The sequence below is a fragment of a genome, unplaced genomic scaffold, assembly GCF_019419815.1.
Source record: "Pyrus x bretschneideri cultivar Hongxiangsu unplaced genomic scaffold, Pyrus_bretschneideri_v1 Contig61, whole genome shotgun sequence".
Classification (NCBI taxonomy): Eukaryota; Viridiplantae; Streptophyta; class Magnoliopsida; order Rosales; family Rosaceae; genus Pyrus; species Pyrus x bretschneideri.
The window spans coordinates 481,409-550,000 of record NW_025999800.1 but is presented as its reverse complement, the minus strand read 5'-3'; the positions used below and the strand labels follow the sequence as shown (position 1 = coordinate 550,000).

Here is a 68,592-nt window from a genome sequence, read left to right as displayed (position 1 = left end):
GGAAAAAACACACAAACTTGTAAGGTTTAGTTCAATGTTCTTGTTTCAGAACAATCACACTTCTAAACTGAAAGTCAAATTTTAACTGGTTCCCCTCCTTGAGATTTTCAAATTTTACGAGTAACTGTTGATTGAGTTCACTACTTCTAAATTGTGCGACAAATATACCCATACATACCACATTGTTTGAATAAGGATCCATGACATTTCTTAAAACATGTTACCAATTTGCGGGTTCCTTGTTTCATCCATCTAATGGTGTGTGTATTTTTCTTATCAGGAATGGAAGGACGGTGGCAACGAATGAGGCATCGAACATAGTGCATTTTCCTAACCCTTAATTGTGCTTCACTAATACTTGCTTAAATCTTTTGTACGATCAAGCTATGAAGTAATGAAATTATGTGGTAGAATATAAACTTCATAAGATATGTTCTGGTTTACTACGACCATAAGTTTGCAGCTGCAAAGATATGGAAAGTTCGTAATTAATATAGTGACATGGAAACATTCTTTCTTCAATATCTTCTTGCTATCCCTTAATTTCACTTTGGATACCCATTTGTTCATTTTTGTTTTTAATTGCTTAAATTTAAAAAGAAAAAAAAAAAAAAAACATTTCGACAACTGTATATTTTTTTCAAAACTAAGAACTCGGTTCAAAGGCGAAACGAATTTCTAGCTTCACCCTTCAATCCAGAGCTGTCGTGTTGTTCAAAACCATATATAGAAATTTTGAGTTATAAAACAAGTTGTCACAAAGACATTAAACCAACAATGAATAAACAAAATTACAACAAATATTGCCTAAAATTGCCATATGCCATCACCTTAAATAGGGAATTTCTCAAATCCATGACATCATCACCTCTTCCAAATCCCATCTGATCTCCCACAGTCCTCATTATCTAACAAGTCTCTATAGAGACCAAGTTGAACCCTTTAAAATTTGTTCTGAAGAAATGGCCATGTCCAAGACGTTTACACTTTGCATCGTTGCTGTCTTGGTGTGCTCAGTTTGCATCGAAACAGTGAGTACAAAGTCCATTGGTTATCCAGCCGTAAGGCAGGATAAGCCTTTTCATTGTAGGGAGTCACGTTGCCTGCCGCCACCATCTAGTCCTTATAGCAGAGGTTGTGAGACAGAGGAGAAGTGCCGAGGTGTTCGTAAATTGAAATAAATCTTCATAACAACAAGACACTGATGAAGCTTCAAGTGATTACCAAAAAACTACCCTTTTCAGCTGAAGAGGCCGGGTGTCCATTCTTTTATATATATACTATATATATTGTTCTTTATCTAATCTCATTGTGAGATTAGTATGATGTAATCGCGAAAAGGCCTCTTATTCATAACTATTCAATTCATAATTGTTTCTAAATACAATGAAGTTCAGCTTTCTTTCTTTATTATCCACATCAATGACTATTACACGAATCTGGCAAATATTGAATTCAATACAGCGCATGTAGCGAAAAAGTATTGAGTTTCGTTGTTTCTGAACTGGCAACATATTTGGAAAAGCAATGACACCAGACAAAGAACTAGTTGATTCTTATTAACCAAGTTTATATGTCAACTCGATCTAGTAACCAAGTTTCCAAAGATCAAATGGCCATGTCCAACACATTTACCCTTGCGTCGTTGCTCAATTATCGTGCTTTGTTTGTATTGAAACGACGAATTCAAAAATTCTCAAAATATCTGCCCATTGATCGCGACCAGGCTTTTCGTTGCATGGGGTGATAATGCATGCTTCATCATCGAACTCATATACAATGATTGTGAAGGGGAGAACAGGTGCATACCTGGTCTTAAATTAGAATAAGTCTTCCGAAACACAAGAGATAATGATCTTCAAGACATTACCATTATGTTCATATTTACTATATAGTTATTCATCTAACTGTTTTGTAAATATGATGTGATTATAACGCACAATCTTATTATTTCATTCATCAAATGACGATAGTTCTTTGAAGACTAATTCTTCGTTGACCAAGTGGTCTGCCATTTTGTAAACAAATGCGGTAAACACATCACTCCAATTGGTAAAAGATGATCATGAACACATACACTTCTCAAAAATTCAAGGGATAGATTGATTTTTGTAACCGGTTGATATGTGAAAGCTACAAATATACGCTAACGTAGCAACCATCAGACTTGTCTATTACAATAACAGGCTAACTGGTTTATACATAAGCACGGAAATCGGTTGCAAACAGTTCAAAATAGAAAATCTGTGTCCTCGATAATTTGTCGCCATTTAAGGTTTTAACAATGCTGAAATGATTACCTAGATTTCAGCTAACAATATATATGTTACAGGCTGCTTTAACCTTAGCCAATTTTGCTGCTTATCCATACAACTTTATGACACTAGTAGAACTTTGAGGGAAAAAACACACAAACTCGTAAGGTTTAGTTCAATGTTCTTGTTTTAGAACAATTACACTTCTAAGCTGAACGTCAAAATTTAACTGGTTCCCGCACTTGAGATTTTCAAATTTTATGAGTAACTATTGATTGAGCTCACTACTTCTAAACAGTGCAACAAATAAACCCATACATACCACATTGTCTGAATGAGGATCCATGACATTTCTTAAAACATGGTAGCAATTTGCGGTTTCTTGTTTCATCCACGTGATGATGTGTGTATTTTTGTTTTCAAAAATGGAAGGATAGTGGCAACGGAGGAAGCATTGAAGATAGTGGATTTTCCTAACCCTTAATTGTGCTTCCCTAATACTAGCTTAAATATTTTGTATGATCAAGCTACGAAGGAATGAAATTCTGTGGTAGAAGATAAACTTCATAAGATATGTTCTGGTGTACTATGACCTTAAGTTTGCAGCTGCAAAGATATGGAAAGTTGGTAATTAATGTGGTGACATGGAAACGTTGTTTCTTTAATATCTTCTTGCTATCCCTTTATTTCACTTTGGTTGCCCATTTGTTCATTTTTGTTTTTAATTTCTTAAATTTAAGGAATAAAAAGCATTTCGACAACTGTATATTTTTTGCAAAACGAAGACCCCGGTTCAATGGCGAAACAAATTTCTAGCTTCACCCTTCAATACAAAGCTATTGTGTTGTTGAAAACCATATATAGAAATTTTGAGTTATAAAACAAGATGTCACAAAGACATTAAACCAACAATGAATAAACAAAATTACAACAAATATTGCCTAAAATTCCCAAATGCCATCACATTAAATAGGGAATTTCTCAAATCCATGACATCATCACCTCCTCCAAATCCCATCAAATCTCCCACATTCCTCATTATCCGACTAGTCTCTATAGAGACCAAGTTGAAACATTGAAAATTTGTTCTGAAGAAATGGCTATGTCCTTGACGTTTACACTTTGCATCGTTGCTATCTTGATGTGCTCGGTTAGCATCGAAACAGCGAGTGCAAAAATCCATTGGTTATCCATTTATCAGGCACGACCAGCTGATTCATTGTAGGGAGTCACGTTGCCTGTCGCCGCCATCTAGTCTTTATAGCAGAGGTTGTGAGACTGAGGAGAAGTGCCAAGTAAACCTGGCATTCGTGTCGTTTTTTTCGTGTTCGTGTCGTTTTCGTGCCATATCCGATATCTTAACAGGTCGTGTCGTGTAACATCCGTTAAAATAAAAGGGTAAAATGACCCGACTCGAAAATGACTCGATAATATTAGCAGGTAATATGATCCAACATGTTACCTGTTAAGGAATATATTTTAAACCAATAAATAATCAAATGAAAAACATAATACTAAATAAGTATATACATACTATATTGTCACATCCAAAATATAAAAACGCATTTTTCTTTTGAGTATATATTTACATACCCAAAATAAGAGTATAATAAAAAACACATTAGAACATTACAAAATATCAAATATTCCAAAGGTATTAGGGCTTTTGTTTTGATCAAATGGTAAAATTGGAAAATATTGGAATAGAGAAGGGGTTTTTTCATCAAAAAAAGTTCTAATAATATAAGTGAAATAGAATCCAACGGTACAGATTTACTCTCATTTATCTTACGGTTGTTATTTAAGTAAAGTCTTTAATAGTTTTTTAATTAATGTAGAAGTGTAAAAAATATATAAACATTCGTGATGACAAGCTTTAACCGTTAATTGTTGTTTACATTTACGTTTAACTTAGAAATTCGCCACTATAATCATAAATTAGAATAATTCTTCCGAAACACAAGAGATAATGATCTTCAAGACATTACCATTATGTACAAATTTATTATATAGTTCTTCATCTAACTATTTTGTATATATGATGTGATTATAACGCGCAATTTTTTTTCTTCATTCATCAAATGGTGATAGTTCTTTGAAAACTAATTCTTCGTTGACCAAGTAGTCAGCGATTTTGTACACAAATGCGGTAAACACATCACTCTAATTCTTTAGAAAATGATCATGAACACATACTCATATCAGAAATTCAAGGTACGGATTGATCTTTGTAACCGGTAGATATGTGAAAGCTACAAATATCACTAGCATAGCTACCAATAATGGGGCTAACTAGTTTATACATAAGCACATAAATTGGTTGCAAACAGTTCAAATAGAAAATCTTAACATTGCTTTTTCAACATGTAACTTTGCTACATCAGTGGAGACAAACCTCTCCATTTGAAACTAGCAGAATTGAAATATGTGGTCATTTGCTACAATCTTGGAAAACCCGCAAAATAGTGTCCTTGTTCGTTTGTCGCCATTTAAGGTTTTAACAGTGCTAAAATGATCAACTGGATATCGGCCAACATTATATATGCTACAGGCAGCTTAACCTTAATAAACAGTTTACTTGTAGAACTTTGAGAGAAAAAACACACAAAATTGTAAGGTTTAGTTCAATGTTCTTGTTTTAGAACAATTACACTTCTAAGCTGAAAATCAAAATTTAACTGGTTCCCGTGCTTGAGATATTTTCAAATTTTACGAGTAATTGTTGAATGAGCTCGCTACTTCTAAACAGTGCAACAAATATACCCATACATACCACATTATCTGAACGAGGATCCATGACATTTCTTTAAACATGTTACCAATTTGTGGGTTTCTTGTGTCATCCACCTGATGATGTGTGTATATTTCTTTTCATAATTAATCTTGAAATGTGTAGCCTTGAAGTAGCCCACCTTGCCGAAAGAACCACCTTGACAATACAAAGGTGGAGGATATTTGTCACTTTTGCGATCGAAAGAAGACATCTCAAAGTCTCTGCAAAAAGCACGAAAAAAAATATTCAGAGGGCAGCTCGCGAGAAGAGAATTCAAAATAATAATAATAATAATAATATGTGCGTGTGTGTGTGTGTGTAAAGAGAACCACACGGCCCAATGGCCCTAGGTCCTTACCCACGCGGCCCAGCAAAAATGAAGGCCCGTCCCTCCTCCCTTTCCTTTTCTTCACTCGCCAAGTGCTCTAAACAGGCCCCAAGGCCCACGACCCAATTCAACATAGAGGGGGGCGAGTGCCCCGGGCCTCTCTCCCTCTCTGCTACAACCCAGCGGGCCTAAGGCCTCTCGGCCCAACCTCTCTCACTCCATCTCGCCTGCTATAGCAGACCCAAGTTTGCTCCACTAAACTTGGCTTGTGCTGAGCTCACTTAAAAGGGGCTAAAACCCTACAACTCACCCAGCAGAGCACCCCCGTGCTCCATCTAACCCGTGCCACGCCACCAAGCAGCCTGGTGGCTCCTTGTCGTGTGTCACGTACACCCACGACCCTCGTCAAGCCAATTTTTTCAAGTCCCAAGACTTCCAAAAAATTCAAGAAAAAGAAAATTCAATTTTTTTCTTACCTTGGTGCAGCATGAAGAAAAAGAACTACAATGAGAGACGACTCTTTGCAAGGGCAAGAAAAGAAGAACGCTAGGGGAGGGGAATAAAAATTTCCTCTAGCTTTTCTTCCTTGTTGGAATAAAGATTGCTCTCCAAACTTATTTAATCCCCTGCTTAAGGCAGAATTAAATAAGTATTAAGGGTAATTATTTTCCTTTTCCTAGAAGAAGTCTATCTTCAAACCAAAGATCAAGTTCAAATTGGGAAACAACTTCACAAGCCTAAGCAACTTGGGATTCCTACACCTACAATCATTTTCCTCGTTAATCTCGTCAGTGGTAAAGCAATCACGGAGAAATCCTTAACAAATCTCCAATAATACCCCGCCAAACCAAGGAAACTCCTCACCTCGGTGACGGTTCGCGGTTGCTCCCAATTCTCCACCGCAGCTACCTTCTGAGGGTCCACCAAAATACCCTGAGCAGAAATGACGTGCCGCAAAAACGCAACTTGGTCTAACCAAAACTGGCACTTGCTAAACTTAGCATATAATTGGTGTTCCCTCAACCTTTTCAACACCAAAGTAAGATGTCGAACATGCTCCGCTTTAGACTTAGAGTACACCAGAATATCATCAATGAAAACAATAACAAACCTAACCAAATATGGCTGGAATACTCAGTTCATCAAATCCATGAAAGCAGCTGGCGCATTCGTCAACCCAAATGGCATAACCAGAAACTCGTAATGACCATAACGAGTCCTGAACGCCGTCTTAGGAACGTCATCCCTATTAATCTTCAACTGATAATATCCAAACCTCAAGTCAATCTTAGAGAATACGCAAGCACCTCGAAGTTGATCAAACAAATCATCAATACGTGGCAATGGATAACGGTTTTTAATCGTTACCCGATTCAATTGCCTGTAATCAATACACAGCCTCAAAGTTCCGTCTTTCTTCCTCACAAACAATACTGGAGCTCCCCACGGTGAAATACTAGGTTGGATAAAACCCTTATCCACCAATTCCTGCAACTGAACTTTCAATTCCCTTAACTCAGCAGGAGCCATACGATAAGGAGTCAAGGAAATGGGATTAGTACCTGGAAGCAACTCAATAATTAACTCTATATCTCGATCTGGTGGTAAACCAGGCAAATCCTCGGGGAAAACATCGGGAAAGTGTCTGACTACCCTCACATCCTCAACATTACTAGGAAGAGCCTCATCCAACACCACATGGGCTAAGTACCCCTAGCAACCTTTAGACAATAACCTTTTCGCTCGTAAAGCCGAAATAACGCCATGTCTCACCCCACTCTGCTCACCCACAAAAGTAACCATAGGTAGTCCAGGACGATGAAACGTAACTATTTTCCCATAGCAATCAATATTGGCACGATAGAAATGCAACCAATCCGTGCCCAGAATCACATCAAAATCAACAATATCTAACGGGATAAGATCAGCTGGCATAACAATACCCTCAACTATCACTGGACACCCTGGGTACACACAATCTACCATACATCTCTCCCCTCTAGGCATAGCGAACTCTAAATCATACCCTAGGGGTGTGGGGCCAGGTTGCGTCACTTGAGCAAATGTATGAGAAATCACAGAATGTGTAGCACCACAATCAATTGATACTCTAGCAAAATAACCAAGTATATTCAACATACCCATGATCAGATCTGGATTGTTCTGAGCGTCCTGCAGCGAAATATTATGAATACGCCCCTAGGTCTGCTGTCGTGCACCGCGACCTCTGCTCGTCTGACCACTGCGACTCTGAGTACCACGCCCCTGACTAGGCTGACCAGACTGCCTCGAAGACCCCGCACTACTCGAAGCAATCTCTCCCTGCTGGAAGTGTCCTCCCTGAAACCACTGAGAACCGCCTGCTGGAGCTGGAGGATACGGCATATAGCCGGCAGAATACTGAGGATAACCACCTTGGGAATAGGGGTCCTGGGGATACTGATACTGTCCCCAGGCATAAGGAACAACATCACCCTGATAGTGATAGGCACCACCTCGACCTGTCTGCTCATAACTACTCGGACCCTGAATCTGCTGGATAGATGCAGGTGGCGGCAAGAAAGTCTGCTGCGGCTTCTGCTGCTGACTCTGGGGGCATTGCGCAGCTCGATGTCTCATCTGCCCACAAGTAAAACAACCACTACTACCATGCCTACACTCGCCAGTGTGCCGATTATTATACCTACGGCAAAATGGGGCCCTACCTCGGCCACCATCACCCTGTCTCTGGCCTCGAGCACCACCAGCAAATCTACCTCCACATCCATGACCAGTGGCGCTGAAACCACCGCTAGAAGAGCTAGAACTAGTACCACCCCTCTTGAAATTCTGAGTCTGACGAGGCCCGAGCGACGCTTGACCTTTACCCTTAACATCTTTCTTCTGACTACCGTTCTTCTCTTCTTCATCACTCTCGCTCGTCATGTTTTCAGAGTCCTTAACTCTCAGCAAAACCTCGTAGAAATCCTGGCAAGTGTCACAATGAGTAGTGGTCACCATCGAACGCCATTTCTTCCTAGTACCTAAGCGAAAACGACGAAGCATCTCCGCCGGATTACCAGCAATCTCTGGATGGTAGCGAGACAAGTCAGTGAACTTCTGATAATACTCATTCGCTGTCATCTTCCGCTGTTTCAACTCAGTAAATTCCTGCTTCTTACGATCGATGTACTCAGGGGGCACAAACCTTCTCTTGAACAAAGTGATGAAAACATTCCAATCCGTCTTCTGAGCTGGAGTCAAACGACGAAGTTCCTGCTCCCACCAGGTTACAGACTCCAAACCCAGAAACCACGAGGTCGTCTCAACCCATTTCTCGACTGGAAGATTCCCCTGATTATTCAGAACACGAAAAGTCTTCTCGATGTGCTCTAACCATCGCTCTACACCCTCATGACCTTTATTACCCTCAAACTTATCCAACTTCAAATTGTACATAGTCTCCAAAGGAGTCCTCTAGGGAGGGCGAATCGCCGACTGAATGGCGGTAGCAATAGCTTCCCTCAGCTAAGCAATATCGGGGAAACTAGACTCATCAGAGCGACGTGGTTCTCGACGAGGCGGCATAATTCTGACAGAAGGCACCAAAACCATTAGAATACTCACAAAAGACACAGGACTGCCAAACCTAGGCTCTGATACCAAACTGACACACCCCGACCGAGATCAGGGCGTGCTGGCCGTCACATGGAAGTGACGTAGCCATGTGCACAGTACGGAAGCTAATAGGGTAGTAATATAAAAGTACAAATAATTAAAAACTAGCATACATAAGGTCAAAGTAAGTGTGCTAGCGTAAGTGAGATGCTAAGTTTAGAGCAATAAGTCTACAGTAGTCCAAATTAAAATGATGCGACAACAGTGGACCCGAAGGTGACCCTACATTGGTGAGTGTCTGTCAGAAACGCTTGGAAGCCCTCTGGGGAAACCACCGAACCTGCTAAGCAACTAGAACCTGGAGGGGCACAAAACAAAAGCGTAAGTGGGCAAAAACAAAGCTCTTTGAAAACCATTTAGTAAAATACATTCTAACCCCGTCGCCGTAAAACCTGTATACTTCCATATGTACGTATACAATAAACATGCCAATCATGCTCAAGGATATGCCATACCAAATCTCATGCTGAAATGCAAGTGCTCAGGTATAAACCGTATCAATAACATATCACTGGCAGCCGGAGTCACCTAAAGTGACCTGTACGGCTGAATCTAGAGATCAAATCTCAATCTCAATAACTAAACCTGCCCACGAGTCGGAACCACCTAAAGTGGTATGTACGACAAGCCTGGGTGTAATACATATAAACGCTCTAGTGCTACGATCACATGAAGGCTTGTGCGAATAATTGCGGGTCACCTACGAGTTGGAACCACCTAAAGTGGTCTCTACGACAAGCCTGTGCACCTAACTTGGATCCAAGCTGAGTGTGTGGTGCGGGAGATGAACAACACGTGAAGGACTGTGCCCTACTCTGGGCGGGAGCACTAACACCGGGGGGTGCAGGTTATGAGCTCTCTAAGCAACTCTAATCGCTATTGAATGCAATTATTAAATAACGCTTACCTGGCGCTTACCTGTGCCTCCATAGCACCCATACATATATATAACATATAAATGAATATGTAAATAAATATTTATGCAACTAATCATGCATACTAACCAACCACATAAAAGGAATGGCATATAACTAATAAGCATTTATATAAAATTTCTGGGAATTATAAGTATATAGGTATATACGGAAAACAAAAGCCCACTCACTGGTATGTGGAAGGGTCGTAGCCTCCCTGCCTCGAGTGACCACACTCGTCCTCGGGATATGTTTCACCTATATGCGAAAATACTATAAAAACATTAATTTTAAAGCACATAACCTTCCTTTCGTAATAACTTCTCATACATTGCTCAAAATGGACAATTAAATATACCAACGTGCTCTACACAACCTCAGGATCACACCCATATTTTTAGAAAAATTTTCCACCGCCGCACGCGCCCCCACGCGCAGGCACGTGCCTGGCACGTTGACGGCGTCAACTGACGCCATGAGGAATATTCCGTTAGTTCTAACGGATTCCGTCAACGGCGTCAGGAATATTCCATCAGATTTGACGGAATATTCCGTCTCCTTCCCCGCGCGAACCTCCGGTGACGTCGCTGGCGCCGGAAACTGGAAAACCTGCAAACCTTGTTTTCTCTCTTGTTTTTCAGCCATTTTTCGTGATTCTTGCACCAAAATGAAGCCTAAGACTAGTAGAACACGACCAAACAATTTTTAAGGGTAAAAAACTACTAGATCATACCTGTCCAAACCTCCCAACTCCGGTCAACTCCAAACGCAGTGATTCCGACGTCAAAATTCTTCAAACGAAGCACTCCGAGGCTCCTTGGGACCTCACCAAGTCACCTACGAGCTTCAAAATCCCAAAAACGTGCTAGATTATTTTTGCATGAATAGTAACTAAAACGGACCTCGTCGAATCGACGTGAAAACGGCGATAACCTTACCTGAAAATGGTACGACTGGACTCCTCTCAGCCTCACGAGCACGAAGGTGGTCTTGGTTCCCTCGATCTGTACGTGGTTGAGTGTGTTTGTGTGTGTCCGTACGTTTTCAATGGAAAAAGAGAGGAGAGGGGACTCGGGGGAGAGACAGACAGGGAAAGGGACAAAGAGACAGTGAGAGTGAGAGTGTGTGTGTGTGTGTGTGGCCCAACACATGCCAACACCATACCAAACAACCACTAAACGTAAAAGAAACGAACTAAGGGCAAAATAGTCATTTCACACATACGTTTTCGATAATTTCGGGACGGGATGTCACATTGAATATGTCAACTTAAATTAAAGTAATTAAAAAAAATAAAGGTACAATTAAATTAAATTGAAAACTTGAAAATTTGAAAAATCTTGCGCTACCAAATATTTCTTCATGCAAACAATTACTATAACTAAATTAAAATAAGATAAATAATAAAACAAAAATAAAATACCTTGCGCAATAAAATATTTCGTCTCGCAAACAATTAATTTCGTTGCTCAAAATATTAAATTAATTTAATTAAATAAATAAATTGTGACATCCCACATCGCCCAGGGGAGTGGATCATGTAAGCTTTATATGTATATTCCCATCTCTACCTAGCACAAGGCCTTTTGGGAGCTCACTGGCTTCAGGTTCTATCGGAACTCCGAAGTTAAGCAAGTTCGCGATAGAGCAATCCCAGGATGGGTGACCCACTGGGAGGTTTTCATGTGAGTTCCCAGAAACAAAACCGTGAGAGCGTGGTCGGGGCCCAAAGCAGACAATATCGTGCCACGGTGGAGTCGATCCCAGGATGTGGTGGAGGCCCGGGCTGGGATGTGACAATTTGGTATTAGAGCCAATCCTTGGCCGAGTGTGCCGATGAGGACATTGAGCCCTTAAGGGAGGTGGATTGTGACATCCCATATCACCCAGGGGAGTGGATCTTGTAAGCCTTATATGTATATTCCCATCTTTACCTAGCACGAGGCCTTTTGGGAGCTCACTGTCTTCGGGTTCCATCGAAACTCCGAAGTTAAGCGAGTTCGAGCAAGAGCAATCCTAGGATGGGTGATCCACTGGGAGGTTGTCATGTGAGTTCTGAGAAATAAAACCGTGAGGCCGTGGTCGGGGGCCCAAAGTGAACAATATCGTGTTACGATGGAGTCGAGCCTGGGATATGGTGGGGGTCCAGATCGAGATGTGACATATATAATAAAAAACCAAAAAATTTATGCGACGAAATATTTCGTCTCGCAAAGGCACTTTACGGGACAAATATTTATTTTCATCTCGTAAACCTTATCATAACGAGCTTTGCACGACCAATCATGCTTGACAAAAATTTTGTCTCGCAAGATTTTGAGCGACAAAATCATACTTTGCGCAACAAATCTTATTTCGTCGCGCAAAGTGTTTTTTGTAGTAGTGCTATTAAACTTATATTAAGATGTCACTAGGATATCCCCTTACCCTCGCTTGCCACATTCTTCCAATCAATTTTTTCGACTTGATACATGTTGACATACTTTAAGCATATCACAAACTTGGCCAAAACTCTAATTTGTAACGCAGGTTATATTGCCCTCATGTTGTCGAGCTTTCCTAAAGAAACGGTTTATATGATACCTGTTTGCTCCCTAAATTCACCATGGGCCTCACAGGCATGCCGGGAATTTACTCAAACATGAAATTGGAGGGTGCGAGCATGCCACTACTAGATGCCGCTAGTAGATGGGTTTTGAATGATTGAGGTTGCGCCTGAGTTCGACTTCTGACCAAGAGATTGTGCCATTGAGTGGGAGTGGCTCAAATCAAAGTTCTTTCTTTGCCTTAAAGATAAGGACTTTACTTATATGGAGAAATGTAAGTACAACTAAATGACAAGGTTGCTGTAAATGACAGAGGAAAGTAAATGACTAAAAATGAGTTGTACATAAACTACAAAGGAGATCAATACTACCGGATGAGTAACAGAGCTAATAAACTAGACAAAAGATAGCTTTTCTAAGGAATATATTGCTAAAAGAACTGGGATTTAGGCTGATTATAGCTTTTGAATGCAAATCTGGCTTAAGAGCAGAGTTTGTATGTTTGTTTGTTTGTTTGATTAGTTGAGTATCCTTGTCTCTGGGGCCTCTTCTTCCTTTTATAGCAAATTAGCCCGATTGTTGTAACTTTGTTCTTGCCCAAAAGCACTTGGAGGGTAGTGAGTCATCAACTTTTTACTTGTAATGCCACTGAAAAGTGTTCTTTGGCTGGTAGTAGGTTAGTCTCCATCACTTGTCACTTAAATGGCAAGCACGTGGCTTGCATTTTTTATTAGAAGGCTTCAATTTGCTTCTGGGCTTAGTGCTGGGCTTCGAGCAAGTCTCCTTTAATTAGGTATTCTTGGGCTTTTCTTCATTTAAGTCCAATGTTCAAATATTAACCCAAACAATACCAATTAACATTATGGAGTTTATCAACACTAAATTTCCTAGCCTAGACTCAAAATCCAAAAGCTCAAAAAGAATAGAAAGGAACACCAAATTTTCGTGTTACAATACACCAAATACACCCAAAACTCACAACTCACAAACACCATTTCTCAAACTTGATGACTCTCCAAAAGCATTCTAATACTTCTTTCAAGTTTGGTGACTCCAAACTGTTGGATGCTGACTATACTTCTAGAATTCTATTTAGCTAGGGTCTTTTCAACCTCTCCAAATTGTATAATAGGAACAATGAAGGTTACCAAAACTTTCCTCTTTCCCCTCTCTCTTAATTGGAAAGGGATCCTCTCCGGATCCTTTTCCCTCTTAAGTAGCTGCATCTTTAAAGGGATGGAGGGAGGAGAAATTAATTGGATACTTGAACTTCAAATTTGGCATATAAGAGCATCTCCAAAAGAGATGTCAAATTTTGAATATAAAATTTAACTTTGACAGTCAATGTGGCATTTTGACATTTTTTAAAGTTTTATTTCCACCCGATATGTCAAATTAAATTATTTTTTTATTATATTATAATATAATTAATTAATTTAATAAAGGGCATTTAATAATTATTAAATCTGGACCGTTCACATTTTTTTTTTCAACAAAAGAGGACCGTTCACTTACCTCAATTGAACAAAAGAGAATGGGTCAACAACAACACTAATTGCAATAATGATTAAATCAATAAAAAAAACTAATAGAAAGTATTAATAATTAATTTTGAAGCTGCTGTCAAATTTAACAGCAACCCTCTTATTGCCAATCCATGTCATCATCACATAGGATCTGACATTTCAGTTGAAGAACATTAGTGAGGCTTTTTTTTACCATTATAACTTATGTGAACATTTTAACATCTCCTTTAAAGATATTCTAATTAGGGATACTTTGGATGCGGTCCCTAATCCTTAACATTCTTTGATTAAAACCTTAATAGTATTCAAAGTTTGATCAAGGTCCCTTGACTTTGTACACCTCATTATATTACTATTAATATTTATATTTTTATAGTTTTGACATTAATTGTTTGATATTTTATGAGATTTATAATCCTATAAATTTAAAATCCTTCATTATAATACTATTAGAAACAGTTACAATAAAAAAATTCAAACATTTTGATTGAATAAATGGATAAAAACTATGTTGATAGGAGCATATTTATGCTACTTAGTTATGTTATTTCCTTGCATTTAGTGAGCTAATTACTACTTATTATAGTGTTTTAAGCTATTTTCGTTTGTTTGTAGATCCTAATGACAAAGTTGGCAAGAAAAGGCAATTTTGAGCCTTTTAGAGCAGTTTGGGCTTATTATAGATAGCTTGTATATGGAGCAAGGTGGATGGACGAATTTGGAGTCAAAAGAGGCTAGGAACATGCTACAAATCAGAAAAGGAAAGTTCAAGACAAAGAAGATAAGGAAAGAGCAAGAAATATGGAAACTTATCCTAACAACCTTATCTTATCCAAACCTTATCCTATCTTATCCTAACCTAATCTTGTTCCACCTTAATCCTAGCTGCAAGTGGACCTAAAAACCTAATTTCTAGAAGCCTTATCTGACCCTAAAAGGGTGCCGCACCCTTCCCCCTTTTATTTCTTCTAGAACACCCAAAATCAGCCACAAAACACTTAGTTTCTAGAAGGCCCAATTTTGGACGAATTTCCTAAACCTTTTTTTGATTGGATTCTAATTTAATTTGGCCCTTTTCCTCTTGGATTTGGATTGTATAAGTCCATATCTGAAATTAATTGGGCTATGACTTAATTTCCAAACCTTGGCCGCAACCTTGGGGCCCTAATCACTTATTTCTGCTAGGTTTAACCCTAATTTCTGACTGCTAGGCCGAGCACTATATATAGGGACCTTAATTTGCCGCACCCATTTACACACCCTAGGCAGCCATTCATCATTCAATTCATTCATTCATTCACTCCACACACCATCCATTCAGAAATACAACTTTGTGCCGCAAACCCTAGGGAGAAGAAGGAGTGTCGTGGCCTCCATAGGAGAAGGAGACTCTTGTGCCGCAAGGAATCTTCAACCATTCAAGACTTTGACAGTTCTTTCTTCCCTCGTTTCGTTTCCATGTTTATTTTAATTTGTTTTTCAATTATTATGAACATGTGTAACTAAGTTTTTCTTAGTTAGAGATGAATTCAAAGCCATGGACATATGTTTTATATGAATTGATTTCCTCCAGATTTTGTTTCTTGAATTGTGAATGTGATTTACTTAATTGATTTATTGAGAACTTGTTCTTGTGTGTTGATTAAGGATGCATACTTAGTTTTCATACATGAATTTGATGCTAGGATATAAGGGAATTTCACCGAATCGTTATGAACTTATATTCACAAGTAGTAAAAATCACTAGTCATGATTGTATTAAGTAAATTCTAGGCAAGAGTATCATGCATCATAGTTACGAATGCCTAGTCAATGCTTAGGGTTTTCAAAAAGCTTAATGATCTTTGATTTTATCTCTATTATGCAGTTCATGTAGGGAATTTGATAAGAATAATTTGATTGTCGATGCGTATTCCATCTAATTCAATGAAACTAGGAAAATCTGAAAGTTAATTTGTGCTTTTCACAATTAATTTGGGGCATTGTCATTCATGGTTTAAGGGATAAAATCTGGAAATCAATTTGTGTTACATATATGCATGTGTGGAGAATGACCCTCTAACTAGCCTTTTTCCCATTCATTTCACCTAATTTAGTGCCTAATCTGTTTAGTTTACAATTTGTCCAATTTAATTAATTTCATCCAAATCAATTCCCCCTTTTATTAAGTGTGTTAGATTAGTTAGAAAAGTGTTTGAATCTGTCCAAATTAGTGTTTTGAGTCTAGTTTGAGTCTATCTGATTGTTTTGTGCTATTTTGAGTCTTTTTAATTTGTTTTGAGTCATATAGGTCTAGTTAAGTGTTTTTAAGTTTAGTTTAGTGTTTAAGAGTCTTATTTGAGTTGATTAGCATCCCTAGTTAATCCCCGGTTAGAACGATCCCTACTTGCATATATATTACAATTGTCACAAATAGGGTTTAATTTGTGTGCCAAGATAATTTTCACATCATATGTAAAAATAAGAAATAATAAATGGCAAAAGAATGTATCCATAGTGTTAAAAAAATGGTACATTTTACAAAACAATTGGTACATTTCACATATAAAAAAGTGGTACATTAATAAAGAAGAATGGGTACATTATATATAAATTAGGGTACAGATAAAAGATTAAAAAGTATGAGTACAAATGAATTTTTAAAAATATAGGCGCTAAAAGAAATTAATACATGGGTACAAAATAAAACTAAAAAGAAAATACTACAAATTAAAAAAAAATGTTGCAAATTAAAAATGGGTACAAACTAAAAATATAAATATATGATACAAAGTTTAGGCATAAAACATAAATATAACATATGTAATTTTTCTATAATTGATTAAATATACAATGTCACATGACGGTATACACATGGGTACAAACACAAATAAAACTTTAAAATATATGGGCACAAAAAGAAACTAATATATGGGTACAAATTACAATTGAAATGAAAATTGGTACAAATTAAAAAATATTTGCAAATTAAAAATAGGTAGAAATAAAAATAAAAATATATGATAAAAAAATTTAGCCATAAATATAAATATACTAATTGTAACATTTTTAACACTAAAGGAATATATTTAAAAATAAAAATATTTTATTATTCATGATGTTATTAATACCCAAAAACTTGATTAAAAATTCAAAATAAATATGATTTTAATCAATGGAACAAAAAGAAGAATGTAAACCTAATTTTCTAAAAATCATCAAATAAAAGTTTGACTCATCAATGGCTCCAAGCCCTGGTAGCCAATGTATGTCGGGATACCAACAAACGTTTTGCCAATGCCACGTACCGATAGCATGATCGATTTGCAAATTGGTAGAAAATTGAGCACAAATTTTGTTTAAATCAAGAAAGATAACTTATTTTATTTTATTTTTTTCAAAACATTTATTGAGAGTTGAAGCAACCATGGGATGGTACGTGTTCATCAAGAACAAGTTGGAATATAAGAACAAAAATGAAGGGCTAATCAGCCTTTTTATTCAGAGAAATTAGTCAAATAAATTAAAATTAAAGATGGGTATATTAGAAGAAATGGTTTTCTGGCCCACGGCATTCCGGGCAAAACAAAAGCTGGGTCCATGACTGGCAACAACCGGTACAAGTTGTGACAAGGTTGGGATGCGACATCAAATGCTTGTGCGGACGAGGTTGGAGAACATAAAATTGTGCTCACGTAGATGCCAACTGTTTCTTCTGCATTTTCGAGCTTGATTTTTCATGTGTTTCTTTCCGGTGTCATGAAATTAGGAATGTGATATCCACATATATTTTTTACTTTTCATAAATTTTTTATTAATTTCAGTCATTTGATTTTATTCAATTTATTTGATATGATGATCGGAAATTAAGAAAGTGTGTGAGAAGTAAAAAAAGATGTGTGGATAACATACCGATATCCACACACCTCATTTTACTTCTCACGCACCCTTTTATTAATTTCTATTCTTTTTTTTTTTGTTCAATTCATTCGATCCGACAGTCTAAAATTAAGAAGATGCGTGAGAAGTAAAAAATAATGTGTGGATAGCACAATCCTAAAATTATAACAAATATTAAAAGATCCAATTCCAACTGCCATATACATGTAGTTCTAGAGTAACGCTCAAGTTCTCCGTTTATCCTCATTCCTACTACCATGCCCACTAGTTGGTAAATATTGTGTGAAGATTGACCATCAATTTGGGTTGGCTATATTTTTATACATTGACATATAAATCGAAACGTGATAATATTTCGTAAATTCTTGCTAACGACCATTCTTCACACGCTAACCACGTGAACAGTTGTAAGAGAGAAATGTAGCATGCGCTCGTAATATGCAAGAATTTTTCTGTAATGCGAATTGCTGAGCTACCGCATATAACTTTATCATACATTATCAAAATCTGATTATTATCCTTTTGTTATATATTTGTGAATTTTGAGTTGGTGATGATCATTTTGGGCTCTGAATTATATCTTTTTCATTTTAAAATAAAATAGGCAATTGTTTTTTACTCACTAAAGTAAGGGTAGTGTTATTCGCACACTTCTTTTTCTTTCTCACGTACCTTCTCAACTTGTAGCTGTCAAATCAATGATGAATATCCACAATGAAAAATTAGTAAGAGTGTGAGAGGTAAAAATGAGGATGTAAATATCACTATCCCTAAACTAATGGCTCAAAGAACAAGCACAGTTTGCTCTCCACTCCTTGAAGACTGTAGATTAAATATGCAGAGTCTGCATGGTTTTTGTGCAGAACCTGCAGAGTATTGAGCAGACCTGCAGGCCATATATCAAGATGCAGAACATCCCAGCTCATGAAAATTATTAGCTAGAAAAATAAGCCGGCCTCCAACCGCTTGATTAATAAGTTTATGAACACGTAAAAAATACAAGTTCAAGTAATTAATCCTTACACAAATAAAAAGAATGAACATAATTTTCATTTCACAAGCCAGAACTCAGAAGAGAACAGCTCAATTTGACACCAGCATGTTAATCCCCAGCTAACATGAATGAACAATGAAAATATGTAACTGATATATAAAAGCATTTTTAAACTACATCAAACAATGTACTGAAAAACTCATGACTAACTAATTAAACTGGTTCAATCTTGTAAATTTTGGGTTTGGACCGTTTGATCATCCAGTACTCTTCAAAATCCTTGGCCTCGTATGGAATCCTCAAAAGTCCATCATTAGGAAAACCATATTCTTCAGCTGATCTATGCAGCAGCTCAGAGAAGTCTGCATGATGAAGCAACGTCATATGAACCATGAAACGCTTCGTATCACCATGTACTCCAACACAAACAGGAACATAACCTTTTGGTGTCACTGAATTATGGCTCTTTAGTCTTTTTAATCTTTGTACTCTTGGAGCTCCGATCAATTGGCTCAAAACCTTGCTGCTCCTCACCCCCATTAGCAAATAGCAAATTACTCTCTTCATCTGGAGTTCTGGGTCACTACTTCAGTTTCTTTTAGTAGTGATTAGTGCTTCAATTAATTTTAAAATATATAGGTACACTCCACTAGTACAAATTTAAGGCCTTGCGTACTTTGCGTCCTTTCTTGCATTCCGATGAATTAGACGTTGATCAATGATATTTTTTTATTGGTCATTAACTTGATGATTTGTGATTTGTGACATGCATCTGGTCAATATCAAATAAATTGGTAAATCTTGATGTACATATTGTCTTAAGTGGAGGCAACATGCCGTGACTATAAAATTGAAAATAGCTTTGAAAATTTAAGAAAATAATGTTTACACTCTTTTTTTATCCTTTCATATACATCTCTTTATTTTATTTATTTATTTATTCACATTTATTCAATTTAACAGCTAGTGTATACAAAATCACACATATAACAAAAATAATTGTGTAAAAGTCATTTTCCTAATTTTATTTCTGTGCCTACTATTTTACTCTCTAGTTGACACATATTAATCTTGAATCAACTACATTATAATATTTTATGTCTTCGCCGTCTACGTGCAAACCTGCGAATAAGTCAATGGGACGAGCATATAATTCAACCTTGCCGACCGTCGGTCCATATATTTCGAAATCTGAGGTTAATCATGCAGATAACTAATACAAAACTGTAAGGGTGCATATAAGACAATTGAGTCTGTTTCCTTTAATTTGTTCACATATTCACCAAGTACAAGAAAGAACCATATTTGTACTGAATGAAAATTTGTTTAGGACAAACCTTCTTCTTCCTTTCCTTTCTTTTTTAGGAGTTCGGGACAAATCTTAAGTTCTTAAGTATTAAATATTGGATTTCTCAAAGAAAAAAAAAAGTATTAAATATCCTAGCTAGCTACTTGAGGGGTGAGGTGATAAGAATAAGGTTGCAATCAAAGTTCTAAACGACGTTAAACGCTAGTTGAGCGGCAGAAACCTAGGTAAATTTACATAAACAAATTTATTATATATTATATAAATTAGTTAAATTTACTATATTTAATATACAAACAAATATTTAATAGGGTAAATATCGGTTTACTACCCTTAAGTTTCGTGGTTTTCAACATTTGGTACATGAAGTTTTTTTCGTCCCAGAGTCATATCTAAAATGTTAATTTTGGGATAGTCTCATAAATTCGTTAGCCTGGCTGTTAAATCAACCGTTAACTGATGACATGACGTCCACGTGGACAATGACTGGGCGCCACGTGCCAATATGGGGTCCACGTGAATATTAAAAATTAAAAATTAAAATTTTAAAAATATAAAAAATTGAAAAAAAAAATTATGTGCATTCGTTCACTCCTCCCGACCCCCTCCCTCCTTCTCTCTCCCTTCTCTTCCCTGCATCCAACCTCCTCGCACATCCACCCATTCCCCTCCTACACCCACCCATTCCCCTCATTCTCCCTCCCTTCTCTCCTTTACACTCCACCTCCACTTTCCTAAATAGCGAGTTCCCGGTCACCACTGACATCGTTGTCGCGAAAACCACCATTGCCAGCCGACTCGATAGGATCTCGAAATCCTGGCTCTTCTTCAAGCTTTCGATTTACTCAGACAGTGTCTCGAAGAACGGCGACGTCGTTTTGTCCTTCGTTTTCATCACCCTGGCAATGGGTGGCACGCCCTCCTCGTCCATCTCGAGGCGCGTCTTCTTCAGCGCTACCAATTAGCTGGTGGCTTTGTCCTTCACCTTGTAGACCTTGTTGTACGTACCTTCACCAACCTTCTTAAGCTTATCGTACTTCTCCATTTCTGAGAGATCGGGAAATCAGAAACCCTAGAAATTTGAAGTTCTATTTCTTCCTCTTGTTTTTCTGGATCAAAATCGATGGGTGTGCAAGGTGGGTGGGTGTGTGGGAAGGGTGAGTGCATAGGAGAGAAGGGAGGGAGAAGGAGGGGAATAGGTGCGTGTGTGGGGAGGTTGGGTGCAGGGAAGAAAAGGGAGGTCAAAAGGGTGAACGAACGCCCATAAATTTTTTTTCTTTTTTTTTTTATATTTTTAAATTTTAAATTTTTTAATATTCACGTGGGCCCCATATTGACAGTGGCGCCCAATTATTGTCCACATAGGCATCACGTCATCAGTTAAGGCCGATTTAACAACCAGACTAACAGATGTATGAGACTGTCCCAAAATTAACACTTTAGGTATGACTCTAAGACGAAAAAAACTTCATGTACCAAATGTTGAAAACCATGAAACTTGAGGATAGTAAACTGATATTTACCCTGTTTAATAACATATTGTTCTAAAGGATTCTTACATATTATAAAATATAATTTTTTTTTGTCAGAAAATAAATTTTTTATTAAAGAGAGAAAATTACACAAACATAAAAAATCCAAGCCAAAAGAGATCAGCAACTGAATAGATCATGAGAGGCTCACTCAAGCAAAGGCCCAGTAACAAGCAAGAAAGCAAAACACAGAAAACAAAAATATCTAATTGCCAACAACAAACGGAAACAAACATTTGTAGCTGCACCAGTGGAGACAACGCCAAGTTGAGTCCCGCAAAAGTAGTGCAGCACCACGCTAAACCATATCCAAAAACACACCCAAACCATAAGTCAAATCTTAAAATGCCGAAACAAATTGAACCACCAGTATCCAACCTTTTTTTTTTGGTAAAAAGTATCCAACCCTTTGATAGCAGCATTTGCAATGAGATCCAAGAAAAGGGAAAAACAAATGAATGGGGGGAGGGCAAAGGGGGCATGTAAAACACACTTGTTACGAAGCAAATCGCACCACAATTCGCCCAATTTTTTCAACAAATTGATATAGCAAGGGCCTTGAGGTGTAGATCTAGAGATTCAAGCAGGTCAAGCACTTCAAGGTCTAATTTATGGCTAGGTGAGGAGATGGATATTGGAATGCATGAGAGGGGAAAATGCGTTTGCAGGGGAGGGTACTCAAACTTAAGATTAGGGTTGTAAGAGAGGAAGAAAATAAGAAAGGAAAGAGAGAACTAGAAAATTGATGATAAACACCAATGAAACGACGATTTACGTCGGGAAAACGTGCCACCGACTCTCAAAATGGTAGTCAGAATCAAAGATGGTTGGAGGCAGAGCAAGGGGGTGGGATTTCTAGAAAGAGGAGAGTTTTTTCTCTTTCTAAAACCAAAAACGCATATAAAATATAAGTGTTATGTGTAACATTTTAAAGCATTTATTATTATCTTGTGACATGTGGGCTCGTGGGCTTAACAAACAAAATCCAAAAATAATGCCCCACTTGTATATAAAAACATAAACACAAGCATTTGCCTGCAAATAAATCCTACACTCGCCTCTTTGCCTCAAAAGTATACAGAGCAACCGTCTCCATTTTCATTCCTCTAAACCCTAATGTCGCCGTCTCCATTTTCTCCTCCTTCAGTCTCACTCTCTCTCTTTCTTCTCACTCTCTCTTCTGTCTTCTACGCACAGACAACGAAATGCAGATATTTCGCCGATATAGTATGAGATTGGCACTTGCAGATCTAGTAAAAGAGTCACAGTAAGTTGGGTGAGTTGTAGCAAAATAATATGCCTAGACTACCACATAGCGCCCCCTAAATCCTCTCCGCCTTAGTTGAACATTTTGGCCCAATTATCTTAATGTGGTTTTACTAATGGATCCCTATATCTACTTAGGTGCAATTGTTATTAGTGACCATGTTCCTCTTAGTTTGGGTAACTCTTCGCAGACAAAGTATCTATGAGTGGGTTTTTTCTCTTAAAAGTAGCATTATATATAGTTTCCATATTTTTGTTTGTGTTTATTTGTGTGACATATGCCATATAACTTGGAAAATAATAAATGCCTACGGTTACTGCCTTATTTATTATATTGCAAGTATAAACTATGGCATGTACGCATTTGTGATTTTTCTGCTCATTATTAAAAGTGTCCATGGTGTCACCTTTAGTTGTATTGTCTAGGCCAGTGATAAGCTTCATTCGTATGTTCACATGCACCATTTATGCTCACTTTTAATACAGAGTAGGTGTCAGCATGTCCCTAGTTTTGCATTAGGTAACTAGGACCTGTATGTGAGCGCATAACGCTAGCTTCATGTAGTACTAGAATGTAAATTACACACTCAGCCTATTCATGTAGTGACTTTACATGACTTGTGTGCTTATATGATCTGATGAGCAATGACTACTTCCTATAAACATTGATTTTACTATTCTATACTCGTATCTTTTTATTACTACATTTATTGGGTACTATACAATATACTTACGAATAGTATGTTATTTTGGAAAACCATGCTTGTTTTACAGTGAGGGGTTACAACTTTCCGAGAACAACAATTTTTACAAAATTTTACTTTTCGATCCACTCACCTTTGTTTTTCGTCCCTCCAAGACTTAGTAGCAGTGTTCTTGTGCCGATGAAGATACTAGTAAATAATGACCTACACTTCTGTTAATGTAGGTTCCTTTAGTTGTTTAATGTGTCCATTATTCGGGGATGAGAACATTCTTCACTTTATTACACTCTTATCTATACTCTGACACAGCCACTTTGTAATAAGGGCCTAACCAGCATATTGCACATTCTTGCTTTGTTTACTTAAGTTTTTAATTTATTCACACACCATCACTTTATGGCTTCTTTACCTTCCAGGTGTCATCTAGCACAACTCGACTCAGGTGTCCACATGGACATTCAGGGTCAAGATGTGTCACCCAAGTTGGGATCAGAATTTTTACCTAAGTTGAGATCAGAATTTTTTATGGTTTAAGGAGGTTATTCCATTGTAGACTATTACTTTAGAGAAATTTTACTATATCCAACTATTACCATTTTGTAAATATGTTTTAGTTAATGTGACGGAAGATATATTTTGCTTTGATGATAATGATGTTGATGACTTGGGACTTTGAATACTAAGGAAAATACTAAGGAGATCATATTTTTAGACCATATGTTGTAAACCATATGATGTGGTTGTGGAGCAAAAAATAATTCAAAAAATTCTGGAGCTGACACAGTGAACTTTTTCCCGAAGAAATCAAGTATGACCTTATTAAATTGCCGATGCCCACATTTAATCCATGCATACTTCAACATTTCTGAAAAACCTGGCAGCTGACTACAATTTCATCAATCTCTTCTATCCCTGGCAAAGAGAGGTCAAAAGTATTAGAGATAGACTAAATCCTATCTTTAAATTCCCCTAATTAAAGATCAACTCAATCAAGCAAGGAATCACAATCATATCCAATACAGGATCTTTCAAAGATAATCCCATGATATTATTTATTAAATATTATCTCTGGGATATTTGAGTAAATGTGTTTATTTGTTTTATAGGTACAATTTCGTCAAGATAGAAAATGGCAAATTTTTGCTACCACAGTAGTAGCGATTAATGATTGGATTCCTTTTTTAATGATTAAAGACACATCATGTTATTTAAAATACATGGTTTAAAAATGTGATCTCTTTAGCGTCACCCTAAAATTACTGTGCAATTGTTTGTTACTCACTAAAGTAATGTCTCAAAGACCAAGCACCATTCAGTTTCTTTCTCCACACCTTCATGAAGACTGTAGATTAATGTGCAAAGTCTGCAAGGCTTTTGTGTAGAGCCTACAGAGATTATCCAGCAGAGTCTGCAGAGTATCATGATACAAAATATCCCAGGGGGAAATCCTAAACCCTCTTTAACATTAACAGCTAATGACTTTTTTGTCGCACAAATCAAATGCAGATAATTAATCCTTACACAAATGAAAAAGAATGTACATAATTTTCATTTCACAAGCCAAAAGAGTATAGTGCAATTTGACACTGGCATATTAAAATCCCCAGCCAACATGAACTTAGCAATGAACATATGTAACTAATATATACGAGCAATTTTTCTAAATAATTTCATCAAACAATCTAACAGAGTAATTGAACTGGTTCAACCTTATAAATCTTGGGTTTGGACCTTTTGATCATCCAATGATTCTCAAAATCCTTGGCCTCGTATGGAATCCTCAAAACCCCATCGTTGCAGAAACCATATTCCTCAGCTGACTTATACAGCAACTCCGAGAAGTCTGCATGGCGAAACAATGTGGTATGAATCATGAAACGTTTCGTATCCCCATCCACGCCAACACAAACAGGAACATAACCTTTTGGTGTCATTGAAGGAGTGTTTTTCAGTCTTTTCACTACTGGAGCTCCGATCAACTGGCTCAACAACTTGCTGCTTCTCACCCCTGTTAGCAAACAGGAAAGTACTCTCTTCATCTTGAATTCTAAATTAGTGCTGCAGTATTTGTTTGAGTAGTGATTAGTACTTCAACTATATATATAATGGATACACTCCCTAGCAGTACAAATTTAAGGCCACCCGTACTCTGAGCTCTTGCTTACATCCCAATTAGACGTTGATTAACGATATTTTGTAGGGTCATTAACTTGATGATGGTGATTTGTGATATGCATCTTAATTAATACTCTATAAATTGTAGATGTTGATGTGCATTGTCTTAAGTGTAGTTAGACATGCCGTGACTACAATTTGAAAATGGCTTTTATAATTTTATTTCTGGAACTAATATTATTTTACTTTGTAATTGCCCACATCTTGAATCTACAAAATTATAATATTGTGTTTTTGCCATTTGGGTTATCTATATGATTAAATCAATGAGATTAATTAATTCAACCTTGCCGACCTTCAATCTATAAATTTCGAAAGCTAGGCTAATAATCTTCCAAGGTGTCTAATCATGCATATATAACGATAAGGTGCATACGAAACACTTGAGCCTATTTCACGTATTCACCAAGACCACGTACAAGAAGGAACGTCCTTACTTGTACTCGATGAAAACTGATTAGAGACAAATATGAAGTGACAACTGAAAAGTATTAAATATTAAGGAAACGATATGATTTCATTAATGAAAGATAAAAGGTATAGAAGCCAAACTACAAGAGGTTAGATTCCTCCACCGATAGGTGGACAATCAGAGTGGAGGATCCAAACTAGTCTGTTGTAGCTATTGTTAGTTAAGCTTAAGTATTAGTTGTCTAGTACAGTTGCACAAAAGGCCTTGTAATGTGTTTATTAAGAAAATTGAGGATCCACTAAAAAAATCAACTAACAATATGAGGAGTGGCTCAACTTATAAATATATGTGAGTTAAAGAGTTGGAGGTGTTTTTGTTTGGGGGGAGGGGAATAAATCCACTATCCCCTAGGGGATTAGAGAGGGGTGGAAATGCTCTAACACATGGACAACACAAATAGGGTAACAAGAAGCATGTGTGGCTGTTGGGCTTCACACGCATGACAACCTGCTCTAATATCATGAACAAAGTAGAGGTTCCATCATAAAACAAATTGCAATATGGGGAGTAACCTAACTTACTTTTAAGTATATGCAAGGTTTTGATAGGAGCATATTTATGCGCCTTAGTTAGCTAGTTCTTATGCATTTTTGTTATGTTTTCTTCGTTAAAGTAGTCTTTTAAGCTACGTTCATGTGTTTTCAGGTTTAAAGGACATATTACATGAAATGATGCAATTTGGAGCAAAACTGAGCTGGAATGTGGTGTATGCAAATAGAGCACGAGGAATAGACGTCCAAAACAATGCATCACACAATCTTCCTCCTAAGCCGTGCATCCCACCATGCCTATCTATCATCCATAAACCCTAATTCCCTTTAATCCATAGCCTTCCATTTAATCCACCCATTGATAATTCCCACCATTCCACCCAAAACCAAGCACTAACTTCCCATTATCCATTTCCACACCACTTACCATTATCTCCCACTAATTATCCATCATCCGTGCATTCCATTGCTCCATTATTCATATTAGCCACCATAAAATAATTTCCATTTAGGCCATTCACTCCATCATTAACCTTTTTATTTTCAATTAAGCCGTGACTCCACACCACTTCCCATTATACATATTAAATCCGTGCATTTTCCATTCATCATTAACCCTAATACATATATTCACACCCTTATTCCACCATACTTCCATTCTACAATAAACATCCACTTCATCCATCATTCGGCACTAGCCATTATTCCATTTTTAATCATGCATTATCCATTATCTTCCACCATCCCTTAAACAAACATCCACTTCATCCACCATTCCACCCAAAACCGTCCACTTCCCATTATCCCATTCATATCCCCCCAAAACCCATGCATTACCTTTTCCCTTCCACCATGCCATTTTTCTAACCTAATATTCCATCCACTATAACATTTTACATCCACTAATACTCCATTATTCCATATCCCATGATTCATTCCATTTCATCCGTAGCTTCCCATTCCATTTTTACTTCCACATTCCATTCAAAAACCAATCCGTGCATTCCATAACCATACCAACCTTCCTCCATCACCTTACACACCTTCCTACACCACCAATCCTCCATAAATCCATCCCTAAACCCGCAAATCATCCACCAACACCATTTAACCAATCTGCCGCAGAAGGAGAAGAGGAAAGAGGAGCTTCGACGCGCACCAATTCACGTGGATTCGTTGGTCGTTCTAGGTGTAATCAATCCTTTGTGCTTTATGTTTAAATTCATTTGTAATTCTCTTTTTGTGAATATGAGAGGCTAAATCCCCCTAGTTAGCTAGGGGGTGATTCGAAACCATGGTTATACTTGCAATATGAATTGATTATATTTGGTTGGAATTTCATGAATGTTGGATTCAATTTGTTTAACCGTTTGAGTGATAACTTATTTATGAATGTTTATTAAGAATGCGCGCTTAATTTTCATGCATAAATATGATGCTAGAATATAAGTGAATTTCACCTAATCGTTATAAACTTATATTCACAAGTAGTGGAGGTTGCTTATAAACAATCGCGTTAAATGAATTCTTGGCACGAGTATCATGCTTTTCATAGTTACAAATGCCTTGTCGATGCTTATAATTTCCAAAGAACGTAATGATTCTAACTTGTATCTTTATCATGCTGTTCATATAAAGAACTTGTTAGGAATAATTTGTTTGCGATGCATATTCATCCAATTCAATGATTCTAGAGAAATTTGAAAGTTAATTTAAGCGGACCTAATTAACTTGAAGTGTCGAGTTCCATAATTTATCGAAAGACCAACTGAGAATTAATTTTGTATGCAAGTATAACATGTGTGGAGATGAACCCCTTGGCTATTCCATCATCCATATTTTCATCTCATTCATATTTACGTTTTGCCTTTAATTACAATTTGTCCATTTAATTTAATCTCGTCCAAACACAATCCCCCCTTTACTTTATTGTCAAATTAGTTAGAAATCAATTTAGTTTAGTGTTTTATATTGTTTTTACGTTTTTGAGTCAAAAATCCAAGTGATTAACAATCCCTCCTAATCCCCGGTCCAGAACGATCCCTACTTATTCATATACTACAATTGTCACAAGAGGGTTTTAATTTGTGTGCTTACTTAGTTCGCATCAAATTTTGGCGCCGTTGCCGGGGATTAGCAACTTTGCTAATCCCTTGGATTGTTTTATTTTCGTTTGTTTTTATTTTTCCAGATTCTTAAATTTGTTTTGTTTCTTGTTTTAGGTACTAGTTCATGACTCGGAGTTCTCATCCGATTCGTGAACATATCCTGGAGTGATTGGGTTCTTCGTCCGGCTGCAAGACGTAAAAGAAAGCGCTACTTGGGAGGCAACCCAATACAGTGAATAAAGCTTGTTTATTGATTTCCGAGTGATTACAAAAAAAAAAAAAAAAAAATGGTAGAAAGATGGAGTCTTCACAAAGGTTGTGTACTTGAGGCCCCACTACGTGGCAACACTCTCGGAACAGGAGGTATCGGAGCAGGAGGTATCGGAGCAGAAGGCATCGGAGCGGGAGGCACCGAAGATAGATCATTCAAGGCCTCAAACCTTGGTGGAACGCTGGATGACCCAGGAAAGAGGTGCCTCTGGAAGAAAGCTGCAAACCGTTGACGGTCATCAAGCTCATCAAGCTTCCTCTTCATGCCTGTTGAATAATTGTTGGCAAGCACGTGCAAACTTCGGTTCTCGTACTTAAGCTGTTTGATCTCCTGCTTAAGACTCTCCACCTCCGCCATCAAGGATTCAACCTGTCGGGAGCGAGCAAGAAGGCGTTGGCCCATGTTGGACACAGAGCCAGTGCACTGAACGCTAAGAGCCAAGGACTCTTGAACGGCCAACTCATCGGACCGTCCAGAAAGCAGCTGACTGTCTTTGGGAGTGAGGAGGTTCCGAGCCACTATCGTAGCCGTTGTGGGATCCGTCATCACAGAGTCCTCATCTGTAAGAGGGCCATGGGAAGATAAGAAAGACGGACACCATACCTTACCCTGACGAGACGCGACCGGATCACTGCTTAGACTCAAATCTAAGCAAAGGTTCAATGGGTTGGATGAGCTAGCCATTGTTCACGAAGTTAAAAGAGAAGGGGTGGACGGAGTAGATTTTCAAACGGGCCGGAGACGATTTCTGGGCAATTTTCAAGTGTGCATGCTAGAAGGTGATCAATCACCTCTATTAAAGGAGAGGCGTTCACCAATTCAGAATGAAGAGACACCACTCTTCTCGTCAGACGCAATCCCAGCTTTTCAGAAGACGCGTGGAAGGCGAGAAATCAGCTGCACACTTTAGCTGACAAATGTGGGAGACAAAGCCGAAAGCTCCCGGCTTTCCAGAAAGCGTGTGCATATTTGTCGAAAACTCCCGGCTTTGCAGAAAACGCGTGCCACTTGTCAAAAGATCTCAGACAGAGCCGCATCCGCGTTGCTACGTGTCGTTCAGAAAGCGAAGGGCATCGTTCAGAAATCGAAGGGGCGACTGCTCAGAAATCGAAGAGGCAAATTCAAAGATCGAAGAGTCGTCACTATTTCAAAAAGCTGGATTTGCGGGATCAAAACGTTTGTCGACAACGGTAAAAGAACAGTACCACCACTTGTTATCAAATTCCCTATATATGTCGACCTTCATTTTTTGGCAAAGCAGAACTGAAGAAAATGCCCAACTCTTTCTCACCTCTAAGGGCGCACTCCCAGCAAAGCCTTTCGAAATACTCCATTCTTTCTTCTTCCCCAAAGATGATACCAGATGCTTGGAGTACAGATGACCCAGGAGGAAACAGCACCACAAATACATGTGCTGATTCATTCACCGCTTCTTCAAAAGCAAAGGTATCTCATATCATCAAGGGCAAAAGCAAAGGTATCTCATATCATGCTCTTTCCCTGTCTTTTCCTTTGTCCTTGATATTACTTGCATGGCAAAGTGAAAGAAGCAATCAGCCGGCACTTGGAGTCTATCTGGACTCTATTCCCTGGTTGCTTACCTAGCTTTGCCGAGCTATCCTCTAACCCTCTTCAATACGAATTGGAGAGATTGAACAAAGAAACAGATAAAAGGAGGAAGCTCAGACCTTCGGGGGAGACCAAAGGAAGCCTGCTACCCAGTTCACAAGTAGCACAAAGGAAAATCAACGATGGGAGCAGCGCATTTCAAGAGTAAGCCTGTGGAATCACTCAAGATAAAGCCTCACTGCAATCACCAAGGAGAAGATGGAATTTACACTCCACAACCAGATTTGCATCTCTAAAACTCTTCTCTTTGATAGATACATTCTGCCATGTTTAGTATGTTTAGTATGTTTAGTTGTTGTTTAGTTGTTGTTTTATATGTTTTCTTTTGTTTGGTGTGTTTTAAGCTTAAAACATTGAGGACAATGTTTGATTTAAGTGTGGGGGGGGGGGGGGTAACTAAGTATGTTGATGCAAATTTGTTGGATTTTATCACCCATAACTTCAAGTGTTGTTCCTTGCTGTTTTAAAATGTTTTTAAACTGTTTTAGTGTGTTTTGACTTAAAAATTCGAAAATCCCATAAAAATTTGAAACATTGTTTTGAAAAACCCAAAAAGAGTTGTTTTAAAGTTGTTTTTGTGTGTTTGTGTCGTAGGGTACCTTCCAACGCAATGATGAGGATTTGGTTTTTAATTGCATGATGGTTAAAGAAAGTTACAAACATGGATGGACGTTTGATATACTCTTTGGTTTATGCTTGGTTGTAGTTATAGTTCACGAATTCACATGCAATCACAAGGAAAAAAATTAGTTTTTATAACATGCTTGAAGGAATGAGCTCAAACTAACACTACATCCCTGTGAGACTTGAGCTTAAACGTTTATTTGGAGAGTTAAAATCTGTGCATTCTTTGTTTTCTAAAGTCGTTGCATGATCTCATTATTCTTTGATTGGTTGCTACTTAGAAGGCGTTTCATCACTTAGTTCCAAATGCTAGAACTCATGCCCATTTCATTCAAAGCATGTCATTGATTTGCATACCACATATTCAAGATGAAGTTGTGTAGTGACCACCATCAAAGCCAAACAGCCATGTGCCCTTCACTCATTTTGTGTTTAAGTTTAACCCCGTTGAGCCGTGTTAGCCCATGTTCTTTGTTAACCCACATTATCCTCACCTAGCCTAGATTAGGACCATCCTTACCCTTGTTCTCGAAGCATAGTAAGCAATGAATTCCTTTTGATTAATATGTTGCAGAAAATAAGTGTGGGGGAAGGATTATTGATGTGAGTTTATGTGCCATAGGCACGGCTAAAAAAGAGTCAAAAAAAAAAAAAAAAAAAAAAAAAAGTTGAAAAGTATTGGTTGTTGAAGTAAGGGCCCAAAACAATGAATTAGGCCCTAAGAGTTGTTTGAATCTCCCCTGTTTGTCTAAAAGTTGATTTCTGCATCCTAAGGGAATTCTAGGTCTTAATTTCATTACTTTACTTATTATTGCTTAAAGAACGTTTGTTATTCCTTACCTTCCCTTGTTAGCCAAAACCCCAAGCCCCGTTACAACCCTTGACTTCTATCTTGAGTGTTGTGCATTTCAAATGTGGAGTTTGAATTTGGTTATGAGCATATGGTGTCACTGGTTCTCGCATCTAAGTAGTAGCATCCCATTCGTGAGATCATATCCATACACGTTTAATTACTCCCGAAATTGCTTTCCTTGTATAACGTATGTGAGTACTAGTCTTTCATGTTTACATCAATCTTCTCACATATAACTAGTGTAGGGTGTGTAGTCAGAAAATTTGAGTGAAAATTGAGTGCATAACGAGTGAGGAATTGAGGGAATTCTCTAAGGCATGTTACTACATTCAAAATATGTTTTAATTGATTAAATGCGAACTAGTGAATGGTGACTATGATTAAGTATGTGCTTGAGGGAAAGGAAGACTAAAAGCCATGTGAGTAATGAATTTTGACATGTCATGTTTCATTGGAAATCCCTGAGGCGAACGTTGGAAGGTTTAGTTTTTGGTTTTGGTTAGTTTGTTTCGTTTTGTTTTCTTTCTTGTGTTTGTTTTGCTCGAGGACTAGCAAAAGCTAAGTGTGGGGGAATGTGATAGGAGCATATTTATGCGCCTTAGTTAGCTAGTTCTTATGCATTTTTGTTATGTTTTCTTCGTTAAAGTAGTCTTTTAAGCTACGTTCATGTGTTTTCAGGTTTAAAGGACATATTACATGAAATGATGCAATTTGGAGCAAAACTGAGCTGGAATGTGGTGTATGCAAATAGAGCACGAGGAATAGACGTCCAAAACAATGCATCACACAATCTTCCTCCTAAGCCGTGCATCCCACCATGCCTATCTATCATCCATAAACCCTAATTCCCTTTAATCCATAGCCTTCCATTTAATCCACCCATTGATAATTCCCACCATTCCACCCAAAACCAAGCACTAACTTCCCATTATCCATTTCCACACCACTTACCATTATCTCCCACTAATTATCCATCATCCGTGCATTCCATTGCTCCATTATTCATATTAGCCACCATAAAATAATTTCCATTTAGGCCATTCACTCCATCATTAACCTTTTTATTTTCAATTAAGCCGTGACTCCACACCACTTCCCATTATACATATTAAATCCGTGCATTTTCCATTCATCATTAACCCTAATACATATATTCACACCCTTATTCCACCATACTTCCATTCTACAATAAACATCCACTTCATCCATCATTCGGCACTAGCCATTATTCCATTTTTAATCATGCATTATCCATTATCTTCCACCATCCCTTAAACAAACATCCACTTCATCCACCATTCCACCCAAAACCGTCCACTTCCCATTATCCCATTCATATCCCCCCAAAACCCATGCATTACCTTTTCCCTTCCACCATGCCATTTTTCTAACCTAATATTCCATCCACTATAACATTTTACATCCACTAATACTCCATTATTCCATATCCCATGATTCATTCCATTTCATCCGTAGCTTCCCATTCCATTTTTACTTCCACATTCCATTCAAAAACCAATCCGTGCATTCCATAACCATACCAACCTTCCTCCATCACCTTACACACCTTCCTACACCACCAATCCTCCATAAATCCATCCCTAAACCCGCAAATCATCCACCAACACCATTTAACCAATCTGCCGCAGAAGGAGAAGAGGAAAGAGGAGCTTCGACGCGCACCAATTCACGTGGATTCGTTGGTCGTTCTAGGTGTAATCAATCCTTTGTGCTTTATGTTTAAATTCATTTGTAATTCTCTTTTTGTGAATATGAGAGGCTAAATCCCCCTAGTTAGCTAGGGGGTGATTCGAAACCATGGTTATACTTGCAATATGAATTGATTATATTTGGTTGGAATTTCATGAATGTTGGATTCAATTTGTTTAACCGTTTGAGTGATAACTTATTTATGAATGTTTATTAAGAATGCGCGCTTAATTTTCATGCATAAATATGATGCTAGAATATAAGTGAATTTCACCTAATCGTTATAAACTTATATTCACAAGTAGTGGAGGTTGCTTATAAACAATCGCGTTAAATGAATTCTTGGCACGAGTATCATGCTTTTCATAGTTACAAATGCCTTGTCGATGCTTATAATTTCCAAAGAACGTAATGATTCTAACTTGTATCTTTATCATGCTGTTCATATAAAGAACTTGTTAGGAATAATTTGTTTGCGATGCATATTCATCCAATTCAATGAGTCTAGAGAAATTTGAAAGTTAATTTAAGCGGACCTAATTAACTTGAAGTGTCGAGTTCCATAATTTATCGAAAGACCAACTGAGAATTAATTTTGTATGCAAGTATAACATGTGTGGAGATGAACCCCTTGGCTATTCCATCATCCATATTTTCATCTCATTCATATTTACGTTTTGCCTTTAATTACAATTTGTCCATTTAATTTAATCTCGTCCAAACACAATCCCCCCTTTACTTTATTGTCAAATTAGTTAGAAATCAATTTAGTTTAGTGTTTTATATTGTTTTTACGTTTTTGAGTCAAAAATCCAAGTGATTAACAATCCCTCCTAATCCCCGGTCCAGAACGATCCCTACTTATTCATATACTACAATTGTCACAAGAGGGTTTTAATTTGTGTGCTTACTTAGTTCGCATCAGGTTTCTCTTTTTATCAATGTGAGATTTATTCTCAACAGATTCTTACGAATGAAATGAAAAATCAGTTTTTCACTTTAATATCTTTGTCTTTCTCTTTGTTGCTTTAATTATCTATAAAAACAATGGTTGCTTGGAGATTTTTATTAACAATACGTTTGAAGATTATCTCATCAAAAAATCATTTGAATTAGATATCATTTATGCATCCACGCGTATGGAACAACTCGACGATTTGAGTAAATGTTCTCTAATTTGAATGTTTTTTATTCTTTTGTAGGGATGAACTTCAAATAGATAGTAAGAAATTGAACAATTCTGATTATGAAAATTATACGATAAAAAATGTTATTCGCAAGTGGTGAAATATGACATTACATTGTGGGGATGCAAGTATTACTATGTATATTCTAATTTATACATCTCCACAATAAAGATATTCAGAAAAAATAGGCTTCCATCATCTTCACATTAAGAACTATTAATTTATAGACACAAAGAAGAAATTAAAAAAAATTCTTAAAGAAATAAGAAAGAACGAACATAATTTTCATTTCACAAGTTAGAAGAGTACAGTAGACACCATCATATTAATCCCCAGCTAACATGAACTAGCAATGAACATATATAACTAATATGTAAAAGCATTTTTCTAAATATTTCATCAAGCAATCTAACAGCAGACTAGTCGAACCGGTTCAACCTTATAAATCTTGGGTTTGGACATTTTGGTCATCCAATACCCCTCAAAATCCTTGGCTTCACATGGAATCCTCAAGACCCCATCGTTGCAAAAGTCATATTCCTCCGCTGACTTATACAACAACTCCAAGAACTCTGTATGGCGGAGTAATGTAGTATGAACTATAAAACGCTTCGTGTAACCATCTACATCAACACAAACAGGCACATAACCTTTTAGTGTCATTGAAGGACTCTTCAGTCTTTTCACTCCTGGAGCTCCGATCAACTGGCTCAACAACTTGCTGCTTCTCACCCCGATTAGCAAATAGCGGAGTTCTCTCTGCATCTTGAATTCCGATTACTAGCTACTACAATTTTTTTTGGTAGTGATCAATAGTTCAATTAATTTCAAATATATAAAGGTACATTCGACTATCAGTACAAATTTACGGCCGTGCGTGTTATGCGTCCTTGCTAAAATATCTAGTACTATATATTAATTTACATATCAGTTAGATGTTGATTTTTTTTTTTTTTATCTCAAAGATAATTTTCCTTAAAATAAAAATTAATACAAGGCCCAAAAAGGACCGGGTAAACAACTACGGGGAAAGTGAAAGGTCCAAACAAAATGAAAGCAGCAACCCAAGATACAACAGAAGGCCCACACAAGTTCAGGCCTAAAGGCAACATAAAATAGACAATAAAAACCCCTAATCTCCAATAGCAAAGACCACACTACCGCCATTGTCACATCCTCTGAGGAAGCCAAACTTCGAACCAAGAAAGTAAACACCAGATCCAAGTCCCTTCACGAACCCCTGTAAATATATACAAAAAAAGTAACATATGGGAAGAGGGTGAGGCTAAAAGGTAAAATACCCAACACTTGGCCTCGATGGAGGTCCGGCATGGCAATTAAGGGAGGGGAAGTGAGGGAGGCAAGTGGATCTGATATCCAATTTCTGATCAGAGCCCGCTGAACCAAGCACATGGTGGGATGAGGATGAAGTATCACAGCTAGGGAGGAGGGATACAGCTAGGGAGGAGGGAGGAAAGGAAATAAAAGATAGAAAAGCAATAAAAGCAGGCGAAAAAGAGCCGGATAAGAGGCAAGAAGCCTTGGATAGTTGAGGCATGGCTCAAGGAAAACTGAGATTAAACTCAGGGTAGAACCGAGAATTAAAAACGAAGGGAGAAAACTGGAAAAGATGAAGGAAGGGAAAAAGGGAAACAGGGAAGGGCGAGAAGCAGAGGAGAAGAGGGAGGAAGGAAAAATAGGCAAAGTGCAAAGGAAGGAAAACCTAAGAAAACTCAGGAAGAGAAGGAGAAAAATGAGGAAAAGAAGAAAGGAAGGAAGGAAGGGAGGAAGGGAGGATGTCTCCGGCACCCAAGCCAAGGGCTAGGGCCAGCAACGAAGTTGCTGGGAGGTTTTCATAGAGAGAAAAGGAGAGACTTTTGAGAGAAAGATCTCAGGAGGTGCTGGTTCCTAACTTACGAACAAAATTAGTTAGATGTTGATTAATCGTATTTTTCTTTGAAGTCAGTAACTTAATGACTTTGGGGTCAGTAACTTGATGATTGTGACATACATCTTAATTAATATTAAAAAATTGGTAACTATTTAGGTATATTATCTTACGAAAGATAATGACTTACATGGAACAAGTCACCATCACGTACTATTGTTTATCCAATAAGACATTGTCAAGTGCAAATTTTTCTCCATATGACAATGTCTTACTAAATTAAGACATTACGTAGCAATGAACCTATTTCATGTAAATTATTCTCCTTAGGCTACATGCTCTGACTACAAAGTTAAAAGTAGCTTTAATAATTTCATTTCCTATGCAACTAATATTTTACTGTGTAATTGCCCCATACGTGTGACAACCCATCCCACGTTTTTATTAATTTTAGAAGCATGAATTTATGAAAATGCCCTGGAGGTAAGGACTTTAACTTCCGTTGATCATCGGTTAGAGTGACGTATGATTTATTCTTTTAGCATATCCTCGTAGTACTTGCCACTACGAACGCATAGGCGAAAACCGTTTGCGAGTCCGAATTATAACAGTATAATTACGGACATTTGAAGTTGGTTATTTAAAGGTAGTTAAATTATTTGAACTCCCACCTTGTGGGAAGACTAACTAATCAGCCTTAAGTAAAGAGAAAAAGGGACCAATCAAATTAAAAGGGATGGAGGACCAATGAGAAATCAGAAAAGAAGAAGAAGAAAAAAAAAATAACAAAAAGGGGGGGGGGAGTAGCCTTCCCGTTGACCCACACCCACCGCGAGCTCCCATTTTCCAAGGCCGATTCCATCCAACTCCGGTGAAGATTTTCGACGCCACCACCACCATCTTGAAGCTCTCATTCCCCTCTACAAAACCCACCCATGAACCACCTTGATTAACCACGGTATGTGGCGGTTTGAGGCCATGAAAGTCGAAGAAAATCAATTTTCCAAACAACCTTGACCCCGTTGGACCACCATCGACGACGAATAGACGTCAAGAAGTTTTAGGCATCCGTCGGCTTTGTGAGAAAAATTGACCCCCTTTCGTCCACTTTTGGACTTTGTGGCAAGTATGAAAGTTGTTCCTCTCTTTGAAATCTTCATTCTTGTAAATTTTAGTAATTTTTGGAAACAGTTGGATTTTCCGGTGAGTCGGGGCAGCCGACTGCCACCCACGATGGCGCATGAGGCGGCGCGTGGCCAGTGGGCCGCCAATGCTATTTTTTTGGCTATGTTAAATGTCTTGAATTTAGTCTTGATATTTAAATGACTTAGGTTGATCGTTGGAACTTAAATTCTCTACGATACATTGATAGGTATTTTATGTTAATCGACGATCCAACCCTTAGATCGTCACCAAACTTTGTTATATTGTAGTACATAATATTTGAAGAGTGCAGGAACTTACGGATTTGGAATCCAATGCACAAATCTTTCCGAATTGGATTTGTAAGTTCATAAAATAAAACATTAACCGCTAATCAGTTTTGGGAATTGGCGAGGATCCAACCGTTGGATCGTAATAAAATTTTAGTATGTTATTCTAGAAGCATAATGTGGATTTTTGGAAGTTACGGATTAGAAATCTGATATGCGGATCTTCCGAATCGAGTTATACAGGGTTGTTGACCCTATCGTCAATCAAAGATCGGCAGTTGACTTTTGTTCAATGGGTCTCAAATTATTTTTGAAGGTCCTTGAGGATATGTTTTATGTAAATTATGTATTCTATCGGTAAGAACTTTGAGACGTGATTTGATAATTGATCACAGGCGACGATAGACCGTGATGTCTCGATGTGCATGCAAGATAATCATAGCGTGGACTCCAAGTGAGTAGGTCTTTTTCTTTCATAGGCATATAATTGATAGTTCCACAAGCACTTCTAAAGTGATATATGCTTGTTACCTACAATTAATCATTGCGAACTACGAATGGCTTGATCCTTATTTAGAGTACGTAGGCAGTCTAACAAGACGTTAGATGCAGCCATATAATAAATGAGGTTAAATAATTGAGACAATAGCATGCCTACAAGACGTTAGATGCAGCCATATAATAAATGAGGTTAAATAATTGAGACAATAGCCTTGTTTAGTGAATTGAGCAATGTGAGGGACATTGGTGGGAAGTGTGAGATTTAGCTTTATGATTTGGTGATTAAATGTTGATCATAAATCAATGCGTGAAGAATCAAGAAATTGAAGTAAGGAAAGGTAAGTAATGATAGTTAATTTAACTAGTGTCTAATTGGGCTTATCACTGATGATTACTCTCAAATGTAAATAGTTTGGGAGTAGGGTGTTATTGATTGTACATGTTACGCCGTATTATATATTTTGGGAATATCATGAAATGTTTGGGTTTAGATTGCATCATGGCATATTCATATGGATATTACCTAAACCTAACTATTGTGAATGCTTTGAAGTGCTAAATGACGCGCGGACGCCTAGGTAAGCTTCAGGTGAGCACGTGTTAATGATACTGATGGTAGTGAGTATGATTGTGTTGAGATATATTATAGCTTATAAACCTGCACCCCGGTGTTAGTGCTCCCACCCATGGCTAGGGCACAATCCTTCACGTGATGTTCACCTCCCACACCTTACGCTCACCTTGGATCCAAGGTAGGTGCACATTTCTGTCGTACATACCACTTTAGGTGGTTCCGACTCGTAGGTGACCCGCGATTATTTGCACAGTCTTCACGTGATCGTAGCACTTGAGCGTATTTATTTACACCTAGTCTTGTCGTACAGACCAATTTAGGTGGTTCCAACTCGTGTGCAAGTATACTTATTGAACTTGGCTAGCATGATTAATGAGATATGTGATGAGATATGGATAAGTCATACATGTCATTATAGATGACTCTGACTTATATGTTAGCTATGATTGATGAGATATGGATAAGTCGTACAGGTCACAAGAGGTGACTCCGACTTATATGCTAGCCATGATTGATGAGATATGGATAAGTCGTACAGGTCACAAGAGGTGACTCCGACATATGTGCTAGCATTGATTGATGAGATATGGGTGTAGTCGTACATGTCACATTAGATGACTCCGATTGATATATCATTTTGTATTGATTAAGTTCATTTGGCCTACTTATTAATGCATTGTGGAGTTGATGGACATGGCAAACTGTGGTTTTGGCCATTTTTTTAGTATGGTTTAGATATATGTATATATGTTGTATTGTCTTATGGAAAACTATACGGATTTTACATTGAGGGGCATTACTTTTAGAAAGGTAATACTTTGGGAAGCTTGGTTTTATTGTTCACTCACACTCTCTGTTTGGTGCTCATCCAGGTTTTAGCTGCTGAGTTTGTATCGACAATGATCTGTGGCAAATCTTAGTATTGATGGATACTCCTGAGGGTATGATTCTTACCCACACTTATGTACCTTACTTATGCTCTAACGTCCTGTGTGAAATGAGTTCGCTCCCGCTCACAACGCACTTTGGTATTTAAAATTTTTAGGTTCAAATTATTCACATTTTTCTATACTTTATCACATTTTATGGCTTCGTCACCTTTTAGAGGTCGGCCAACACAGCTCGATTCAAGATCCAAGTGAACTTTCTGGGTCGAGGTGTGTCAATACGTATATTCCTCTTGCATCTACCAGATTTTATATTATTTCATGTCTTGGGGTTTAACCCTTGACCATATATGTCAATGAATTGACAAATTAATTTAACGTTGCCGACCCTCTCTCTATAAATTTCGAAAGCTAGGTTAATAACCTTCCAAGGTGTCTAATCATGTATATATAATATGAATCCTGTTTCTCGTTATGAGAATTCTAGAAATCTATGAATCATATTCGTTCATCGTACATCATGCAGTTAGAAATCATTTTAAATATTTTTATGTAAAATTAAATGCAAATTGTACTTGATAAAAATTGACTGCACGATGTACAGTGAACGAACATGATTTACGGATTTTGAACATCCTCACGAAAAGAATTCAAAGATGATCATGTTGAATATAACATATGGGTGCATATAAAACAATTGAGTCTGTTTATTTTAATTTGTTCAGATATCTACCAATGCCCAGTACAAAAGGGAACTTTCTTTGTACCGAATGAAATTTGCCTTGAGACAAAACTTAAGTTTTAAAGTATTACATATTGGGGCTATCAAGCTATAAATTATCAATAACCACCATATGGGACAATAAGAAGGCTATATGCTAATGAATGCTATGGAGTAACGATATCTGTTCAACTAGTTACGGCGTATAAGTACTTACTAAAAGAACATGGAACGCCAAGGTGTAAAGACCGGATACACCACTTTTGAGTTTTGATATATGTCTCATGTAAGAAGGAATGACTTTTTGCATATAAAAAGTGAAACAATGTCCTTTAATTCTTATTAGTTTCAGTTCAAATTAGCTCTGACACCCTTTCTAAGTGGTGAGTGTTACCACCATGGTTCACAGATTCAGTTTTTATATTAAAAAAAAATGAACAAATATCAAAATTTATTATTAATTATGAGAGAAAGTAAATTAAGAATTAAATAATAAAAGTAAATAAAATGAGTTTCATGACTGAAAATGTAGGAGATAAGTATTTTTTCAATGTACTTAAAACACGACATACAACATTATTGTTCTACTTAAATTATAACACGTAAAATTTAAGGTAATTTAATCAAAGATCAATAAAAACTTTACTATTAAGTCATATATCAATGAAATATTTTTATTTTAGACTTAATCAATGATATATTTTTATTAATTAGGCATATGTCAATGATGAACGCCACATAATTAACTATTTAATTAATAAAAATATAAATCGAAACGTGAGCTAAAAACTAAATAAATAAAATAAAACTGAAATAACGGAGTGCGAATTTCTTATAAAAAAAATCAAGAATTCTTTACAATACTAAAATAAATAAGGCTAAATTACACTTTCATACCTCAAGTTTGGGGTCTATTTCAATTCCTTACAATATCTTTAAAACATTTCACTTTCATACCTTAAGTATTATTTTATTTCAAAATAATACCTCCGTTACATTTTTCATCCATTGATCTGTTAAATGCTGACGTGACTGCCACATATATGCCACGTGGCTGCCAAATGTCTGCCACGTGGCAAATAAAAAAAATTTTAATTTTTTTTAAAAACCTGAATTTTCTCAAAAAAATAAAAAAATAGAAACCCATAAATCCCCTTCCCCCTTCGTCTTCCCCACCCCACAGACCCTCTCTCTAATCACTATCTTCCTCCTCTCCCTCTACATCACCTCTCGGCCCTAGAAGGCCCAGCCCAAGCCCGCCGCCGCCATCCAGCCGGGTCGCCATGGCCTGCAACAATCTATCCCTTCTCACCTTTGTTCTTCACCTTCTCACACGAATGATCTGCCCAGCAAGTTCATCATTCTACCATCCGATAGCTTCAACCCAAAACCCAAAAATCAAATTTTCGCAATTTCCAAAAACCCAAAAATTCAAATTTTGATTATTCGGATTGCAAAAAAAGCCAAAAATGCTTACTGTGTAGGAATCACAAGGGTCGAGCTCCAAGGAAGAGTCGCCGGTGGACAAGCCCTTTTGGACATCGATAAATGAGTGAGCTTTATCTAAGTTCATCTAATCCTACCATTTGGGGATGATGGGTTGATCGAATTTTGGTTCAACTTGATTTGTATTTGGTGATTTGAATTTTTGTGGCTGTTTATTTTCCTATCAAATCCAATGGCGATGGAAGTTCTTCATCCTTCCCGTCGTCGAGAAGGTGAAGAACGAAGGTGAGAAGGGAGAGATTGATGCAGGCCATGGCGACCCGATTGGACGACGACGGCGGGCTTGGGATGGGTTGTCTGTTGGGTGGGGAAGATAAAGGGGGAAAGGGATTTATGGGTTTCTTTTTTTTTTTTAATTAATTAATTAATTATTATTTTAATATTTTATTAAGTGTTCAGCCACGTGACACAAATATAACAGTCACGTCAGCATAAATGGGGACCTCATATGTGCCACGTCATCACTTAATGGTTAACTTAACAGATTTTCTAACGGATGTATGAAATTGAAATAAAATGATAAGTAAATGTATGAAATTGAAATGCTTTAAAGATGTTGTAAGGAATTGAAATTGACCTCAAACCTAAGGGGGTAAATGTAATTTACCCAATAAATACATACAAAATTCTATCCTCACACTTAATCTGATCTCATCCTGTTTACCCTTTTTGACTGTTTAGTTCATAAACCTGCATAACAATAGAGGGGTGAGCTTTTCCAAAGCTCAATAGGGACATAACTTTATCACAGTAAATTGACAGTATTAATTTAACTGTCATAAAATCATGTAATCAAGTACCAAATCATTATCATCAATAATACATGAGTGCAATACAATACTCTTCATCTCTACCCATTAATTCATATAATAAACACACGTACCTGCACGTCCCATATCGTGCATTTTACCTCTGCAGTGGTGGTTCGAATGTTCTAATATACAAATTAACCCCCTGTAACTCAATCATCCCAATTTCCCCTTTTGTTAGTCATCTTGCCAAAACTCTTCGTCGCCAGTCCCGAATTACCCTTAAAGAATATGTGCATTGTGGGCTCACCTGATACCTGATAAGAGTTTGGCTCAACTACACAAAAGATCCTTTCCAACTACCCTCACTTCCAATTCTTTCTCAACACTGAAGCTCCAACCACATAACACATCATGAATGATGCACAATTAACCTCATTTCATATTCAACATATATCACCAATGAAACAACATTCCAACAACAGTTCACAATTACAACTCTATGAACATTCGAATCAAGCAATGATACACATATAACCAATTATCATCCAATCCCAATCAGTCAATCAATATTAACAATAATATAGCACTTCACGAAATTTAATAAGATCAATCTTTGTAAAGGTCTACCGTATTTCCCCTACCTGGATTCCAAAGCATTGCTCCAAGATAATAACACAAGAAACCACAATTGTGATAAGCTTCTATTCACAAGTATAAGAAAATCACTATATGCAAGGCAAGAACTTTAATCCCAGTTAAACCACTTGAGATTACTAACTTAACAACACCCATTTCAAATGCCCTTTTGGTTGATCTAAACTAATAACATGGTCATAACAGAACGTTTGAATGAGTACAACTTGCAGAACAAGGGACATGTGAAATACAAATATAAATATGCATGCTGTCTTCTTGGTGTATAAGCTGGGAACATAACTTTAGCCAATAATTAAATAAAGTCTTTCATATGATTAATGAATAAGTATATTAAACCACATATATAAGCAAATTACCAAATGCATGACATGAACTCTAATCCTAATTAATGCATTTAAGTTTATCGATTCCGCAATACTAATTCATAAGTTACTGTATGTTGATTAACTCCAAACACATGCTTTACTTGATACAGTTGAAACTATACCTATGAACATATGCAGATAGTTCCATGCCGAGAAAACTAGCTTGGTTTACTCAGGCTTGTGCAAAGTTATATGCATGAATACCAGCATATACATATATAGTTTCTCTCAAACCAACAAGAAAGATATATGTTCGAATTAATATGCTCAAGCCCTCTTTTATATAACAACCTCTAATAAAGGTAAGAGATCATATTTAGCATGTGATAATTATGTATAGGTTCAGTCCTATCACTTTTGTGTAGGTAAGATGATCTCCAATTGTAAAGTCTGATAGCCAAACGTCTATGCAGATATACATACATATATAATACAAACCAACAAAGTTGAAACACGACTGAGTTCTACATTATATAGAGCTATGGAAAGACTAAAGAAAATATGAGAATCATTACCCATATTTATCCTGCTACAGATTTGACACCGCCGATTAAGAAGCACCTCAGCTTCTGGTTTCTTACTCCCTTCTCTTTCTCTCACTCTCTCTCTCTCTCTCTCTCTCTCTCTCTCTCTCTCTCTCTAACCAAAGACCGCAAAGCACCAACTTTCTCTCACTTTTCATGCTTCGAAAGAGGAAGCAGAGCTGCAGAGATACCTAGCTATTTATAGCAAGAAGAGGCGGCAACTCACTCAACATCCCAATCCTAACCGTGTAATATTACACCGACTAAAAGAAGATAATAATATAAGAAAGAAGAATTTGGAGCAGGCCTCTCGGTGAAGGCCGATAACTAAAGTAAAGGAACTGGGCTATGTTCACATAATATTTAGTCCATGTCCTAATATAAATAATAATTAAAAAGTGCAGAATAGGCTGGAAACTAGACTGATTGATCCAAAAAGCCATTCATAAAATCATGTAAAATAATTAATCAACTAAAATAGTTTGATAAATTATAATCCAAAGCTGATGAAATTAATCATAATATTTAACACATAATTATCATATAAGTTTTTTTTTTTTTTAATACAAGTCTTCACAAAGCACCTCCACAACATTTCTTTGAAGTGGATCCATCAACAAAGGAGACCCTTGCGTGCCATGTCCCCTAAACATGAAATAGACACTACAACTTGTTGGCGAAGATTGAGACTCCAACTTGTTGGCAAAGATTGAGACGCCGACGATGTAAAAGCACAAAACATGAAATAGACACTACAACAAAGTGTCTAAATTCACAGAACTGCAACGCATTGTCTAAATCCACAAACCTATTTGAATCTCAATGCACAATCACACAACAAGGAACAGACACTGCAACGAAGTGTTTGAATCCACATAACCGAAACAGACACTGCCTTGCTGTGTCTGAATCCACAAACCTCTTTAAATCTGAATGCACAAGCACAGAACATGAAACAGACACTGCAACAAAGTGTATGAATCCACAAACCTATTTGAATCCGAATGCACACTCACAGAACATGAAACAGACACTGCGTTGCAATGTTCGAAAAATGGAGGTTGAAGGTGATGGGAGGCATAGGATGTTGAAGTAATGGAGGTTGAAGGTGGTGGGAGGCGGGGAGGTTAAAGTCTAAAGGTGGTGGGAGGCGCAATGAAGGAGATGGAAAGGTTTTTTGTTTTAAATGGTAATGACATCATTTGTAATTTTAATTTGATTGAGGTGTTTTAATGTATCTTAAAGTCTCATTGACCTATTTATAATTCCAATAAATTTGATTGACCCATTATTAATATCATAACTTTTAATTGATTTTATACAAAATCACCCACAAATTTATTATATGCCATAGCAGTGAGTTATATCAATCATGTTATTTACCCTCTTTTTTTTTAATAGTATGTCACATGATTTTATTCCTGATACCCATAAAAGTTTTTCCACAAGGTGTTTACCCATAAAAAATCTAGTTGCGAATTCGGTGCTAATTTGCGATCCATACTCTAGGATTTGGATCCCATCTAGATCCAAATTGTGGGGATCCTAGAGATCCTCACATTTTAGTTGTTTATCGTACATCGTGTGGTCAGAAATAATTTTTTATTTAAAATTAAACATAAATAATACCTAACGAAAACTAATCGAACAATATATGATGAACGATTAAAATGTGAAAATTTGCAGGATCTTCATCCATACTCTGTATGCAGGGGGACTTGAGGTGAACAATGCAAGGCCGACACCTATTTGTAGGAAAAAGTGTTATGGACTTATCATTAGGGATGGGCTAGAAACTTAAGTGGTACTGGCAGGAAAAGGATTAGGATTTGAGTAATGGGCTAGAATCACATAAGCATAAAATCACATAGAAAATAAATAGGTAATTATCACATATATAAAAAGGTAAGTGCGTTCGACGAGAAATTAAAAAAAAAAAAAAAATAAAAAAAGGTAAGTGCGTATTTTTTGGGTGAGATTAAGTAATCTGGTTAAGTGTAAGACAGGATTAAGAGATGTAATATCTTTGTATCCATATTTTTAGCCTAAACTTAAGAGATCACAGACCCAATATCCCATCCTAATCTTATGCTTTACAACCAAGTCACCGGTTCTTACCATTATATGTATCAGTTACCTTCTTCAGAGCAAAGACATTCCAAAATCTTGAGAGCTTTCCATATCTCTCCAAAATTTCTTAACAATATTGTAGGGTTTGCCATTCTTAGTTTCTATCCCCCTAGGTTTGCCATATTCTCGCCAAGATTGCACAATAATATTCTAGGGTTTGCCATTAGTTTCCTTCCCTCTAGGGTTTGCCATTCGTTCTCATTCCATCTAGGGTTTTCCATTAATATCACAAGTACTATTACTAACAATGGCTAAGACTCCTGATAATAAGATCACAGACATAGGTACTACTAATGGGAAAAAGGAGAGCAAAGGTCGAAGAAGGGTTGAAATCAAGAGAGTTGAAGACAAGAACAAGCGTCACGTGACCTTCTCCAAGCGCAAAAGGGGTCTCTTCAACAAAGCAGCGGAGCTCAGCGTTTTGACTGGTGCAGAGACGGCTGCGATTGTCGTGTCAAGCAATGGCAAGGTTTTCTGCTTCGGAAGCCCGTCACCTGACACCGTCATCGAGCGCTACCTTAGTGACAATACCTTCTTACTACCTGCAGGTCAATCAGATAATCATCTCCAAAACAACAACATTCACCATTCTAGTAATAAGAAACAAATAGAGGATTATGTGGAAGCTTCGAGACGCTTGAAGGAAGCGAAAGTATTGAAGGGTGGGAAGAAAAATAATAGTAATAATAATGGAGGAGATGGAGGTTGTTCTTATGGGTGGTGGGAGAGGCCGATTGGGATGATGACTAGTTTGGAAGAGTTCGAAGAGTACAGGGATGCTTTGTACAAGTTGAAACACAATGTGGAGGTTCGAACCAATCAAATGATCCGGGAAACTAGTCCTTCCACTCACTTTTCCCCGCTTTTGTTTATGGATGATATCTGGAATTCTCCTGGATTAAGCCATGGTCAAGGGTTCATGGCACCAGAATTTAATTTCTTCATATGATATCGATGTAAATAAGTATGATTGGAATGGAGTTACTTATCTTTTGTAATCGTCATGGCTTTTGATGAAGGGTTTTAGCTGGATAGGGTTGATGACTGAACAGGTTATATATATGGTTATCATCAAGAAGTTTTTTTTTTTTTTCCGTCAAAAGATAAAATTTATTTATATATGGCTGCCATCAACTAGTTTTATGATATCAACGTATATATATTTGGTTTATTGGTTCTTTAGTCATATGCATGCTACTTGGTATGAGGTTGGGGATGTTTTATGCATGTTGTACTTCTTTTATCTGGAATTTATCTGAAAATTGAACATATATAAATGGATCTACTTGCTTTTTGTATTTTCTTTTCTTTTGTCCGTTTTATATGATTGTTGATTCTTGCATACAACAGATATTTGTTGCTTATTTCTTAGACTGATAATAGTTTTTAATTTCGGTTTAGTTTTAAAATTTTAGGTATGAGAGAAAAAAATTTGGATTGCACTTCAACTCATTGAAAGCAAATCTCGTGGGCTTTTTATGGTAAGATTCATGTACAATCATTTAGGAGATCATACACTGGGTATGTGAGATCAAATCATTTAGCTATTATAGGAATATAAGACCTGGTGACTTTAGGAAAAGATTGCAGAACCCTAGAGTTTAATATTGCATTTGAGAGCAAAAGTGAGTTTCATTGTGTTAGGTTTTGAGAGCAAACTTTGTGAGACTTCAGAAACCTAGTTATCATACTTTAGATCTGTGTGGGGACGGCGTGCTACAAGAACAAAAGTACAAGAGAACATAGTTGAGTCTTGTAAAGTCCTTATTTCTGGATTCTTTTATGGACTGTGCCCCCATGGTTTTTCTTTGGATTTTCCTCGTTGTGAGTGGGGTTTTACCACATAAAACAAATCCTTATATTTATTGTTCTTATATGTATTTATCTCCGTTTTTTTCACTGTTATGCAGCTGGAAGGAATGGGTTTTGATCCTACTAACTGCACCTAGGTTTGATATAGGTTTTGATCACCTAAATTACATTATCGTATACTAGAATCTTATATGGTTATAGAGCTCTAAGGTTTGATATAAGTTTCCCTAAATAAATGATTAGGGAAACTCATTCCAATTACTTCTTACTATTCGCTTTGAGTAGCTAGGTGTTCTGAATTAGACAAGGGTGGGAATATAGTTTGATAACTATAATATGTGTATGTGTGTGAGGTAGTTAAGTTGGTTAGGATTCTATGTGTTGAGATTGTGACAAGTGTCAACATCTTGTGAGCTTTGTATTAGCTTAATAGCTAAGCAATGTAACTAGATATATACACATTGTATAAGTGTAATTTGTAAGCTTCTCAATTCATTAATACAAGATACACTTTCTCTCTCTACAACTATACTTTCTTTCTCTGCAAGAATATTGCTACTTCTTCTGTTTACATGGTATCTTTAGCCTGAAAAGCTTTGGCTTAACAGTTTCTTGATCTTGGTTCTTCTACTTTCACTCACTACTTCGATCAACAATCGGTCTCTCTTTTCTTAGGATCTTGATTCCTCTCTGCTTCTCCGACTAGGTGCATCTTCTTTGCACACCAAATGTTTGTTCTAATTTCTCAGAGAAATTTTTCATTTGGGTTTCTTCTCTCGATCTTCTACAATGGTGACTTCTGCTCAACTACAGATTCTTCAATCACCTACAACGTCTCTCGTAGCAACAGTCTCATCCTATGTGGCTGTCAAACTTGATGACTCCAACTATCTTACTTGAAATTTTCAGATCGAATTGTTTCTTGAAGATCATGGTCTTATGGGTTTTGTGGACGAGTCTCATTCCTGTCCTACTCGATTTAATGTGCCTACTTCTGGGGATTCAACTATTTCTTCAACTGATGCATTATCTCCAATTGAAAGTGATCAGTTCAAAATTTGGAAAATGCAAGATCAGGCATTGATGCAATTGCTCACAACCACTTTATCTCCTTCAGCTATCTCTTGTGCAATTGGTAGTACCAGTGCTCGTGATTTGTGGGTGCATCTCAAAGAACAATTTTCAATTGTTACTCGAGCTACAGTCTTTCAGATGAAATCTGAGTTACAAAACATCAAGAAATGTACTAATTCGATTTCACTATATTTGCAACGCATTTAAGAAGCTTGTGTCTATCTGTTTGATGATGGAGTTCAATTTGACAATGATGATATTGTCATTTTGACCCTGAATCGTCTTTCCTCTGAATACAATACTCTACGATCTATTATTCGAGGCCATGAGATTCCATGAAAGATCCCATATCTCAGTTAATTGCTGAGGAAACAATGGTTGAAAATGTTCTCATTACTCTTGTCTTGTTTGCAATAGTTGCTTGAAACAATGGCAGTGACTCCAAGTCTTATGGTGATTCTTCCAAAGCTGAGGATTCTTCAAATGGTAATTCTTATAGAGGTTCTTCTCAGTCTCATTTTTATTCTTCTGGTAATTCTAGGTTCAAGTCAAGCTACAGTAAGAACAAAAACAAGGGTAAATTTCAATACAATTCTCAATCTCATTTTGGAAATTCAAGAACAATTATGGAAATTATACTGTGAATCCAGCTCCTGGCATTCTTGGTACTTCTCCACCACGACAACTGGGATTCTCTAGTACATCTTGTCAAATTTGTGGCAAGTTTGGACACTTGGCTCCTACCTGCAGATTCAAGAATTTTGATAGTGTAGTTTCTAAACGTTGTCAAGTTTATAGGAAAAAGAATCACAGTGCTAAATACTATCATTTCAGGAACTCAAGCATTTCAACTCAAGCTCCAATAGCTATGCTCATCCATCACAACCTTATGAACCAAGTGCTCATCCTTAGCAACTTTGGCTGATTGATTCAAGAGCATCTTCACATATAACTAGTTGATTTTAGTAATCTGTCATTGGCATCCCTATATCCTACTAATGAAACAATTCAGACTCCGAGTGGTGTAGGTTTATCAATATCTCATATTGGTTCATCCACTCTTCGTACTCCATTAAAACCATTGCAACTTAATTCAGTTCTTTGTGTTCCTAGGCTATCTCATAACCTTTTATTTGTGCATAAACTATGCTTAGATAATAGTTGTTGGCTGATATATGATGCTTTCTGTTTTTAGATTCAGGACAAAGCCACATAAAGGATTCTCTTTCAAGGACAATGTAGTAATGGATTGTACCTAATACCACTTCCAACTAGGAGTAATGTCATTACTTCCAAGGCTCGGGCTGCTTATCTTGGACATCAAGTATCTTCTAGTCTCTGGCATAGGAAATTAGGTCACCCATCAAACTTTGTGGTTTCTCTCATGTCGAAGAAGTGTAATTTGTATGTGTTACCTGATTCATTATTTGTGATGTGTTATACATGTATGGAAGACAAACTTTATAAATTGCCCTTTGTCAATTATGTGTCTAAGTCCCGACATCCCTTACAAGTCATTCATAATGATGTATGGGGTCCATCTCCTTGTAATTCTATAGACGGTTTAGCTACTATATGACATTCATTGATGAATGCACTAAACATTGTTGGCTATTTCCCATTATCAATAAAAGTGATGTTTTCTCTACTTTTGTGGAATTTTATAATTTTGTCTCCAATCATTTTGCCACTTCCATCAAAACATTACAGAGTGATGGTGGAGGTGAATACCTTAGTAAACCATTTCAAACGTTTCTATTGGACAAAGGAATAAAACATCAACTGTCATGCCCTTACACACCTAAGCAAAATGGTTTGGCAAAAATGAAGCATAGGCATATCGTTGAAATAGCTATGACCTATTGCAAACAGCTTGTTTACCCCTAGTTTTCTGGTCTTTTGCATGTCAAACTGCTATATACCTTATTAATAGAATGCCCTCATCTACACTTCACAATAAATCTCCTTTTGAACTGTTGTTTAATGATGTCCCAGATATCAAACATCTTAGAATTTTTGGTTGCTCAAGTGTTTCCATTATTAAAACCTATAATAGTACCAAGTTACAACCCAAGACAACCAAGTGTATTTTCCTATGCTATGCTTCCAAATACAAGGGTTTCATTTGTTATGACATTATTCATACCAAGTTTTATATTTCCAAACATGTAGTGTTTGATGAGTCTGAATTTCTGTATCACACCTTATCTGTTAAATGTCTTGTCTCCATCAATCTCACTCCTACATATATGGTCTCTCCAAGCATCTCCATCCATTTTAGTTACTAGTGACAATCATATAGTGTCTATTTCATCCTCTAGGACAACTACTATGCCCGATATTATGCCATCACGACATTTTATTCAACAAAGTGGTACTCACATTCCTTTACAATCCATTATTCAATCAACAAATCAACAATCCTCATCTTCATTCATTGTGGCTCCTGAAATTCCAAATGGGTTATGTGTTGACCATTCTACTAAGTCTTCTTCTGAGATTCCTAGTGACAATGGTGTTGTAATGCAGAATGAGTTTCAATGTAGAATGAGTTTCAACCTGATAGTTTGCAGGTTATTCTTCCTATTCCTCCTATGACCACTCACTCTATGCAAACAAGAGCTAAGAATGGTATTTCAAAGAAGAAGGCTTTTCTTTATGTGGTTCAAGATGTTGAATATGTTGATCTCTCTCAAATTGAACCTGATACTTACAAGTCTTCTCTAAAGTCTCCATTATGGTTTTCTGCTATGGAAGAAGAATTGACAACTCTTAAAACTCAACACACTTGGTCTCTGGTGCCATTGCCTTGAAATAAGAACTTGGTAGGTTGCAAGTGGGTGTTTAAGATTAAGAAACATCTGATGGGTCTATTTCCATGTATAAAGCAAGGCTTGTTGCCAAAGGTTTCAACCAAGAAAAGGCATTGACTATGGAGAAACTTTTAGCCTAGTAGTTAAACCTACAACTATAAGGTTGGTCCTACCTTTAGCAGCTAATTTTGGGTGGTCATTGCGTCAACTTGATGTGAAGAATGCTTTTCTTCATGGCATTCTTCATAAGGAAGTATATATGTCACAGCCACCTGGTTTTAGTGATCATCAACATCGCACACATGTTTACAGGTTGCATAAGTCCTTATATGGCTTAAAACAAGCCCCAAGGGCATGGAATAAAGATTTACATCATTCTTCCTTCTATGAGGTTTCTTTCAACATATTTTGATCCTTCATTTTTTTTCAAGAATGTTGGACATTCTGTGGTCATCCTTCTCATTTATGTGGATGACATTATAATCATAGGGAATGATTCTGAGACTATTGCTTCAGTGATTAGGGCTTTGACAAAGGAATTTGATATTAAAGATTTAGGTTCTCTCCATTATTTTCTTAGGATCCAAATCAAACAGAATGCAAGTGGAATGTTTATCACTCAATCCATATGTTGCAGATTTGTTAGTTAAGGCGAACATGGTTTATTCCAAACCTTGTTCCACACCTTGCTTACGTTATAACAGGTTATTAAAAAATGATAGACATGCTTTCAATAATCTCTCTCTATAGAAGTATTGTGGGTGCTCTTCAATACCTAATTTTTACTAGACCTGATATCTCTTTCTCAGTTCATCAGGTTTGTTGGTTCATGCAATGTCCTATGGATTCTCATTATGCTGTTGTGAAGAGGATTCTTAGTTATTTACAAGGAACTGTTGTGTTTGGTATTCAGTTTAGCAAATGAGAGTTGGATCTCCATGCATTTAGTGATGCAAATGCTGATTGAGCTGGAGATCCTAATGAAAGAAGGTTTACCATAGGTTTAATTGTGTATTTAGGGCCAAATCCTATTTCTTGGTCCTCCAAGAAACAAAATACAATCTCTAGATCATCTACAGAGGCTGAATACTGAGCACTCTCACATAGTTCAGCATAAATTGATTGGATCAAACAACTTATTCAGTTTATGCAAATTGATGTTCCTTGTCCTACAACATTGTTTTGTGATAATCTATCTATCATAGCCCTTGCTTACAATCCAGTCATGCATCAGTGAACAAAACATATTGAGGTTGATGTAAATTTTGTCTGTGAGAGAGTTGCAAAGAAGTTTCTGCAAGTGCATTTTGTTTCCTCTAATGAGCAATTTGCTGATATTCTTACAAATGGTTTGTCTACTCCTTTGTTCCAAATACACTATAATATGTGTATGTGTGTGAGGTAGTTAAGTTGGTTAGGATTCTATATGTTGAGATTGTGACAAGTGTCAACATCTTGTGAGCTTTGTATTAGCTTAATAGATAAGCAATGTAATTAACTAGATATATCACATTGTATAAGTGTAATTTGTAAGCTTCTCAATTCATTAATACAAGATACACTTTCTCTCTCTACAACTATACTTTTTTTCTCTGCAAGAATACTACTACTTCTTCTGTTATATATATATATATATATATATATATATATATATATATATATGTGTGTGCATATTGGACGTGTTCAGTATGAGGTTTGGGATGCTTAGTTGTTCTTTTCCCTTTAACTCAAATAATAAATATGGATATATTTAGTTTTTGTATCTTTTTGCTTGTGAGATTTATGAGATTGTTCACACTGATCTTATAATCATCCCTCACAGGTTGGTTATGTGCAAGGAGTTATTGCAAGATAGAGACATTGATAATACACATCTTTTGCTAGTATTTTCCTATGATGACAGTTTTTGTAATATGTAGGAAGTTGATTGATATAAATTTCCTCATCATCAGTACTCCTCCTGATTACGATTGAGTAATTATTATGAGTTTATTTATATTGGTGATAATGTAAATGTAGCTAGGGTTGGATTAAGCTCTTATGAATGTAATATACGCTAGCCAAACTAAATCTATTGTGTGCAATCAAGGAAGAGTACGAATGTTGTCTAAACAGGAACAAGAGGGATCCACCTAGGGCCGGCCTTGAGATTTTGGGGGCCCTGATAAAAGCTTTCATCATGTCTTTCTGCATCGTTATTTAGCTCAAAGGTTTCATGTGGTTCATATTGGGGGTACTTCGAGATTGTTATTCCCTGTTCGCAGGTTCTTTAGGGGTTAATGCAAAGAAGGCTGCCACATTTTGGTGCTATGCTTTTGCAACATTAGTTTGTTTAGACAGAAGGAAACAATAGCACTTTTGTAAATAAGTCGCAGAAGATGAATTTTCTATTTGGGTAATAGCAGTTTTTGTTTTTCTATTATCTGATGAGTAATCTTTTTTAATGCGGAATTAGAGGTGCAATTGCAATAGACAAGTTGTCCACTAATATGCGGAATTATAGTAAAGTGTGATTGAAGAATAAGTGTGATGGACTTAAAATGAATTCAAAGTTATGGAAAGAACTAGTTGGGAAATAAACTGGCCTAGGGCGGAACCCAATCAAGGGAACAGTTGACCAATATTTTAACTACCTATTTAAATTAATAATACATCCAGTAACATGTCATGCTTGGTCATTTTACATAGTCAACAATTTTATATAAAAGTTTACCAAACATTATGACACTGTTTTTCTTCTTTTCTAAAAGCACTTTTAACACTATAGTTTACTAAACACTTTCCTACTTTTTTTTACAGCTGTTTATTCTCATAGCACAGCAAAAATTGTTTTGAAAAAAGAAGAAAAAAAGTACAACTCCAAACTAGCCCATATATCTTTTTCAGTCTTTCCATTTATTCGATTTATGAAAATTCTTGCATACAAGGAGCACATTTTCTCATAGCTATATCTCTCACGTGTTGATGTTATTAACAATTTTTGGAGAACCTAATGCTATAGTAGAATATGATATACATTGGCGATGCCCTATTGTAATTTTTATGTGTTAAACATTTAACCTAGTTGTTAGCCGTGCAGAAGTAAGAATTGAAACCATCTTATTCTAATTCTTAACTTTCAGTTGTTTCTTAACATATATGGAATCCAAAAAAGTGGCCGAAAGAGATTAACTACAGGTTCCACCTGCATAATCCAATACCTCCAAAATAAGAAATCTGATCATATGTGAGAACTAGTAAATCTTATTTCCATTGTTTTTCCATCCTCTAGTCATTACTTTCCTCATTCCAATCAGTAAACATGTTTCCCTTAGTACCACGTATGTCTAGTATTATTCCTCTTGTAAGTGGGAGGCTGTCTAACATTATTCCTATTGTAAGTGGAAGGTCTTGTGTTCGAATCTCGTAAATGGTGAATTTGATACTAAAGTATTACAGCATGCGCATTATGTTACTTTTATTACATCGTGTGCATTATGTTACACCTTCCAAAATAGGCCTAGAAAATTGAGTATAGTACCAATAATATAGAAATCAAACTCTTACAATGGATCACAGAGAACGCACACACAATTTTTGGGTGCATAAGAGTATCTCCAATGGGAGTCTCCCACAACCACTTTTGAGGACTTATTTAGAAACTTTAGATGGATATTCAAGTCCTTAAAAGCATATTGTCTACAATGAAAATTCCTTATAGTATAATCCCTAAAGGGACTAAAATATTAAAAAATTATTATTCATATCATTGAAATATTGTACCCATTGATAAAAATAAAAAACTATCTCTACCATTGATTTTTTAAGAATTAAAATTAAAAAATAAAAGGCAAATGAGAAGTTGCCCCATTTGGGTGGGTTCAAAAAACTAGGACGGAGGGAAAAGGATGATGAGAGTTGATAGGGGGGAAAAGGGGGGGAAGGGGCAAATTTCTAGGGTTAGGGTTCCACCAAATTTTTTCAATTAATGTGGTGATTGGGTGGTTAATTGGGTTGTTACTTCCTTCTAGCTAGAGCTAAGTTAACTAGTTTGCTAAGTAAGTGGCTAAAAATTCCTATAAGCTACATATACAACAGGAAATTGAGGAGTGGTAATGGCTTGAGTGTTTGCTTGTTTAGGAGATTTGGAAGTAATAATCATGGCCAATCCGAAATTGGTGATCTTTTTCGTATTAAAAAGGAAAATGAGGATATGCATAGCTGTGGACTTTCCCAAGAAATCAATCATGGTGGGTGACGTCATTGCTTAATGGCTGCTGCAAGGGGGTGCTTCCCCAGGATGGGCGTGCAAGGTAAGTTCCTTATCTAATTGGACGCCTTATAGTAGTGTTAATTATAGTGCTACAGGGAAGCTAAAGGGTTGCTATTGCTTGTCTAGATTCTCAAAATCTAGCTCAATTTATGTTCTTACAATGGTAATTATTAGATTTAATGTGTGTAATTGGATTGATTTTATGACGCTCAAGGCTAAGCATGCTTGTCATAGGGTTCGGATTAGGCCGTTTAGTTTTTTGCTAATTATTGATTTTGAGTGCTTGCTTGTAACTGTTGCTCTTCCTTAGTTAAGTGTCTGATGCAACGCTCGAGTTAGTATTTATAAGTCTTGGGGGTTGGATGTTTTTTCCACATCAACTCCTTGTCCTCCTTGTCTGAATCCCCTGTGTTTAAGCATGACAGTCATATCCCAGCTTGAAGCCTCCTCTTCTAGGCAAGCTCGCATTCCTACTAGCCCCAAGATCCCTTCTTAGGCTAATAAGTTTGCCGATCCTTTACCTAGTCAACCTCCGATTGTGGTGAAAGGTGCTCGTGGAACGTTCACTATGGAGAATGGTATTACCAGAGTATCTACCAGTCTTTACTCAAATCTTAATGTTGAGTACATGGAGAGTAAGGTCCTAATAGGTAAGCTTGTGGGTAAGCAACTTGATACAAGGATTATTAAGTGGAAGCTTGGTCTAACCTGAGGGGATAGAGTTAAGAGTCCTTTTTATCTCGATCACTTTGGGCATAGGTGGTATGCTACTGAGTTCACTGATGAGGAGGAGTTGGAGTTCGCACTGGACTATAGGCCTTGATATGTTAGAGGGCAGATTTTTCATATGGAAAGGTGGAACATCCACTTTAGAGATACCGACCTTATCTCCAACCTAAGAATTTGGGTAAAGGATTCCAAGGGTGCCAGTTCACTACAGGGATGCTGAAATCTTGGAAGTTATTACTCAGCATGTGGGAAGTTTTGTTTAAGGCGGATGAGACCACAATTTCAAGTTTAAATGGTTTGTTGTGAGAGTCTTACTTTAAGTGGATCTTAGATTACCACTTAAGAAAATTCTGGTGGTGAATGATGATGAGGAGTACCCTCTATTGTTGAACTATGAGAAATTGTTTGAAGTTTGTTTCTAATATGGTAGGAAGCGCTTTAAGAGGCACTTGTGCCCTGCAGAGTTTGATAATGATGGTTGTCTGCTAGTTGATAGGATATTTGAGGATGGGCCTATGATTTGTCCAACTAATTTTCTAGTTAGTTAAGAGAGTAAGAATGAGCCTAGGAGGGGGTTATGCTTTTATTCCCTCAACCTACTCTTTTTTATGATTACAGCTCGGTGGAAGGGGATGTTCGAATTCGAGGTGATAATGCACAGGAGTAACGCGTGGAGGATGAAGGATGGTCTGAGGTGCCTATGAGGCGGGCTAGAAACAATAATAGGGGTAAGAGCTCTTCTTGTAGGGATGGTAGGAGTTATGATAATGTTGTCAAATGTAATAGAACTTGGGTGTCGAGGGCTAATTTGGTATCTAAATGGTGCCCTAGGACTGATGGGGGATCTAGGTCTGGTACTGTTGGTGAGAAGAGTGATGCTGAGATCTTGGCTAATGTGAGTAATAGTAAGGGGAAGAATGTGAAAGAGGTCACGAATCTTAAGGCGGGGGATGAAGTTTTCATGGAAACAGAGGTTAGGGAGTTTGAGCAAGTGTAATTTGGGGGTAATAGAAAGAGGATAAGAAGTGAAGCTAAGGAAGAGAGGGGTCGAGCTACAATCAGGAAGATGTTGACTAATGAAGTTGATGCTATGGCAACTTTAGGGCTTGAGGCTAGCCAGACTTTTCCAATCAGTTTAATTTCCTTTGTAGTTTAAATGCTTTTGATGTCTTTTGTATTGTGGAACCGAAGTCTAACCCGGATAGTGGTCTTAGTGCTTGTTTGTCTAAGTCATTCATTAAATTGTTTTTTGCAAAAGGATATGGTAGGGCTGGTGGTATTTGTTTATGTTGGAATGACTTTATTATTAATCTCACTATTATTGCCCACAATATCATATCTATCCATTGTGAAGTTACTGAGAAATGTTCCAATAAGCAATTTTTTTATTCACTTGTGTTTATGCTTACCCTCAAAAAAGTCTCCAATCCCAATTGTGGAATGAACTTGTTTCTTTGTTTTCAAGTAATAATTATGAACAACCTTGGTTGCTAATAGGTAATTTTAACAATATTATTAATTTAGAAGAGAAAGTTGGGGGTGACAGAAGTGTTAGTTAGCACATGGCAAACCTTAATAACTTCCTTAATGATGGAAATTTAGTCTCTATTGATGCAACTTGTGTGCCGTCTACCTGGTGTAATGGTCATAAAGATAGTACCATTATATTTGAGAGACTTCATAGGGCCGTTGCTCATATGGATTAGATTAACTCCTATCCTAACTATAACCTCCATAACTACCCCATTTTTGGGTATGATCATAGTCTCATCTTGCTTGATACTAATAGCTATAGAAGTGGTAACTACCAGGTGCTAGTACATTTAAATTTGAAGCCCTGTGGCTTTCCCATCCAGGTTTTAAAAATGTTGTTGGGAAAGCTTGGGAGCAAAATATTTTGGTAATGCGTGTGAAAAGATTAGAGGTTACTTAGGGACGTTTAAATTTCTAATTAAGAACTGGAATAAAGAGGTCTTTGGGAAGTTATTGGAAATGCAACAAAAGATTATGAATGAGAGAGATCCCAACAACCTTTTTGATAGAGATATTCAAATTAAAAACCAGCTAAGTGATGTGCGAAAGAATGAGGAATTATTTTGGACTCAAAAAGCTAGAACTAACTGGTTGCAGCTTAGAGACAAATACTAGATATTTCCAAAAGATGGCTAATGTTAGAAGAAGAAAAAAAATGAAATTACTAGAATTAAAGATAGCCAAGGCCATTGGTGGTGGAGGGGTGAAGCTCTGGATAGGGTTTTTGTTGAGGATTTCCATGCTAGGTTCTCTACTTTTGTCAGCCCGTCTTATGATTGTCTGGCAAATTTCATTGGCATTATTGATCCTTGTATTAGTAACGAGCAAAATGTTAATCTTAATAGGCCTATCCTTGATAGTGAAGTGTATAAGGCTATTAAAAGCATTGGAGCCTTGAAAGCTCTAGGGCCTTATGGTATTCACGCTTCGTTGTATCAAAACTGTTGGGAGATTGTTGCCCTTCAATGGTTAAAGACTTTTTCATTAATGGTTCAAGCTTGCGATTGATAAACCATACTAATATAGCTCTAATCCTTAAGGTGGAGAATCCTGAAGTGGCGTCTAGATTTAGACTGATTAGCCTCTGTAATGTTACTTATAAGATAAGAGTAAAGTGTAGCAATGGTCCCTTAATTTTAACTCAATTGGAGCAATGGTTCATCAACTTATCAAAATGTGCAGCTATGGTCCCTCAACTAAAAATTCATTACTATTGGTCTCTTAACTTTAATCCAACTGGAGCAATGGTCCTTCAACTTTAACTCAATTTAAGCAATGGTTATTCTAACATAACTCATTTGTCCCTATATTTAGGGACCATACGATTGTAGTAGGGATTCCATTTAAGGTTTCATTGGAGACGCTCTAAGATTTGGAACTCCAAAACGACATCGTATCCTTGTTTGGAAACTCTTTGAATCTTACCGGTTAAAACGGCTCCACTCCAACAAGGGGCTGAATTTGGTGACTCAATTCGGTGCAGCAATCTAACTAGCTTTGGTAAGCTCTCTCTTCCCTACAATTTTAGACTGCTGATTCTAATTCCATTCAAATTTATCAGAAATGGGTTTTATTTATCCTTATCGTTTTTATTTCTCATAGTTCAAACTTGTGGGTTTATGCTGGATGGGTTTTTCTCAGGAAAAACCCAGCAGATGGAAAATGGGGTTGCAAGTTCATGGGTTTTGTTTATTGGGTAAATTATGTAAATGGGTTGCTGTATTTTTTTTATTTATTTAACGGGCATCGGTTGAAAATATTTTAGCTCAAGTATAATTTTGTTGTGTTGAGCTGCACAGATTAAGGGGATTTCTGTTTTATTTGAAACTGATCAGAAACTAGACTTCGAATCGGTACAATTATACAGCTACTTAATGCTACTAAGCAAGCATTTCATATGACAAGGAAGGTTTTTGGTATATATAAGCGGTGTTTGCAAGTTTTAGGCAACGTTGGAGAATTAGTGTTTCTGAACTGATAGGTTTTTGATTTCATTAGTTACATTTGAGATGTCAGTTATTAGTATATTATTCAAAAATGTCTATAAATATAGGTTCAATTGATATGCAGTGGAACTCCAAATGTGCGTCTACCCTCAGTTCGGATGTAGTACTTCATTACGGGATTTGGGTTTAGGTGGGAATATCGATTCGCTTTACACATATGTAAATGAAATTTGGTAAGCTATCTGCTGCGTGTAGATCCTGGAACCTTGTGTTTGACTCAGTGAGTTTCAATTGGGTATCCCAACTTGCCTATATGGTGTTTGAGATAATGTCCCACTTAAGTATTGAGACCCTTTATATCCTATTTTTCTTGTAATGAGTTCAGTTTCTAGTCTTGAGATGAGTTGTTTAATATATGTGGATATGCTTTTGAATATTTGGAACATGTATATAAATATACATCTCAAGTATTGAAGCCCCCACAATAAATCTCATCATTTTTTAAGCTTTTAGCCAAACAAATCACGTTAAAAATCTTCACACTGAAACTCCCGTCATCTTGAAGTTCTTTGGTACTTCAAAGTACTTAATCCAAGCACACATGCTGAAATCTGGACAGCATTACAGCATTTGGATTTTTTTTGTTAATGTAGGAAGTTTGTGGAAAGAGAAATGTCCAGGTTTCGAGGAATGTTGCAAGCTTCCCTAAATGCAACCAAGAAAGGTAGTATCGCCACTTTTATTTGTTCTACATATCTTTACATGATATAATACAGAATCTCATGCATATAAAATTTGCGTAACTACCTTACATTCTATAAATTTGTCCTTCTATTTACTTTTCATTTTCACTAGGGGAATCAAAATCTTTCGTGTTTGTTTATACTTTCATATATTTCTAGATTTGATGAATATAAAAGATTTCACCTACCATGTATGAATATATTTAAGGGCATGTTTAATGCCTGAATCGTACGTTAACACTTGGCACCAAAAGAATTATGATGGCCAAGCATTACTGCATTTGTGTTCTTCCTGTTATATGGGAATCGGACTTTAAAGTCCACTTCTTGGTTTCCTATCAGTAAGTGAGTACAGATGTTTGCTTTTTCCACATTGATAGATGAAGTTATGAAACTTGTGTGAAGTTATCAATATTGAAACAATTTATTTGTATCAACATTCTGCTGTTTTTTGTATCAAATGCCAATTTAGCACTTACATGGAATGTTGAAGACCTGGTGCCTCCAACTGAGAGATTTATTTTCAATTTCAATTCGAAGGATGAGCTCAAGAAGTGGCATCTATATTCTGACTCTGAATACGGAGGTATTGATGTGCATAACTTTGATATCTCCTTTTATTAATATATAAGAAAAAACTAAAAGCAGTTGGGACTAATGCCTAGCTTTTTAGTCTCCTTGTATATGAATGCAGTTATGATTTCCAATGCAGTTTTTCCCTGTATGAACTTTGATCTGTATCAGATGATGGAATTGCAACTTTCTTTCCTGAAATTGTTTTATTGATTTCACTATTTTTTGCCCTTTCATTTTGTATGTCAACATGCCAAGATTTGAATATACATATCCATGCCTATTTCTTTGCAGGGTTGTCCTCAGCATCTTTAGAAGTTCCAGATAATGAAAATGGACCCACTGGTAATTGACAGTAAATACCTTTAAATGTTGCAATAAATATATTTTATAGTTATTGCTTTAAGCTATTTTTGCTCTGAACGCAAATTTGATGCACAGAAAGTTAATCAGGATCTTTCAAGAAATTAGGGCAAGAAACTGAAATTAGAAACTTGTTTTTTGAATATATGCTTTTTTGTGATAAAAGTTACAAATTCATGTTTTGATGCTAATGGAGAGTTTCTGCTCACTGCTAAGGCATGCAATTGCCTTGGTGGCACAGTTGTAGGATAGTATCTTTCATTTGAATGTTAAATTCAGATGAGTAGAGTAATCACTAATCATTATCTTAGCTTATGAAATTGAAAAGTTTGTGAATCCACATTATGCTGCTAGCCTACGAGCTTTCATTGTATATCACTGTTACCAGTAGTTGATATACTACGCACTTACCTTCTGAAACCATTCTCCTTTAAATTTTAGGAATTTTCTTGGGTAACCTTTCGTTGGATTTCATTGAGGGTGCAAAGCTGAAGATAAACAGGAGTGGCTTTTGTGGAATGCGTTCCAAAAAGGTGAGCTGTGAACATTTTAGTAATGTAGATGAAGAGTTTGAAATGAAGACAGAAAAGTTTTGTTAATGATATTTGAATATTTTATTATATTCTGAGAATCTTAACATCTTAAGATGTTCTGGTGTCAAATTATTGCTAATTCACAGTAATTTTTGTTGTTTGTTTATTTCAATTCTGTGCGTGCATGTGTTTTGTTATAGTTTTTCCCATTTCCGATCAATGAAGATCTTCTGGTTTCCAGTTTTTCTGACTCCAAATGGACATGGAAAATTGTTACACATGTGTGATGACCGTACTGCCAAATTTGGATTCATGCTTACATCATATAAGTACCCTATTCCACCAAAGACCATTTCGTGGGCATCATTTCAATATTTATTTGTTCTTCTGCAGTTTGATGGCTACATTGATTTGGACCGATATGATACCATAGCACTGAAAGTTAAAGGAGATGGAAGATGCTACATTTCTACGGTAACTATTTTTGTTTATGATCAAGCAATGAGAGGAGTTGGAATGCAAGGCATGTAATCCAAATTTCTTTGTCTGTTAATTTCTAATTGATGTGGTTTTTGCATGTGCAGATCTACACAGAAAATTGGGTAAATTCACCTGGTCAAGAAGAAGATAATTCGTGGCAGGCTTTTGTTTTTGTACCGAAAGATAACTGGTACATAGCAAAGGCAAGTTCTACTTGCCTCAACCTTTGGTGATTAGAAACGTGATATGATGGACCTGGCCATCACAGGGAGCCAAGAATTTCATGTTTCTTGGGTTACATGGAATTCAAACCCGAAAAACATGAAATTCAATTTAATGGAATGTCTTTGAATTTGTCAACTCCGTATTGATGATTTGAGTCCATGATGTCATTTTTGTGCAGTTTATAATTGAATGCATTATCCTTTTCTTTTTGCCTATCTTATCATAGGGTACTAGGAAACTCCGAAAACACTGAACTAGTTTTCCATTTGTCGGAATGCATCTGTAAATTTGTTTAAATGACAGACGTAATAGAATTGCATTGTACTGATTATGTATGATCTTTCAGATTCCTCTTGCTCTGTATCTACCAACATGGAGAGGAAATGTTATCGACGCAGAAATGGAAATGAACCCTTCTCGCGTTGTTGGCATGTCTCTATCAGTCAATGCAGAAGGCGGTCTCCCAGGTGCTAGAACTGGAGCGGGTGATTTCAAGCTCGAAATTGATTGGATCAAGGCTTTACGAACGCAATAACCTTGTAAAATATGTCGGAGTAACGAAGTTCGGTTGTATCCAAGTTTTGTGTTGATGGTAGCAAAGTATTCAAAGGTTTGACATACCCAGAAAATGAATGCTCCTGAATCCTGATGCTATCTTGCTATACACAATTGAAAATTTTTGCAGTTTGCAGGTTATTACACTGATAGCATATTTAAACTTTTTGGAATATTAGATGATCTGTTTTCTCTAGAAGGTCTTGTGTATGAAAAAATATGAACCTTAATTTCCACTTGGATGCAGATTTCCGAGTCTCTTTGTGACACGGAAATTTCAGCGACCAATCGTGAGTTCTATGTTTTGCCATGTAATCAAATGGACGAAAAGATATCAAGAAGCGGTCGAGGAGCGGGTTTGGCCAAGTTCATTGATCTCAAATAATGAATTATTAGTTCAAAAAATAAATCCAAACTACGGTTAAACTTTAGAGATTAATTTCATTTTGCTAAAAGATCTACAAAAAAAAAAAAAAAAAAAAAAAAAAAAAAAAGCTAATTTTTATATGATTTCTTTTAAAGAAAAGTACAATATTTTAAATGATTTTTGAGATTTGTATAATTCATCACTTTGGTATCTGAGATTTGAAATCAATAGAATGGTCCGTATCATCAATCATTTTGGTCCTTTTGTGAAACATTATGTTAAATAATGATCAAAATGATAAAAATACTCTTAATTTAATAAATAATAGGACAAATGATTTGACAAAAATTAAGAATATTTTTATTATTTTATTCTTATTTAATAGATATTTTTTATGAAAGACCAAAATGATTGATGATAAAGAATCTTAGTTATCAATTCTATCGATTGTAAATCTTAATGATCCAAATGATCATTTGAGTTATCCAAACTCTATTCATCATTTTGACTCAAAATCATTTAAATATATATCATGAAGAACTGTACTAAAAGTATCCTTAAATTAGATATAAAATCGATGATAATTAACATATTGAAAATGCATGGCCAGCCTTTCATTCAAGATCTACTTTGATTGTTGTAAAGATAAGTAAAGCATGTCATAATTCACATCTGGAAAATGCATGACAGGCCTTTCTTGTTTTCTTTTGGGGGAATTTGGAAACAACATATCCGACACAAATATAAAAATCTTTGTTTTTTCCTTCAAGGCATGCTTTTTCTTTTATATACTATTGGTTAGTATAATATATGGAGATTTATTTGTTATTTCGCGTGGATATTAAGAAGATGAGATAGCGTTTAAATTTAAAATGTAGTAGGTTGAAAATGAATATCTTATTTATCATGGCATTCAACTATTAACAAATATTTTAAGTTAAGAGAAATATCACTATACTGTATTATATAAATAATTATTCAAGTGTTACTTTTAATTCTATTTTCTTTTGTAATGTTCTTTTATCTGAATTGATTAATGAGTGTCTTTAATTTAAACATGATTGTGGATGCAAATTTCCGTCTTCTTCTTCTTGGACAAAAATACACCTGCAAAATAATTAACACCTTGGGTCATGACCAAGAGCCTCACGTGCCCATGATGAATGGGGGGGAACTTTGGCGAAGAAACTCCGATGCCAAAGTTAGAATTTAAGGGAAAAGTAGAGAATTTGGAGAATTTAGTAAGAGAGTTGGAATTAGGTTTTTGGAAGAAATGTGAGCTATTTATAGGGGTGTGGCCAACCCTATTTGGAGAAAAGGGGTTCGGCCGCTTAAGGTGTTTTTTGGATGTAAGATATTATGTTAGATCCCACATCACCCAGAGGAGTAGATCTTCTATGCCTTATATGTACATGCCCACTTCCATATAGCACGAAGCCTTTTAGGAGCATACTGGCTTCAGTTCCATCAGAACTCCGAAGTTAAGCGAGTTTGCACAAGAGCAATCCGAGGATGGATGACCCACTAGGAAGTTCTCGTGTGAGTTCCCAAAAACAAAACCGTGACGGCATGGTTAGGGCCCAAAGCGGATAATATTATGCTATGGTAAAGGCAGGGCCTGAGATGTGGTGGAGCCCGGGGCTAGGATTTGACAATTTGGTATCAGAGCCAATCCCTGGTCAGAAATGTGTCGACGAGGACATCGGGCCCCTAAGGGAGGTGGATTGTTAGATCCCACATCGCGCAAGGGAGATGATCTTCTATGCCTTATATGTACATGCCCACCTCCATATAGCATAAGGCCTTTTGGGAACTCAGTTGGCTTCGAGTTCCATCAGAACTCCCAAGTTAAGAGAGTTCGGGCGAGAGCATTCCAAGATGGGTGACCCACTAGTTCTCATGTGAGTTCCCGGAAACAAAACTGTAAGGGCGTGGCCAGGGCCTAAAGCTAACAATATCGTGCTACGGTAAAGTTGAGCCTAGGTCAGGATGTGACATATTATGTCAAAATAGTATCTTATAATCAATTAGGAAATTAATTAGAAATTTAATTAATTAAGAAATTAATCAATTAATTTAGGTAATTAATCCTATTTTGAATGAATAATCGAAGGTTGCCTTGTGGGGAAGATTTGATGAGGATGGATGAAATAGGTTTTGAATAAATACCTATTTTGATCACTTTTGACCTTGATTGAGTCGTGATTGTCCGTTGCTTGCTCGTAAGAGTTTCAGTGTGTCTCGAGGGTGATTTTATCTTTTTCACCCAAGAATCCATGTGTCGCCTCCATATTTTTCTTGATTATTTTTTGCTCCACAAATGCCCCCACACCTGCTAGGCTACTCATAGGAAAGGGCAACAAGTGTAGAGATCTCCAACTTTGATACAGATTCTCACTTGGACTTGGAATTAGATTCTTCTAGAAAGGGAAATAAATCGCCTCCAAAGCCTATTTAAGCCTATCTTAAGGACGGGATTAAATCAACTTCGGACGAGTAATTATTTATCCCTACAAGAAAGAGAGAAAATTAGAAGATATTTGTTCCCTCTCCTCTTGCACTATTTTTTGCTTGCCCGTGCAAAGAACCGTCTTCCGTTAATTTCTTTGACTTCCTCGCGCCGCATCAATGTAAGAAAAACTTAATTCTCCTTATCTTCTTCTTGGGTGGTGCTGCCACGAGGCAGCCATCGAGGTGGTGCAGCACGTCGGCTGCAAGGGCTAGGAGTCGACTTGGCATGGGCTAAGGACATGGTGTCGCAAAGCCATTACTTGTGCTGCTCGGCTTGACTAAAACCAAGGACTGGCTCGGCGTGGGCTGAGAAAGTGGCATGGCATAGGCCACGGTTTGGGCTGCCTCTTCTAGGCTGCTTGCCAAAAATGAGGAAACTGCTTAAGTTTGATTTATCAGCAGCCGTAGATAGAGTAGTCAAGGATGGAGCTGCCAAGATCGGAATTGCTAAAGATGAAATGTCGGACGAGTGAACTGTTGGGTGTAAAGTGGTTGCTGCCCCCTGATCATTTGCTACCTAGTTAGTCTTCAAGCATTTGATCTTTTGAGCTATGTGGCCTTCTCACATTGGAGAGCTTACCTAGCTGGGTGTTGGGGAATTGGTTTACCCTTTCGCACTGGAGAGCTTACCCATATAGGTGTCGGGGAATTAGTTTGCCCTCTCACAATGGAGAGCAATTAGTTTAACCTTTAGCACTAAAAAGCAGACACATATGGGTGTCGGGGAATTAGTTTACCCTCTCACACTGAAAACAATTAGTTTAACCTCTCGCACTAGAGAGCAAACCCTTATGGGTGTTGGGAATTGGTTTACCCTCTCGCACTGAAGATTAATAGTTTAAACTCTCGCATTGGAGAACAGACCCATATGGGTGTTGCGTAATTGGTTTACCCTTTCGCACGGAGAGCAATTAGTTTATCCTCTACCATTGGAGAGCTTACCCA

General features: G+C 36.8%; 5 protein-coding genes across 9 annotated transcripts; 2 read left to right on the top strand and 3 right to left on the bottom strand.

Annotated features, from left to right (window-relative positions):
- Positions 1–19,085: 19,085 nt before the first annotated feature.
- LOC125471754 (auxin-responsive protein SAUR71-like) lies at positions 19,086–19,412 on the bottom strand. The gene has a single exon (XM_048572467.1). It carries the CDS (start codon positions 19,410–19,412, stop codon positions 19,086–19,088), a length of 327 nt encoding a protein of 108 aa, XP_048428424.1.
- Positions 19,413–25,013: 5,601 nt separating this feature from the next.
- Positions 25,014–25,719, bottom strand: LOC125471753 (auxin-responsive protein SAUR72-like). Its single transcript, XM_048572466.1, has 2 exons — positions 25,390–25,719; positions 25,014–25,088 (listed from the first exon to the last, which is right to left on the bottom strand). Exons 1-2 carry the CDS (start codon positions 25,717–25,719, stop codon positions 25,014–25,016), a joined length of 405 nt encoding a protein of 134 aa, XP_048428423.1.
- A 9,889-nt stretch (positions 25,720–35,608) lies between these two features.
- Positions 35,609–35,965, bottom strand: LOC125471752 (auxin-responsive protein SAUR71-like). Its single transcript, XM_048572465.1, has one exon. The coding sequence runs from the start codon at positions 35,963–35,965 to the stop codon at positions 35,609–35,611; it is 357 nt and encodes a 118-aa protein (XP_048428422.1).
- Positions 35,966–47,385: 11,420 nt separating this feature from the next.
- LOC125471746 (agamous-like MADS-box protein AGL29) lies at positions 47,386–48,774 on the top strand. Its single transcript, XM_048572453.1, has one exon. It carries the CDS (start codon positions 47,386–47,388, stop codon positions 48,085–48,087), a length of 702 nt encoding a protein of 233 aa, XP_048428410.1. The 3' UTR covers positions 48,088–48,774.
- Positions 48,775–56,767: 7,993 nt separating this feature from the next.
- Positions 56,768–64,898, top strand: LOC103929284 (probable complex I intermediate-associated protein 30). 5 transcript variants are annotated; one of them, XM_048572506.1, is made up of 10 exons: positions 56,768–57,129; positions 60,666–60,851; positions 61,422–61,530; positions 61,951–62,021; positions 62,513–62,626; positions 62,908–62,958; positions 63,418–63,509; positions 63,903–63,983; positions 64,094–64,192; positions 64,561–64,898. In XM_048572506.1, exons 3-10 carry the CDS (start codon positions 61,433–61,435, stop codon positions 64,747–64,749), a joined length of 795 nt encoding a protein of 264 aa, XP_048428463.1. In that variant the 5' UTR covers positions 56,768–57,129; positions 60,666–60,851; positions 61,422–61,432; the 3' UTR covers positions 64,750–64,898. The 5 variants fall into 5 exon arrangements, with proteins under 5 accessions (XP_048428463.1, XP_048428462.1, XP_048428465.1 ...); XM_048572505.1 differs by having other exon boundaries at positions 60,666–61,530; XM_048572508.1 differs by lacking the exon at positions 61,422–61,530 and having other exon boundaries at positions 56,771–57,129.
- The last annotated feature ends 3,694 nt before the right edge of the window (positions 64,899–68,592 follow it).

Bases quoted from the DNA above. Each gene is read 5' to 3' on its own strand.
- LOC125471754 (XM_048572467.1), bottom strand. From the start codon at position 19,412: ATGGGGGTGAGGAGCAGCAAGGTTTTGAGCCAATTGATCGGAGCTCCA.
- LOC125471753 (XM_048572466.1), bottom strand. From the start codon at position 25,719: ATGAAGAGAGTACTTTCCTGTTTGCTAACAGGGGTGAGAAGCAGCAAG. The intron at 25,089-25,389 runs GTTGAACCAGTT...GATACTCTGCAG, and splicing joins CCAAACCCAAGATTTATAAG to ACTCTGCTGGATAATCTCTG.
- LOC125471752 (XM_048572465.1), bottom strand. From the start codon at position 35,965: ATGCAGAGAGAACTCCGCTATTTGCTAATCGGGGTGAGAAGCAGCAAG.
- LOC125471746 (XM_048572453.1), top strand. From the start codon at position 47,386: ATGGCTAAGACTCCTGATAATAAGATCACAGACATAGGTACTACTAAT.
- LOC103929284 (XM_048572506.1), top strand. From the start codon at position 61,433: ATGTGCGTCTACCCTCAGTTCGGATGTAGTACTTCATTACGGGATTTG. The intron at 62,627-62,907 runs GTATTGATGTGC...ATTTCTTTGCAG, and splicing joins TTCTGACTCTGAATACGGAG to GGTTGTCCTCAGCATCTTTA. The intron at 63,510-63,902 runs GTGAGCTGTGAA...GTTCTTCTGCAG, and splicing joins GTGGAATGCGTTCCAAAAAG to TTTGATGGCTACATTGATTT.